Source organism: Phyllobates terribilis, unplaced genomic scaffold, assembly GCF_046119375.1.
Source record: "Phyllobates terribilis strain yellow unplaced genomic scaffold, ASM4611937v1 Scaffold_3__8_contigs__length_932513732, whole genome shotgun sequence".
In the NCBI taxonomy this organism is placed as follows: Eukaryota; Metazoa; Chordata; class Amphibia; order Anura; family Dendrobatidae; genus Phyllobates; species Phyllobates terribilis.
The window spans coordinates 555,021,689-555,093,777 of record NW_027362763.1 but is presented as its reverse complement, the minus strand read 5'-3'; the positions used below and the strand labels follow the sequence as shown (position 1 = coordinate 555,093,777).

Below are 72,089 nucleotides of genomic sequence, written 5' to 3'. Positions count from 1 at the left end.
AGGACATAGCAAGGGATTATTTCACAATGAACCGACCGAACCCTCAGTTTTCCATTATGTACAATCTGAGTAATTTCTTTCTGTGCAAGTGGCGCCGAGTCGATGGCAAAGATGGAAATAGGCTTAGTTAAAGTACAGCAAGCAAGACAATGAGTTTTCACAAACTCAGCATCAATCATGCTGACTCTGGCTCCACTGTCAAACACAAAAATTTTCTCGGTTTTGCTCTTTTGCACATCTCTGCTGTCAGGACAAACCGGGAAGTGCAGGTTGGCGACAAATGCACCCCTTACTTATCCAACTCCAGACCACCAAGAGTTAATCGAGTCTCCTTTTGTTTAGGAATTGAAAGACAGGTCCCAACAAAATGTCCCTTTTTCCCCACAAAAAAAACACATGCCTTTTTTCTTGCGAATCTCCGGGGAAATGTATGAAGTAAAGACACCCCCTAACTGCATAGTTTTCTCCACCTCCCCCAGTACTGGTTCACCGCCAGACAGTTCCCCAGGCAGAGGTACAAAACCCAGACAAGAAGGTCCCAGAGAAGGTGATCTCACCCGTCTATCCCAAAGGCGTCTATCAAGACGTATGGCCAACGACATGGCAGCCTCCAAGGACTCAGGGGTTTCATATACTGCCAAGGCATCTTTCAACCTTTCAGAAAGATCCTCACAAAATTGGCTTCTAAGGGCTGAGCCATTCCATTTAGAATCCATTGCCCATCTACGGAATTCAGAACTGAGAGCTCCAAGCATTCACAAGGAAACGTGAGTATCACCGGCAACTTCCTGCTGCAAAGTGAAACTATTTAAACACCCAGGCCAGGGTGTCAATTAGCAGGAAGGAGGTAGCCGCTGGGTCCTAGAGTGAAACAGCTAAGATGGTGTCTGTAATGACAAACGAAGAGATCTTCTGCAACCAACTGCAGGGCAACTGTCTGTCACATCTGACACACCCGTGACACAGACTGAGCATGTGCACTGCTTCTCAATTCTGTGGGTTCACTCACACTAGCGTATAAATAATTGGTCCCATTCTCATCCAGGAGAGTGGGATAATTTTTTTCCCACTTCTCATATATGTGTTGCAGGGATTTGTACTCACTGAGCTGCGTTGGAGGTAGGCACGGGTGTTCACACAGTGATGTAGTCTACGGGTTCAAACAAACTGGTGGTTTATTTAGTGTCCATACACCAGTGTAGAAACAAAAGTAACAGCCTATTCCTGGCACAAAAAGGAATAACAGAACAAAGCTCAAAATAACAAGTCCATGCAGCATGGCTTCAGCCGTTTAAACAAGGTGCTTTTGGCTATGTGCCCACGATGCAGAAATGAAGCAGAAAATTTCTGCAGCATTTCTGCATCTCCCTGGCAGAAAAAACGCATGCAGATTGTACATGCGTTTTTCCTGCAGAATACATGCGGATCCAAATGCGGATTCACATGCGTTTCCGCATGCAGATTGACAAGCGCTTTCCAGGCGATAGCATCACTTGGAAAGTGCTTGACAACTAGGTCACACTGTATAAATCCATGCAAACAGCATGGATTTATACAGTGTGACCGTAAAAATTAAAACAAATAAAGCTATACTCACCCCCAATGCCCCAGCGTGTGCTGCAGCGCTCGTTCCTGTCTGGTTCCCGGCTGCCGGCATATCGCGAGACAGAGCGGTGAAGGGCCTGCGGTCACATGACTGTGACGTCACCGCAGGTCCTCAAGCGATGCCGGCATTCAGAGAGAAGCCGCCGGACAGGTGAATATAACTTTATTTGTTATTTTATTCTTTTTTTACAGGTACAATGGTACCCAGGTCTGGATGAGAGTCTCCTCTCCTCCAGAACTGGGTACCATCCGCACATAGAGACGCATAGAAGCCGCTTGTACAAATGTACAGTCGCGGTTTCTATGCGTTTCAATGCAAGTCAATGGCGGGAGTTCCGCTGCGCTTCCGCAAAATTAAATGACATGCTGCGGATTTTTGTACGCAGCACAAACGCTGCGGAAAAATCCGCAGCATGTGCATAGAACATGCGGAATCCCCTTGGGGACCATGGGGTGCGGATTACCTAGCGTTTAACAAGCGTTTCCGCTGCGGAAATTCCGCAGCATAAACGCTTGAAAAACGCTACGTGGGCACCCAGCCTTTCTCTGCCTCCTGCAGAGTCTAAGAAGCACATGCAAGGTCTGCTCACCTTGCCCAACACACACAGATAGACTGAGACAGGCGCAGCTGACTTAAATCAGCCTTCCAAGACCTGGACTGGAGGTAAGTGAGCAGCTGTCCCCACCCCCCAGCTCTTTCAGCTGCTCGTAAAACACGGCCCTGTAATCCGGGCCCATTAAATTCCTCTCAGCACTATGTGTGCTGGAGCCTGCTTCTCCGGATCTTACATCACCGAACCTTGGCACTTCGGGGACACATACTTCCCGTCCACAACCTGTCCGGCAGCCACCTTACAGTGTATACAATGCATTTTTTACTCAGCAGCTATTAGTCACTTACAGAACCATTTACAGTTTCCCATCTTACAGAATTGTAATGTATCCGTAAAAATCTGATGCCATACTGATGGTCCGTATGGCATCTGACTTTTTTTTTTCTCACACCCATCAGATTTCAGAGTAAAATCATAGCATTTAGAATCAAAATAGGTTGTCCTTATAGAGCACACTAAGCATAGCTGTGTGTGAATAAAGAAAATCAATAGGTTTGGTTATGAAACTACCACTGTGATTCTGAAGCAAACAATCAAGACAGCTATATATACAGTACAGACCAAAAGTTTGGACACACCTTCTCATTTAAAGATTTTTCTGTATTTTCATGACTATTGCCACACAGGTAGACCGATATCTCCGATACAGTTTTTTTCAGTACTGGAAATATCTGTACGTGTGAAACCGGCCTTAGATTGGAGTTGATTTTTGGAGGACCTCGCTCCAGCAACTCCATTCTAGTCACCTCACTAGTAAGCCGTTTAGAGTGGAGTTGCTAAAATGAGGTCCTCAAAAAATCAACTCGGATCTAGACGGCTCATTACAGATGCGGCTAGAATGAAGTTACTGCAGTGGGGGTTATAACGAGGCCCAGGAATAGATGAGATTACAGATGGTTTGTTTTCATGAATAGTAATTACGTTATTTATATAAATATATACAGTACAGACCAAAAGTTTGGACACACCTTCTCATTTAAAGATTTTTCTGTATTTTCATGACTTTGAAAATTGTACATTCACACTGAAGGCATCAAAACTATGAATTAACACATGTGGAATTATATACTTAACAAAAAAGTGTGAAACAACAGAAAATATGTCTTATATTCTAGTTTCTTCAAAGTAGCCACCTGTTGCTTTGATGACTGCTTTGCACACTCTTGGCATTCTCTTGATGAGCTTCAAGAGGTAGTCACCGGAAATGGTCTTCCAACAATCTTGAAGGAGTTCCCAGAGATGCTTAGCACTTGTTGGCCCTTTTGCCTTCACTCTGCGGTCCAGCTCACCCCAAACCATCTCGATTGGGTTCAGGTCTGGTGACTGTGGAGGCCAGGTCATCTGACGTAGCACCCCATCACTCTCCTTCTTGGTCATATAGCCCTTACACAGCCTGGAGGTGTGTTTGGGGTCATTGTCCTGTTGAAAAATAAATGATGGTCCAACTAAACGCAAACCGGATGGAATAGCATGCCGCTGCAAGATGCTGGGGTAGCCATGCTGGTTCAGTATGCCTTCAATTTTGAATAAATCCCCAACAGTGTCACCAGCAAAGTACCCCCACACCATCACACCTCCTCCTCCAGGCTTCACGGTGGGAACCAGGCATGCAGAGTCCATCCGTTCATCTTTTTTGCGTCGCACAAAGACACGGTGGTTGGAGCCAAAGATTTGAAATTTGGACTCATCAGACCAAAGCACAGACTTCCACTGATCTAATGTATATTCCTTGTGTTCTTTAGCCCAAACAAGTCTCTTCTGCTTGTTGTCTGTCCTTAGCAGTGGTTTCCTAGCAGCTATTTTACCATGACGGTCTGCTGCACAAAGTCTTCTCTTAACAGTTGTTAAAGAGATGTGTCTGCTGCTAGAACTCTGTGTGGCATTGACCTGGTGTCTAATCTGAGCTGCTGTTAACCTGCGATTTCTGAGGCTGGTGACTCGGATAAACTTATCCTCCGAAGCAGAGGTGACTCTTGGTCTTCTTTTCCTGGGGCGGTCCTCATCTGAGCCAGTTTCTTTTTAGCGCTTGATGGTTTTTGCAACTGCACTTGGGGACACTTTCAAAGTTTTCCCAATTTTTCGCACTGACTGACCTTCATTTCTTAAAGTAATGATGGCCACTTGTTTTTCTTTACTTAGCTGCTTTTTTCTTGCCATAATACAAATTCTAAGGCTGTGTGCCCACGATGCGTTTTTTAAGCGTTTCCGCAGCAGCAAAAACGCTGCAGAAACGCTTAAATAACGCATGGTAGAAGGCCTGCCATGTTCCCCAATGATAATCCGCATGTGATGTGCACATGCTGCTGAAATTTCCGCTGCGGATTATCATTGCGGAAAAAAACGTAGCACTACCAATTATTTTGCGGAAGCGCTGCGTTTTCACCGCCGTTGACTTGCATTGGAACGCATGGATCCCGCATCACTGTATATGTAGATGCGCATTCCATGCTTTCCAATGTGCGGATGGTACCCGGGTGTGGAGGAGAGGAGACTCTCCTCCGGACCCGGGTACCATAGAACCTGTGAAAAAAAGAATAAAATAAAAAATAAATGTTATATTTACCTTCTGACTGACCCTGCTGCGCTGGTCCTCCCATGCCGGCAGATCGCGGTGGACTGAAGGACCTGCGCTGACTAGTGTTGAGCGATACCTTCCGATATCGGGAAATATCGGATCGGATTGGATCGGACCGATACCCAAAAAGTATCGAATATCGCCGATTCCGATACCGGAAACCAATGCAAGTCAATGGGACAGAAATATCGGAATGAAAATAAACCCTTTCTTTCCTTGTAGGTTAATTCTACATGAAGGAAAACAACTAAGAATAATGTAGAATGTATTGGGGGAGGTGGGGGAGACAATAAAGGCATAGAGGTTTAGCCCAATCAAATGGAATAGCAGGAATTAATATTTTTTTTAAGACGTTCGGAGTTACGGAAATATTGACTATGTTAAGTATTTTTATATTTTGTCAGATATTTATGTTTCACTACTTCCATGCACTTCACCTTCTTTTTTACTTCTCCCACTCTTTCTCCTTCATCATCCTCAGCATCAGCATCTTTTTCATCAACTTCTTCTTCACCTTCTTCATCTTCTTCTTCTTCACCTTCTTCGTATTATTCTTTTTTTTACATTCTTCATATTCTTCTTATTCAACTATTATTCTTCTTCATATTCTACTTCATCTTCTTCATATTCTTCTTCTTCATCATATTCTTATTTGTGACAGGCATTCCTGTAGTTGTTATCTATAAAAGTTTGAACATTACACCTTTTGTTCTGCCCGTCACAAAAGATTTACAACAGGATTTGTCCGCGTTCAGTTTGGCCTGCAGCAGCAGGTCTTTTCCAGGGGCACCACGAGGAGGAACGGACTCACCCCCATACACTGCTTAGTCATCTTCTGCTTATAATTTAGATATTATCTTTTGCTCTGATTTTTAGTCTTATGCTTAATGTTCTTCCGCTTTTTGTTCTGCAGCTTCTTGTACTTCTGCTTCTTGGTTTTCTGTCTCTTGTTCTTCTGTATCTTGGTGGTTGTCTTCTTCTTCTTTGTCCTCTTGGTCAACTTCTTCAGGGTCATCTTCTTGGTCTTCTTCGGGGTGGTCTTCAGGGTCGTTGTCTTCGGGGTCCTCGTCTTCTTCGGGGTGGTCTTCAGGGTCCTCGTGTTCACGGTCGTCGTCTTCGGGGTCTTCGTCTTCTTCGGGGTTGTCTTCAGGGTCCTCGTCTTCAGGGTCCTCGTCTTTGGGGTCCTCGTCTTCTTCGGGGTGGTCTTCAGGGTCCTCGTCTTCAGGGTCCTCGTCTTCGGGGTCCTCGTCTTCTTCGGGGTGGTCTTCAGGGTCCTCGTCTTCAGGGTCCTCGTCAGGGAGATCCAGAGTGATTACCAAGAACCATTTCAAAAAGCTTGAACTTGGAAATGTAGCAGAAGGTACAAGAAGGCTGAGGAACTGCCGAGAACCAGCTGATGGTACTGGAACCCGGATGGGTAGCAGAAGGTACAAGAGCCAATGGAACTACCGAGGACCAGCTGACGGTACTGGAACTCGGTTACTAAGCAGGAGGTACCTGTGCCAGAAAGCACTACCAAGGACCAGCAGACGTTGGTGGAACTTGGATACCGAGAAGGAGGCACCTAAGCCAAAGGCACTGCCGAGAACCAGCTGACAGTACTGGAACCCGGATGGGTAGTAGAAGGTACAAGAGCAAATGGAACTACCGAGGACCAGCTGACGGTACTGGAACGCGGATGGGTAGCAGAAGGTACAAGAGCCAATGGAACTACCGAAGACCAGCTGACGGTACTGGAACTCGGTTACTAAGCAGGAGGTACCTGTGCCAGAAAGCACTACCAAGGACCAGCAGACGTTGGTGGAACTTGGATACCGAGAAGGAGGCACCTAAGCCAAAGGCACTGCCGAGAACCAGCTGACGGTACTGGAACCCGGATGGGTAGTAGAAGGTACAACAGCAAATGGAACTACCGAGGACCAGCTGACGGTACTGGAACCCGGATGGGTAGCAGAAGGTACAAGAGCCAATGGAACTACCGAAGACCAGCTGACGGTACTGGAACTCGGTTACTAAGCAGGAGGTACCTGTGCCAGAAAGCACTACCAAGGACCAGCAGACGTTGGTGGAACTTGGATACCGAGAAGGAGGCACCTAAGCCAAAGGCACTGCCGAGAACCAGCTGACGGTACTGGAACTCGGATGGGTAGCAGGAGGTACCCATGTAAAAAAAAGTTGCAAGGCCGCGAGCCGGCCGCAGTTACCAAAACCCACAGTCCTACAGGGGGTGCTTGTCCTATTGGCACTATGGAACCAGCCTTCATTGCTAGATCCCGCAGCCCACATAGGAGTCACCTAAACTGCAGGCACCATAGAGTCGGCTAACCCGACCGCAACATGACAGGACAACGCATTGGAGGCAAAGTGACGTTGACACTACCCGGAAACAGCTGGCGTGCTGGAACCAGGCTGGGCAGGAGGGAGTACCCGTGCCAAAGACACTGCTGGGAAACAGCTGGCGGTGCTGGAGCCCAGGGTAAATACTAAAAACAGAGGAGCCAGAGGTGTAATTGGAGCAAGTTTTAAATCAGTAGTACAGTGGATGTGGACGAAGCAGGAGAATTTGCCGGACACACAGCTGGGGATCAGCTGACGTTACTGAACCCCAATAACACTGGAGCAAGCGTTGACTGTGCAGACAGCACTTCTGAGCAGCAACTAGCGGTATTGGAGCCCAGGGTAAATACTAAAAACAGAGGAGCCAGAGGTGTAATTGGAGCAACTTTAAAATCTGTAGTAGTGTGAATGTGGACAGAGCAGGAGAAATTGCCGTCCGCACAGCAGGGGAACAGCTGACGTTACTGAACCCCAATAACACGGCAGCAAGTGTTGACTGTGCAGACAGCACTTCCGAGCGACAACTGGCGGTGTTGGAGCTCAGGGATAATACTAAAAACAGAGGAGCCGCAGGTGTAATTGGAGCAACTTTAGAATCTGTAGTAGTGTGAATGAGGACAGAGCAGGAGAAATTGCCGTCCGCACAGCAGGGGAACAGCTGACGTTACTGAACCCCAATAACACTGGAGCAAGCGTTGACTGTGCAGACGGCACTTCTGAGCAGAAACTAGCGGTATTGGAGCCCAGGGTAAATACAAAAAACAGAGGAGCCAGAGGTGTAATTGGAGCAACTTTAAAATCTGTAGTAGTGTGAATGTGGACAGAGCAGGAGAATTTGCCGGACACACAGCTGGGGATCAGCTGACGTTACTGAACCCCAATAACACGGCAGCAAGTGTTGACTGTGCAGACAGCACTTCCGAGTGCCAACTGGCGGTGTTGGAGCTCAGGGATAATACTAAAAACAGAGGAGCCAGAGGTGTAATTGGAGCAACTTTAAAATCTGTAGTAGTGTGAATGAGGACAGAGCAGGAGAAATTGCCGTCCGCACAACAGGGGAACAGCTGACGTTACTGAACCCCAATAACACGGCAGCAAGTATTGACTGTGCAAACGGCACTTCCGAGCGCCAACTGGCGGTGTTGGAGCTCAGGGATAATACTGAAAACAGAGGAGCCAGAGGTGTAATTGGAGCAACTTTAAAATCTGTAGTAGTGTGAATGTGGACAGAGCAGGAGAATTTGCCGGACACACAGCTGGGGATCAGCTGACGTTACTGAACCCCAATAACACGGCAGCAAGTGTTGACTGTGCAGACAGCACTTCCGAGCGCCAACTGGCGGTGTTGGAGCTCAGGGATAATACTGAAAACAGAGGAGCCAGAGGTGTAATTGGAGCAACTTTAAAATCTGTAGTAGTGTGAATGTGGACAGAGCAAGAGAAATTGCCGTCCGCACAGCAGGGGAACAGCTGACATTACTGAACCCCAATAACACGGCAGCAAGTGTTGACTGTGCAAACGGCACTTCAGAGCGCCAACTGGCGGTGTTGGAGCTCAGGGATAATACTAAAAACAGAGGAGCCAGAGGTGTAATTGGAGCAACTTTAAAATCTGTAGTAGTGAGAATGTGGACAGAGCAGAAGAAATTGCCGTCCGCACAGCAGGGGAACAGCTGAAGTTACTGAACCCCAATAACACGGCAGCAAGTGTTGACTGTGCAGACAGCACTTCCGAGCGCCAACTGGCAGTGTTGGAGCTCAGGGATAATACTGAAAACAGAGGAGCCAGAGGTGTAATTGGAGCAACTTTAAAATCTGTAGTAGTGTGAATGTGGACAGAGCAGGAGAATTTGCCGGACACACAGCTGGGGATCAGCTGACGTTACTGAACCCCAATACACGGAAGCAAGTGTTGACTGTGCAGACAGCACTTCCGAGCGCCAACTGGCGGTGTTGGAGCTCAGGGATAATACTGAAAACAGAGGAGCCAGAGGTGTAATTGGAGCAACTTTAAAATCTGTAGTAGTGTGAATGTGGACAGAGCAAGAGAAATTGCCGTCCGCACAGCAGGGAAACAGCTGACATTACTGAACCCCAATAACACGGCAGCAAGTGTTGACTGTGCAAACGGCACTTCCGAGCACCAACTGGCGGTGTTAGAGCTCAGGGATAATACTAAAAACAGAGGAGCCAGAGGTGTAATTGGAGCAACTTTAAAATCTGTAGTAGTGAGAATGTGGACAGAGCAGGAGAAATTGCCATCCGCACAGCAGGGGAACAGCTGACGTTACTGAACCCCAATAACACGGCAGCAAGTGTTGACTGTGCAAACGGCACTTCCGAGCGCCAACTGGTGGTGTTGGAGCTCAGGGATAATACTGAAAACAGAGAAGCCAGAGGTGTAATTGGAGCAACTTTAAAATCTGTAGTAGTGTGAATGTGGACAGAGCAAGAGAAATTGCCGTCCGCACAGCAGGGGAACAGCTGACGTTACTGAACCCCAATAACACGGCAGCAAGTGTTGACTGTGCAGACAGCACTTCTGAGCGCCAACTGGTGGTGTTGGAGCTCAGGGATTACAGTTCAGGTGGTAGAAACATGAACACAACAGGAGACCTGGATACTGTTGCCAACCAATTATTTATTCTAGAAGAGGACTGGCAAATTCATGAGAGATCCAGGCCTTGTTCATTTTGAGAAAAGTAAGCCGGTCAACGTTATTGGAGGATAGTCGCATGCGACGGTCTGTTAGTACACCACCTGCGGCACTAAAGACGCGTTCCGATAATACACTAGCAGCTGGGCAAGCTAGCACCTCCAATGCATACTGACTAAGCTCTGGCCATGTATCCAGCTTACAGACCCAAAACTTGAAGAGAGAAGAGCCGTCTGGGAGTACACTGAGAGGGCAAGACATGTAGTCTGTCACCATCTGACGGAAACGTTGCCTCCTGCTGACTGGAGCCGTCTGTGATGGTGTAGACATTTGTGGCGGCGGGGACACAAAACTTTGCCACATTTCGGCCATACTGGTCTTGCCTTGTGCTGAGGCGCTGCTTCTGCTCCCTCTTTGTGCAGAGCTTCCTCCACTGCCTCGACGCACTGAGCTGCTTTGTAAAGCACTAGCAGCACTGCTCTCGGTTGGAATGGAGAACTTGATGGAATGCACCAGTGCGTCTTGGTACTCCCGCATTTTACGCTCCCGGTTCAATGGTGTTATGAGGCTTTGTAAGTTGTCCCGGTAGCGAGGATCTAGGAGGGTGGACACCCAATAATCAGCCATGTTGAGAATGTGGGCGATGCGGCGGTCGTTTCTCAGGCACTGCAGCATGATATCAAGCATGTGCTGCAGACTGCCAACTGGCCAAGAAACGCTGTCCCCTGCTTGAGGCGTGATCTCTGCCTGCTCTGCATCACCCCACCCTCGCTCTAGATACTGACTACTAGAGCATTGTGTACCTCCCTCCTCTGGACAGATGTCTTCCTCATCCATTGACTCCTCCTCATCCTCCTCACAAAGTGTCCCCTGCCTAGGCCTTTGTGAGGAACCACGTTGCGCAGACTGTAGAGAGGCAGATGGCATTTGTGACTCCTCATCCTCCACCTCTTCCAAAACCTCGTCCCTTAGTGCTTGCAGTGTTTTTTCAAGCAGGCAGATAAGGGGGATAGTCATGCTGACTAGTGCATCATCTGCACTCGCCATCCGCGTGGAATAATCGAAGGCACGCAAAACGTGGCAAATGTCTTTCATAGAGGCCCACTCAGTGGTGGTGAAGTGTGAACGGCGCGCACTGCGACTTGTTTGCGCCTGCTGCAGCTGGTACTCCATTACTGCTGCCTGCTGCTCACACAACCTCTCCAACATATGTAACGTTGAATTCCACCTGGTGGGTAGGTCACATATGATGCGATGTTCCGGAAGACGTAATCGGCGCTGCAGAGCTGCAATGCGTGATCTTGCATTGCTTTAACGCCGCAAGTGAGCGCACTCTATGCGGACCTTGTGAAGCAGTGCATCAAGATCTGGATAGTCCCTCAGAAAACTCTGCACGACCAAGTTGAGCACATGTGCCAGACATGGGATGTGAGCGAGGTTGCCTAGGCCCAGAGTTGCCACTAGATTTCGGCCATTGTCACACACTACCATGCCTGGCTGGAGATTCGCTGGCACAAACCACACGTCGCTCTGCAGCTTGATGGCATTCCAGAACTCCTGCGCTGTGTGGCTTCGATTCCCCAAAGAAATTAATTTTAATACGGCCTGTTGATGCTTGGCCATGGCTGTGCTCATATCGGTCATCATAACAGAGTTCACGGGTCGATGTGGAGGTAGACCATGACGGCTCCTGCAGCGCTGATTCAGAGGAACTGGAGTATGAGGAGGAGTCAATGTGTACAGACTGGATTCCTGCAATCCTTGGAGTTGGCAGAACACGTACAGCGCCACTCTCAAGATCTGTACCCGGCTCCACAACATTTACCCAATGAGCAGTGAGGGAAAGGTATCGTCCCTGTCCATGCTTACTGGTTCACGCATCGGTGGTCAGGTGGACCTTGCTACTGACGGCGTTTTGTAGCGCATATTTAATTTTTCCCTCCACATGCTGTTGCAGGGCAGGGACGGCTTGCCTGCTGAAATAAAAGTGGCTGGGCACGTTGTATTGTGGGACTGCCAATGCCATAAAGTTACGGAAGGTGTCAGTCTCCACCAGCCTGAATGATAGGATTTCAAGGGCCAGTAGTTTAGCAATGCCAGCATTCAGAGCCTGTGCTCGGGGGTGGTTTGCCGAGTATGGGCGCCTTTTCTCCCATGCTTGTGCTAACGATGGCTGTAGACTGGCCTGGGAGTGTGAGGATGACAGGAAAAGTGGTGCTGTGGGTGGAATTACACTGTGTCTCTGTACAACAGTGACAGAGATTCTTCCATGGCGATCCTGTGAGGAAGCCGAACCAGCTGTGTGTGAGCTGGAGGAAGAGGCTACAACACGAGCTGAAGAGGTGGTAGGTGGCGCTGTAGGTTGGCCTAGGTCTTCAGTGTGTTTTTGTAACTCCACCACCTGCTTGGTCCGCACATGTTTCCACATATTTGTGGTATTGAGGTTGCTGACACTTTTCCCTCTTTTCACCTTCTGATTACACAGCTTGCATTTGACAAAGCAAATGTCATCTGCAACTGTGTCAAAAAAGGACCAGGCACTGCAAGTCTTGGGAGCGCCCGCTTTGGATTTTGTAAGAGCCATGCTCCTAATGGGTGCCGAAGTGGAGGCTACAGGCAACCAAGTCTGCCCCCTCCCTCTCCCTCCTTTTTGGGCCGTTCGGGGAATCTCTTCCTCAGAGCTGCTCCCACCACCTTCCTGTCCCTCACGCCATGATGGGTCAAGGACCTCATCATCTACACCACCCTCTTCAAACAACTGCTTCTCTTGGGTAGTCTCGACAGCACAGTACGCACCAGAAAGTGGCACCTGAGTCTCATCATCAGATGCGTACTGAGGTGTGCTGCTGACCATAGGCACTGCCCCACCCGCCTCTTCAGATTCAGAGAGACAAAACGGTTGCGCATCACTGCATACTACCTCTTCTTCAAATTCTCGAATTCTGCTTGGCTGGCCCCCTCTTTCCAAGCCAAGAGATTCAGAGAACAGAAGTAGAGATGGCTCCTGTCCAGGGCTCTCTGACTGCCTGGGCAATTTGGCAGGTGGTGAAGAGACAGATGGGTGCTCTTCAGTGCTCAGGACCTGAGAGGATCTGGAACTAATTGAAGTCGATGCGTTAGCTGCCATCCATCCGACAACGGCTTCAATTTGGTCCTCCCGCAGCAGTGGGGTACGGCTAGCTCCTACAAAGCTGCACATAAAGGACTGTTCCCTGGTAAAACTGGGGGATGCTGAGTCACTGGTGCCCGCAGCAGGCACAGAATCCCCACGTCCTCTCCCTGCAGGCACAGAATCCTCACGTCCTCTCCCTGCAGAAACTCCACGCCCACGACCACAACCACATGCCTTACTCCCTGCCTTCTTCATCTTGGTAGACTGATAAAGATAGGCAGAAAAGTAAAAAGGGCTTAGTGTGCTTATTCCTGAACAGCTGCTAACAGGTATAAGAAACAGTAATTTTATAAAGTGTGGACTAGACTTTAATATGAGCTAATGTGGCCTACACAACTGTAAAGTGGAGTGTTTGGTGAACTTTATTTAGGTTTTTTTTGTCACAAAAAGACACTGGATGTGCCCAAAGATGTAATACCAATAGTATCACAAACTTTTTGTAGCTATTACAATGTAGGAAGGTAACCTACAATGCAATAGATGAGGCTACAAAAAATAGGATAATACTAATCTGGCTGGGGCTGCAGGGCACAATGCTGCAGAAAGGCTCCTCTAACTACTCCTATATAGTGTGTTTGGAACCAATTTAGCTGAATAGGGATGGAACCACCACACTAATAGGAGAAATCAGGAAAAATTATGAATTGGCAAAAAAGGACAATGTATGAGGCAGTGACACACACTGAGTGCACTACAACCAGACTTGGCTGAAGCACACACTACAGGGTGAGCTGCACTCACACACACAGACCTTGCAGACAGCGGTGAACAGTGCAGATGCAGAGCACTGTGCACTAGCGCTGCAAGACCAAAAAAAATTCTCTATCTACTCCTATATAGTGTGTTTGAAACCAATTTAGCTGAATACGGATGGAACCACCACACTAATAGGAGATATCAGGAAAAATTATGAATTGGCAAAAAAGGACAATGTATGAGGCAGTGACACACACTGAGTGCACTACAACCAGACGTGGCTGAAGCACACACTACAGGGTGAGCTGCACTCACACACACAGACCTTGCAGACAGCGGTGAACAGCACAGAGAACTGTGCACTAGCGCTGCAAGGCACAGCGATTTATAAAGTAGCTTGGGTAAAGCAGAATAGACCAAATAGGTAGCTAAAACTGTCCCTCAGAACAACAGCGTCCTATCCCTAACTGAATTCACAGCAGAGTGAGCTCAAAATGGCGGCGGCGGCTTTTATAGTGCATCATGACATAATTTCAGCAGCCAATCACAGCCATGCCATTAGTTAAGATGCCTACATGCCTAACAGGATGTGCCCACACTTCTTAGGATCCTCATTGGCTGAATAAAATGAAACTGGCTCATTGCATTATGGGAACTTCCGATTCCGGTATACGATATTGCAAAAGTATCGGAATTAAGTATCGGAATTCCGATACCGCGAATATCGGCCGATACCCGATATTTCAATATCGGAATGCTCAACACTAGCGCTGACGTCATAGTCATGTAACGGGTCACGCGATGCTGACGTCGGCTGGTCCTTCAGTGCACCGCGATCTGCCGGCAGCTAGGACGGAGCGAAGCAAGACTGCGGGGGCCATCGGAAGGTAAGTATGATATTTATTTTTTATTTTTTAAAATTCTTTCGGTCACACTATATAAATCCATTCCTTTTGCATGGATTTATATAGTGTGACCAAGTTGACAAACACTTTCCAAGTGATACTAAAAACGCTTGGAAAGCGCTTGTCAACCTGCATGCAGAAATGCATGTGAAGAACGCTTCACATCCGCATGTCCCTGGCAGGAAAAACGCATGTACAATCCGCATGCGTTTTTTATGCCAGGGGAGATGCAGAAACGCTCAGGAAAAATCCGGAGCATTTCTGCATCGTGGGCACATAGCCTAACAGTCTATTCAGTAGGACTATCAGCTGTGTATCCACCAGACTTCTGCACAACACAATTGATGGTCCCAACCCCATTTATAAGGCAAGAAATCCCACTTATTAAACCTGACAGGGCACACCTGTAAAGTGAAAACCATTTCCGGTGACTACCTCTTGAAGCTCATCAAGAGAATGCCAAGAGTGTGCAAAGCAGTCATCAAAGCAAAAGGTGGCTACTTTGAAGAACCTAGAATATAAGACATATTTTCAGTTGTTTCACACTTTTTTGTTAAGTATACAATTCCACATGTGTTAATTCATAGTTTTGATGCCTTCAGTGTGAATGTACAATTTTCATAGTCAATAAAATACAGAAAAATCTTTAAATGAGAAGGTGTGTCCAAACTTTTGGTCTGTACTGTACATGAAATCATTTATTAAGAAAAAACACAAATGACAAAAAAATACTGAGTCACATTCTCTGCCGTCTTACTTTTTTCGATGTCCCTCACATGTTCCCTAGTTCTAATTCTTAACTCCCTGGTTGTGAATCCAATGTAGATTTTATTACACGGACATTCTTCAACATATATCACACCTTTCAAGGAGCATGTGAGATGACATCTTATGAGGTATGACTTGGTGTTATCCGAATTCCTGAAGTCTTTCGCCTTGACCATATTGGAGCAGGCTTTGCAGTGTTCACAGGGAAAGAACCCTGTCGTGCTTAGCCATGAATTAGATTTCTCCGTTTCGACACCATCATAGTGACTATGCACAAGTAGATCCTTTAGATTTTTTGATCGACTTGCTGTAATGAGGGGGAGATGGAGGCAAACATTTTTTTAAGATGGAGTCCATTTTCAGGACACCCCAATGCCTCTTAATATCCGTAAATTTGGTCCATTGGTTGTTATTTGTAGTTATTAGCCGAATTTGATTGCCATTTTCTTTGGTGGCACTCTTGTGACTTTTATATAGGATATCATCCCTAATAGTTCTTTTCGCCCTTATATATCCGCCGTGATTCTGTCTGTGGCTATATCCTCTCTCCCTAAATCTTCTTTGGAGGTCAGTGGATTGTGTTTCGAAGAATTGTTCATTGTTTTTGTTAAAGATGAAATAATTGTGCTTTAGAATAAATTCCAGTAATGTCAATAATAACTCGGCCATGGTTGGTTCAATATTGCTGGATTTTAAAAACAAGGCAGTTGCCCATAGCCCATCTTCCTGCCTAATCGAGATATAAAGTGACTCGATACCTGCCGTTACCATAACCATATCTTCAGTTAAATGCATATGATCTAATCTGTGCAAAGCAGTAGTAGTGTCCCTGATATAGGATGGTAAGGTTGTCATCAATGGCTTCAGAAAACAATCAATAGTAAGGCAGACAAGTTCACACAAACCTCCATTCCCAGCCACTATGGGTCTTCTGGATGGATCTTGAGTATTTTTGTGGATCTTAGATATGGTATAAAATGTTGGTAGACGTGGGTTTAAATTCTTGATGGTAGTGATCATTTGATTCAGGATGATTTTTTGTTCAAAGGCCTTTTCTAAAATGGTAACAAGTTCCATCTGAAAGGAACCAAGAGGGTTGGCAGGTAATTTCCGATAACATTTAGTATCACTTAATAGTTGCTGGCCTGTTTTTCATAAAGGTCTTTAGGCCATAAAGCAACATTGCCGCCTATGCCGCCCGGTTTGAATACCACATCATTCCAGCCCTATTAGAAAATTGCAATGGAAAAACAGATGATATATACTTATATTTCTGTAGGACATTAACCTTGAATATCCACATTATACAGACTATATCACCGTGGACTAAAATATTAGACCATCGGATAAACCTACGAGAGAAACCTATAAGAATTGTCCGACAAACCGGTCATATTAAAAATAAACCTTTATTGAAACACAGTATGTGGTGGCACAAAAGAAAAGAGCATCCACTACACAGCACAGGTAGACCAAAAGAATATATATATGTAAATCTATAAGTAGTCAAAGCAATTTAACACAAGCCAGATCAAGCACTAGCACATCAATGTATATATACATATATGTATAGAGGTGTCAGAAAAAATCAAACTGACACTAGATCAGACTGTCTAAATGATTACATCCATTAAGTCAAATAGTATGCATAAATATATAGAGTAGAACAATATCAATGTGAGGTTGGATGTGTCAAAAGACGGCTAATGAAACAGTATATAGTATGAAGATACAATTACCTCACACAACTATAAAGGCTTGAGTCGCTGGCCCAGCTTGTGCTCCTGCTATGTATGTGGACAGCTCACCCCGACGCGCGTTTCGTTTGCGTCCTTCCTCAGGGGGTGATCTGGCACAAAAGAAAAGAGCATCCACTACACAGCACAGGTAGACCAAAAGAATATATATATGTAAATCTATAAGTAGTCAAAGCAATTTAACACAAGCCAGATCAAGCACTAGCACATCAATGTATATATACATATATGTATAGAGGTGTCAGAAAAAATCAAACTGACACTAGATCAGACTGTCTAAATGATTACATCCATTAAGTCAAATAGTATGCATAAATATATAGAGTAGAACAATATCAATGTGAGGTTGGATGTGTCAAAAGACGGCTAATGAAACAGTATATAGTATGAAGATACAATTACCTCACACAACTATACAACTATAAAGGCTTGAGTCGCTGGCCCAGCTTGTGCTCCTGCTATGTATGTGGACAGCTCACCCCGACGCGCGTTTCGTTTGCGTCCTTCCTCAGGGGGTGAGCTGTCCACATACATAGCAGGAGCACAAGCTGGGCCAGCGACTCAAGCCTTTATAGTTGTGTGAGGTAATTGTATCTTCATACTATATACTGTTTCATTAGCCGTCTTTTGACACATCCAACCTCACATTGATATTGTTCTACTCTATATATTTATGCATACTATTTGACTTAATGGATGTAATCATTTAGACAGTCTGATCTAGTGTCAGTTTGATTTTTTCTGACACCTCTATACATATATGTATATATACATTGATGTGCTAGTGCTTGATCTGGCTTGTGTTAAATTGCTTTGACTACTTATAGATTTACATATATATATTCTTTTGGTCTACCTGTGCTGTGTAGTGGATGCTCTTTTCTTTTGTGCCACCACATACTGTGTTTCAATAAAGGTTTATTTTTAATATGACCGGTTTGTCGGACAATCATTCCAGCCCTGTAGATAAAAACAAGTTCTGTCTATTCATGTGGAAGCATCATTATAAAATACAGTTTTCCCCACACACAGAACGGTCCTCACAGTGCCCCACACATGGTATAATGGTTCTCACAGGCTCCCATACACAGTATGATCTCCCACAGCACCCCAGACAGTATTAAAGTCACCATAGCCCCCCTTATAGTAGGAGCGAAAAAGAAAAATTGGAACCTGCTCAACTACAGCGACATGCAGGTGTGTCGAATCACGGAACTCGTGTGGTCACAAATGCAGTCAATGAAAAAAAGAAAGGGATGTTCCAGATTCTAAAATCCAAAAATTTGAGCATCTTAAAATGATAGATTATATAAAAAGTTCACATGGCAAAGTATGCGGCAACGCGTTTCAAACGTACAAGGCGTCCTTTTTATACAATGATGCAACCAATAGAGAAACCAATCTTAAATCACATGATAAATGTGCAAATTAAAAAACACATGCACATATAAGAAAAAGAAAACCTCTACAGGACTCATCATGTTTAGCTCTCAGAAAGGACGCCTTCTGCATTTGAAATGTGTTGCCTCATACCTTGCCATGTGAGCTTTTTATATCATCTATAATTTTAAGATGCTCAAATAAATTTTTGGATTTTAGAAGCTGGAACATCCCTTTCTTTTTTTCATATAATATGAGCCCCTCACACAGCCCCCCTATATATCAATGAAATCCCACACATTAACACACACACACAACAAAAAAAAATATCTTGCTCCCATTCCCCTGGCACTCTGCTCCTGTCTTACCAATGTGCACTGACGTTCTGCACAGCAGATGCGATGTAGTGGCATTATTGCATCTACTGTCACAGTTGCTTGCGCCGAAGAGTGGGAGGAGCCAGCGGCTCCCTTCTCCTTCGATATATGTATTATATGTACTATTGATTTGAGTTATTGAAAATTATGTCCTCCTTCTTGGCTAAAAACAATCCTCAAAATTGCTAAGAGGAGTACTTTTACCCCTCTGTAAAATATGTAGTGTGACCTCTGCCAGAGTCAATCCTATAGAACAATGGGGGCACCAGCAGTCAGACCCTCAGCAACTGAACTATCTCAGCAACTAAAAATCCATAAAAAAAAATGTTTTGTCCCATATGACTTATACAACAGATTAGGTTGTATGGGTCACAAGTAGTGTTGAGCATTCCGATACTGTAATATCGGGTATCGGCCGATATTCGCGGTATCGGAATTCCGATACTTAATTCCGACACTTTTACAATATCGGATACCGGAATCGGAAGTTCCCATAATGCCTGCGCTCTGCAGTGTCTGTGAAGGATGACAAGTTGGATGGCAGCGCGATCCAACCTGTCATCAGAATGCCATCCCAGCGGGGGAGAATTCTCCTGATTGTTTAAAAGCCGGCGGGCGGTATAAAGCCGCCGGCTTTTAAACAATCACACAGCCCCATACTGCTTCCCCGCAGCCTCCCACCCCGATCCTCCGCTCCCCTCGCCACCTCCCATCCCGATCGTAAGTTAGGACCGGGCGGGGAGCGCAGCTCCAAGGAGCGGGGAGTGAAGGACCCGGGCGGGGAAGCCGGCAGTGAAAAGACTTCACCGCCGGCTTTCCCGTTCTGTGCTGCGCTTTCCCGCCGGTTATTTCAAATGAACAGCTGAGGTATCAGCTGATGCCGATCAGCTGTTCATTTGAATTAGCCGCGGTGCCCTCAGAGGGTTCATGTGAGTTCATGCTTGACTGCATGAACTCACATGAACTTTCCCACGGCCGCACAGGTCAGCCTCACCTCCCAGACGATCAGACCGTCATGATTAGTGTGTGTGCGGGGTGTGTGCGCGATGTTTGTGCGGGTGTGTGCGGTGTCTGTGCGATGTGTGCGGTGTCTGTGCGATGTGTGCGGGTGTGTGCGGTGTGTGTGCGGGTGTGTGCGTGCAGGCAGACATAGGCCGATGTGACACTACTACTCCCATCGGCCTATGTCTGTCCCCCGTCCACTCCTGCCAGCAGGATCAGCTCGATGGGAGCAGTAGTTCCCATCAGACTGATCCTGCTATTTAAATTGCCCTACTGTGTCCCCAATAAATGTTAAATACATGTCATTGGTGGCCAGTGGTTACCTAAAAGAAATTAGTTCATACATTACCTGTCCCTGCCGATCGCCACCTAAAATAAAGTAAAAAATAAAAAACGACACCTATACTCACCTAGACACCTAATTCCCCGAAGCCATCGATCTCCTGTAATAAAATATAAAATAATAAACCACAACCTTATCCTTACCCCTCCGTAGCAGTCCACGAGTGTCCCACGAAGATCTCCAGTTCAGAGCAGCCACATAGAATGTGACCGCTCTGAACCGCTGCCGCCGCTAGAATGACGGGGCCGTAAGGGTTCACCGGAGTTCAGGCAGCGCTGCTCCGGTTAGCTCCTTTACGGCCCTGCTGTATCGTGAGAAATTCCCACGGTACAGCAGTGCCGTAAAGCGGGTCTCCGGAGCTGCGCTGCCTGAATGCACTCCGGTGACCTCAGTCAGTGGCTCCCGCTGCCGGGAGCGGACGTGTTCCCGGCAGCGTGAGCTTACAGCAGCCATGCACAGCTGTCACCATCTCCAGATGTGACAGCTGTGCATGGGAGATCAGCGCAGGAACGTGGACAGGTAACTATTATTTTTAGTAAACTAAGAATTAAATAAAATTGTGTGTTTTATTTCAAATAAATTATTTTTTTCTGGGTGTAGTGTGTTTTTTCTTTTTAACACTTTGTAGGTTAGTAATGGGGGTGTCTTATAGACGCCCATCATTACTAACCTGGGCTTCATGGCAGCTGGCGCTGACATGAACCCCACCACTATTACCCCCTGCCACCGCACCAGGGCAGCGTGGAAGAGCGAGGCTAAGTGCCAGAGTTGGCGCATCCTATGGATGCGCCATTTCTGGGACGGCTGACGACTGGTGTTTCTAGCCTGGGAGGGGGCCAATATTCATGGCACCCTTCCTGGGCTATTAATATCAGCCCCCAGCTGTCTGCCTAGCCTTTGCTAGCTATTAAAATAGGGGGGACCCCACGTCATTTTTTTTGGGGGGGGTCCCCCATTTTAATAGCTAGTAAAGGCTAGGTATTCAGCTGGGGGCTGATATTAGTAGCCTGGGAAGCTCCGTGGGTTTTACCCCCTTCCCAGGCTTCAAACATCTGCCCCAGCCGTCTGCTTAACCTCCGCTAGAGACTAAAATTATGGGGGATCCCACGCCATTTTTTTTTAAAATAAATCCATTATTTTAACACTAAATGACATTTGAGGAGTTAATAAAGATGCAGTCCCTAAATTATTATTTATTTTTTAATTAATTTTTCCCAAAACTTTTGACGTGGGCTTCGCCATATTTTTGTATGCCAGCCAGGTACAGCATCCAGCTTCTATGAACGCGCCATTTTCCGGGGCGGCTGCGGACTGCAATTTTCAGCGGGGGGCAGAAAGCTTGGGCCTCCCTGCGCTGCAGATTCCATCCCCCAGCTGCCTAGTTGTACCTGGCTGGACACAAAAATAGGGAGAAGCTCCACGTTTTTTTTTTTTTAATTATTTCATGAAATTCATGGAATAATTAAGAAAAAAAGGGCTTCCCTATATTGTTGTGTCCAACCAGGTACAAATAGGCAGCTGGTGGTTGGGGGCAGCCCGTTCCTGCCTGCTGTACCTGGCTGGACCCAAATATAGTGCAAAGCCCCACGTCAATTTTTTTTTAATTATTTCAGGAAATTCATGAAATAATTAAAAAAAAATTATGTGGGGCTTCGCCCTATATTTGTGTCCAGTCAGGTACAGCAGGCAGGAACGGGCTGCCCCCAACCACCAGCTGCCTATTTGTACCTAGCCGGACACAACAATATAGGGAAGCCCTTTTTTTCTTAATTATTCCATGAATTTCATGAAATAATTAAAAAAAAAAATACGTGCGGCTTCGCCCTATTTTTGTGTCCAGCCAGGTACAACAAGGCAGCTGGGGGCTGGAATCCGCAGCGCAGGGAGGCCCAAGCTTTCTGGGCCCCACCCGCTGCAAATTGCAGTCCGCAGCCGCCCCGGAAAATGGCGCGTTCATAGAAGCGCCATCTTCTGGCGCTGTACCCAACTCATCCAGGGCCCTGGTGCGGTGGCTCACTGGGTAATAAAGGGGTTAAGGCCAGCTTGGCATTATCAGCTGGCCCTAAGCCCGAAATTCATGGGGTCACGCCAATATTAGACATGACCACCATGAATTTCTAGTAAAGTATTTAAAAAAAACACAAACACCCAGAAAAAAGTCCTTTAATTGAAATAAAGACACAATTCTTTATTGTTCTAAATTAAACCATACTTACAGTCACGCCCATTCCAGCTGAAGCCAACGATCTCCTGCAATAAAAGTAAAATAATAAAGCAACCTCATCCTTACCTTTCCATGGTTCCCAGGACAGCTTCAGCTCTGCTACATCGAGATGACAGGCTGGACCGCAGCAGAACGCTGCCATCCAGCCTGTCATCCCGCAGACACTGAGAAGCGCAGGCATGCTTGCGCTCCTCAGTGTCTTGCTGTGACGGCATCCAGATGAGCCGAGGTCATGTCCAATGAACTCAGCTCACCTCATGCACGTCACTGACAGCGTGGGAAAATTCTCCTGCACTCAGCGCTTCAGCGTGAGAATTTTCCCACGCTGTCAGTGACGTGCATGAGGTGCGCCGAGTTCATTGGACATGACCTCACCTCATGCACGTCACTGACAGCGTGGGAAAATTCTCACGCTGAAGCGCTGAGTGCAGGAGAATTCTCCCACGCTGTCAGTGACGTGCATGAGGTGAGCTGAGTTCATTGGACATGACCTCGGCTCATCTGGATGCCGTCACAGCGAGACACTGAGGAGCGCAAGCATGCCTGCGCTTCTCAGTGTCTGCGGGATGACAGGCTGGATGGCAGCGTTCTGCTGCGGTCCAGCCTGTCATCTCGATGTAGCAGAGCTGAAGCTGTCGTGGGAACCATGGAAAGGTAAGGATGAGGTTGCTTTATTATTTTTCTTTTATTGCAGGAGATCGTTGGCTTCAGCTGGAATGGGCGTGATGGTAAGTATGGTTTAATTTAGAACAATAAAGAATTGTGTCTTTATTTCAATTAAAGGACTTTATTCTGGGTGTTTGTGTTTTCTTTTAACTTTGACTATGGGGTTAGTAATGGGGGTGTCTTATAGACGCCTCTCCATTACTAACCTGGGCTTGATGTCAGCTGGCATTATAAGCTGACATCAACCCCAACCCTATTACCCCCTACCACCGCACCAGGGCAGCGTGGAAGAGCGAGGCTAAGTGCCAGAATTGGCGCATCCTATGGATGCGCCATTTCTGGGGCGGCTGACGGCTGGTGTTTCTAGCCTGGGAGGGGGCCAATATTCATGGCACCCTTCCTGGGCTATTAATATCAGCCCCCAGCTGTCTGCCTAGCCTGTGCTAGCTATTAAATTAGGGGGGACCCCACGTTATTTTTTTTGGGGGGGGTTCCCCCATTTTAATAGCTAGTAAAGGCTAGGTATTCAGCTGGGGGCTGATATTAGTAGCCTGGGAAGCTCCGTGGGTATTACCCCCTTCTCAGGCTTCAAACATTTGCCCCAGCTGTCTGCGTAACCTCCGCTAGAGCCTAAAATTAAGGGGAACCCCACGCCAATTTTTTTTTAAATAAATCCTTTATTTTAACACTAAATGACAAGTACAGTAATCAACACTGTCACTGTACTTCATATATATGTAACTGACATGTTTCTATCTATCTAATCTATGTGTGATTCTCTATTCTTTCTATTCTAAATTGTCGGGTACAGATGCTGAATTGCCGGCCGGCTTTCTTAAAGAGACGGTGCATGAAAACACTATTATTTTTTTAAATAAATCCTTTAAACTAAATGACAAGTACAGTAAGCAACACTGTCACTGTACTTCATATATATGTGACTGACATGTTTCTATCTATCTAATCTATGTGTGATGCTCTATTCTGTCTGTTATAAATTGTCGGGTACCGCTGCTGAATTGCCGGCCGGCTTTTTTAAAGAGACGGTGCACGAAAACACTAATATTTTTTTTAATAAATCCTTTACACTAAATGACAAGTACAGTAAGCAACACTATCACTGTACTTCATATATATGTGACTGACATGTTTCTATCTATCTAATCTATGTGTGAAGCTCTATTCTTTCTATTCTAAATTGTCGGGTACAGATGCTGAATTGCCGGCCGGCTTTCTTAAAGAGACGGTGCATGAAAACACTATTATTTTTTTAAATAAATCCTTTACACTAAATGACAAGTACAGTAAGCAACACTGTCACTGTACTTCTTATATATGTGGCTGACATGTTTCTATCTATCTAATCTATGTGTGAAGCTCTATTCTGTCTGTTATAAATTGTCGGGTACCGCTGCTGAATTGCCGGCCGGCTTTTTTAAAGAGACGGTGCACGAAAACACTAATATTTTTTTTAATAAATCCTTTACACTAAATGACAAGTACAGTAAGCAACACTGTCACTGTACTTCATATATATGTGACTGACATGTTTCTATCTATCTAATCTATGTGTGAAGCTCTATTCTTTCTGTTGTAAATTGTCGGGTACCGGTGTATGCCGCTGATGAATTGCCGGCTTTTCATGTCATTCTACATTATTCTTAGTTGTTTTCCTTCATGTAGAATTAACCTACAAGGAAAGAAAGGGTTTATTTTCATTCCGATATTTGTGTCCCATTGACTTGCATTGGTTTCCGGTATCGGAATCGGCGATATCCGATACTTTTTGGGTATCGGCCCGATCCAATCCGATACGATATTTCCTGATATCGGAAGGTATCGCTCAACACTAGTCACAAGGAATGGTAGGGGGTCACAGAAGGTCAGGATACACTGAGACACTGCTGGGACCTAATAAATTGGTTACATAAGCGATTATTGGGTTTTTATTTACAGAGGTTGTGCCACCATAAAGAATACATTTAAACCAAGCAGAAAAGATGGCAAAATAAATGGTTTTGTAATTTAGAGTTGTAAAAAATTATGCTACATTCAAAAAAATAACAAGCTTTTATCTTCTGAAGTATGCTCCCTGGCGCCCCCAGTGATTCTTCCCCCAAGCGTTCACACAGGTCTGATCTCTGGGTGAGATCAATCTGCTTCACAGACCTGTGAAGCAGAACAATCTCACTCACAGGCCAGGGAGGCTGGGAAGAATCACTGATGCTTCCGTGCTTTCAGGAATCAGCTCCCTGCGCTGTCAAACCTGTGTGAGGTGAGCGCAGCGGGAATATGTTGTGCACAGTGGGGGTGGGGAGTTGGGGGGGGGGAACCTCTTATGAGGACAGAAACTGCGCAAGCTCAGCCAGCTTATCAGCCACTGGGAGGACGGAATGGAATAACGCCAGGAGGCGCCAGGGAGGATTCTTTAGAAGATAAAAACTTGTTATTTTTTGAAGGAGTATAATTTTTAATAACTCTAAAATACAAAACCATTTATTTCCACCTTTTCTACTTAGTTAAATCTATTATTTATGGTGGCACAACACCTTTAAATGTTGCTGAGGACAGGAAAGAAATTATCAACGAGATCTGAACGATTTAGTGCAGGTCTACTGGTGAGAACTTTGCTGCAGATCGTTTCCCCAACAAATTGCAATGTGTGAACATACCCTGAGCTATAGTAATGAAAATTCAACCCATAGGTCTCAAAAAGTTTTATTAAAACATATACACTGCTCAAAAAATAAAGGGAACACTCAAATAACACATCCTAGATCTGATTGAATGAAATATTCTCATTGAATACTTTGTTCTGTACAAAGTTGAATGTGCTGATAACAAAATCACACAAAAATCATCAATGGAAATCAAATTTATTAACCAATGGAGGCCTGGATTTGGAGTCACCCCTAAAATTAAAGTGGAAAAACACACTACAGGCTGATCCATTGATGTAATGTCCTTAAAACAAGTCTAAATGAGGCTCAGTATTGTGTGTGGCCTCCAAGTTCCTGTATGACCTCCCTACAACGGCTGGGCATGGTCCTGATGAGGTTGCGGATGGTCTCCTGTGGGATCTCCTCCCAGAGCTGGACTAAAGCATCCGCAAACTTCTGGACAGTCTGTGGTGCAACGTGACGTTGGTGGACGGAGCGAGACATGATGTCCCAGATGTGCTCAATCGGATTCAGGTCTGGGGAACGGGAGGGTCGGTCCATAGCTTCAATGCCTTCATCTTGCAGGAACTGCTGACACACTCCAGCCACATGAGGTCTGGCATTGCCCTGCATTAGGAGGAACCTAGGGCTAACTGCACCAGCATATGGCCTCACAAGGGGTCTGAGGATCTCATCTCGGTACCTAATGGCAGTCAGGCTACCTCTGGCGAGCACATGGAGGGCTGTGCGGTCCTCCAAAGAAATGCCACCCCACACCATTACTGACCCACTTCCAAACCGGTCATGCTGAAGAATGTTGCAGGCAGATCGCTCTCCACGGCGTCTCCAGACTGTCACATGTGCTCAGTGTGAACCTGCTTTCATCTGTGAAGAGCAAAGGGCACCAGTGGCGACTTTGCCAATCCTGGTGTTCTGTGGATAATGCCAAGCATCCTGCATGGTGTTGGGCTGTGAGCACAACCCCCATCTGTGGACGTCGGGCCCTCATACCACCCTCATGGAGTCAGTTTCTAACTGTTTGTGCAGACACATGCACATTTGGGGCCTGCGGGAGGTCATTTTGCAGGCCTCTGGCAGTGTTCCTCCTGTTCCTCCTTGCACAAAGGTAGAGGTAGCAGTCCTGCTGCTGGGTTGTTGCCCTCCTACAGCCTTCTCCACGTCTCCTGGTGTACTGGCCTGTCTACTGGTAGCGCCTCCAGCCTCTGGACACTACGCTGACAGACACAGCAAACCTTCTTGCCACAGCTCGCACTGATGTGCCATCCTGGATGAGCTGCACTACCTGAGCAACTTCTGTGGGTTGTAGAGTCCGTCTCATGCTACCATGAGTGTGAAAGCACAACCAGCATTCAAAAGTGACCAAAACATCAGCCAGAAAGCATTGGTACTGAGATGTGGTCTGTGGTCCCCACCTGCAGAACCACTCCTTTATTGAGTGTGTCTTGATAATTGCCAATTATTTCCATCTATTGTCTATTCCATTTGCAAAACAGCATGTGAAATTGATTGTCAATCAGTGTTGCTTCCTAAGTGGACAGTTCGATTTCACAGAAGTTTGATTTACATTGAGTTATATTCTGTTGTTTAAGTGTTCCCTTTATTTTTTTGAGCAGCGTACTATAGATTTGAGTTACTAAAAATGAAATGTCCTCTTTCTTGGCTAAAAAAATACTCCTCAAAATTGGTAAGGGGAGGGTTTTTACTCCTCTGTAAAATATGTAGTGTCACCTCTGCCTGAGCCAGTCCTATGGAACAATGGGGTCACCAGCAGTCAGACCTCAGCAACTGATGGCCCTTCAATAAATATCCGTAAAAATAGAATTACTCCTTACCGGTAATTCGGTTTCTAGAAGCCCGTCCACGCCCTATTGGGGGACAGTAACATAGAGAGTTTAAAAGCCCTTCCCCACCGTCAATCCCCAGTGTTTACCAAGATCACCTGGAAAAATGGTTACCTGACAGTTATATGGAATCCATAGGGAGGGAAATTTGTGCTGTCGTGGAAGGCTTCTAGAAACCGAATTACCGGTAAGGACTAATTCTATTTTCTCAATACGCCTTCCACGACAGCATTGGAGGAATACCAACGATATTTTATTAGGGAGGGACAATAGCTTGTAGGACTTTCCTACCAAAGGCTAAATCTCTAGTGGATGATAAGTCTAATCTATAATGTTTAGAAAATGTATGAAGGGAAGACCATGTAGCTGCCCTGCAAATCTGCTCAGTAGAACCGCCCGCTCTTTCGGCCCATGAAGTTGATGTGGATCTGGTAGAATGAGCCTTTAAGGCAATCGGTGGATTCATCTGTTGGTTGTTATAGGCTTCCCCAATTGCCTTTTTGATCCAGTTTGCTATAGTGGATTTAACTGCCTTCCTTCCTCTGTTCTGCCCTGAGTGCTGTATAAATAGGTTCCCATCCAATCTCCAAGACTCAGTTTGTTGAAGATAATAAAGGACAGCTCTGTGGACATCTAGGAGGTGGAACTCTGCTTCCTTTGAATTGGAAGGTTTCTGGCAGAAGGAGGGAAGGATGATTTCCTGGGAACGATGGAAATCCGTAACCACCTTTGGGATAAAGGAAGGGTCCAGGCGAAGCGTAATTCTATCTTCGGTCACATTCATGTAAGGTTCTCTGGTGGAAAGGGCCTGTAGTTCTCCTACTCTCCGTGCTGAAGTGATGGCTACTAAGAAGGCAGTCTTATGAGAGAGAGTCTGTATTGTGCTAGAGGATAGAGGCTCAAAGGGAGAGAGGGTTAAACCCTTAAGTACCACATTTAGATCCCAGGATGGGACCGGAGACTGAATTCTTGGGTGAAGTCTGAGTGCCGAAGTCATGAATCTCTTGATCCATCTGTGAGAGGCCAGATCTTGGTCGAATATAGAACTTAGGGCTGAAATCTGCACCTTAAGAGTGCTGGGTTTGAGACCCAACTCCAATCCACTCTGTAGAAAATCAAGGATCCGAGCAATGTTGGGATGTGAGGAATCAGGAATATCCGGGGCGTACCATGATAGGAATTTTTTCCATATTTTGCCGAATATCGCATTGGTTACTGGCTTCCTACTCTGTTGAAGAGTTTTTATAACTTCTTCCGAGAGACCTTTGGATCTTAGGATCTCGGCTTCAGTAACCAGGCTGCCAGGTTTAGCCACTGAGGATTGGGATGGAACAGGGGACCTTGAGAGAGAAGGTTGTTGACCTGTGGTAGTATCACCGGACCATCTAGGCAAAGTTCTATGATGGCCCCGAATCAAGGCCTTTTGGGCCACAGAGGGGCCACTAGAATTGTTGCCACTCTCTCTAACCTGACTTTCTGGATGGTTCCTGCTATCAGTGGTATTGGAGGAAACGCATAGACCAGCTTGAAAGGCCAGGGATGGGCTAGTGCATCCAAATTCATGGCATTGTCTCGTCTGTCCAATGAAAAGAAGAGGGGAAGTTTTGCGTTTAACCGACCGGCAAAGAGATCTACCTCGGGGAGACCCGATTTTGCTACCAGCAACTGGAATATCTGAGGATTCAGGCTCCATTCTCTTGGCTGGATATCTTTCCTGCTTAGAAAGTCTGCTTGAACGTTGTTTGAGCCTTTCAGGTGGATTGCTGAAAGTGATAGAGATATTGTTCTGCCCAAAAAAATATTCAGCCTGCAATCTGTTTTAGCCTGTGTACCTTTGTACCTCTTTGATGACGAAGGAAGGCAACTGTAGTCACGTTGTCCGAGAGAATCTTGATGTGAGAACCCTGGATTAGGTTGACTGCCGCTCTGAGCGTTTTTTCTACTGCCATTAGATCCCTGAAGTTGGAGGATCTGGCACTGATCTCAGGACTCGATCTGCCTTGAAAGGGAATGTGGGCCACCATAGCTCCCCAGCCTCGTAAACTGGCGCTGGTAGTCACTGTAATTAGAGGGTCCTGGGTCCAAGAAATCCCCCTCTGAAGATTTCGGGAGCTTAGCCACCAAGAAAGAAAAGCTTTTATCCGACTGGGGGTCCTGAACCGTTTGTTTAGTGAGTCCCTTTGTCTGTTCCAGGATCTTTGGATATGATCCTGGAGGGGCCTTGAGTGGGCCTGGGCCCACGACACCGACTGGATACAGGCTGTCATAGACTCCAATACAGACATTATCGCTCTCAACGTTGGATTCTCTTGGTGTCTGAAGTTTGAGATTTTGGATCTGAGAGCTGTCTGATGCTCCAATGGTAGAAAGGACATCTGTTTGTTGGAGTCCAGCAAGACACCAAGGAATTTCCTCCTTGATGAAGGGAGGAGTTCCGACTTTTTTAGGCTTGGAACCCAACCTAATGACCGAAGGGTTTTTAAGGTTATAGAGGACGTGAAGATTGAGAGTCACCACTGAAGGAGCGACAATCAACATGTCGTCCAAGTATGAAATTATGCAGACGCCCTGTTTCTGGATGAGTGCAATGACTTCTGCCATAATCTTCGTAAACACCCGGGGTACTGAAGAGATGCCGAATGGCAGTACATTGTACTGATAGTGAACTGTCATATTGTCCCTGAGGACTGCAAACCGCAGGAACTTCCTGTGGGATGGATGAATTGGCACATGGTAGTACGCATCTTTTAAATCTATGGTCGCCATGACGAAGTCTTTCCCTATTAGGGGAATAGTTGATTTTATAGACTCCATCTTGAATCGTCTGTATTCACCAATCCCAAATTCAGAAGGTTTTTTAGGACGACGAATAGGAGTTCTTGAGCCCCCCGAGAAGGAAAGGGACGTGACCCTCAGGATCTGAGGGGGCGACTCTCGAATTCCAAAAGACCCTCCTCGATGGTATTGAGGATCCATTGGCAGGAAGATATTGCCCGCAACTGGGGAAAGAAACTCGAGAAAGCCCCCCTACACGGACCAAGTCATTGCCTGTCCGGCTGCTGGAGTTGTTGCTGGGGTACAAAGATGTTGCGGCCCTTGCCGCCTTTAGGATAGCTCCAGCGCCCAGATTTTCCCTTTCCTCTATACTGTGAGGGGTGACTTTGGGAAGGCCGAAAGGAACGTTTCTTAGCCTGTTTCTGTTCGGGAAGGGTTTTCTTCCTGTCCGAGGCCTTTTCCAGGATTTCATCCAGGGCTGGGCCAAATACATATTTTCCTTGGAATGAAACACAGCTTAACCTTAGAGGTGACGTCCCCACTCCATGTTTTGAGCTATAGTGCACGGCGAGCAGTATTGGACAGGACAGCTGCTCTGGCCGCGATCCGGACTGACTCAGCCGAGGTGTCCGCTAAGAAACCTGTGGCTTTTTGAAGGAGAGTGATGGAGTCAAGCAGGTCTGCCCTGGACGTGCCCTGAGACAGATGTTCCTCCAGTTGGGTCAGCCATTTGAAGAGGGATCTAGCCACACAAGTCGAGGAAATATTGATTTTGAGAGAGGCAGAGGAGGTTCCCCATGATTTTTTAAGGACGCTTTCCATTTTGCAGTCCAATGGATCCTTTAATTGGGACGAGTCCTCAAAGGGAAGTGAGGTTTTCCTTACTACCCTAGCCACCTGGATGTCCACCTTAGGGACTTTCCACTCAAATCCTTCACCCTCTAGCGGAAATCTATGTTTTAATTCCGAAGGGGTGGTGAGACGATTTTCCGGGGATTCCCATTCCTGTGGGATGAGATCTCTAATTACCTCATGGACTGGAAAACCAGTCTGCTATTTTGATTTAAGGCCCCTAAACATTTCGTCCTGAACAGAACAGGGAACTTCCACTTCCTACAGCCCCATAGTGGCTCTAACTGCATCCAGTAGTTCCTCTAAGTTGTCCGAGGAAAAATAATATCTACCGGTTTCTACTTTTTTGGCAGGCCCTATGGATGCCAATTCCTCAAAATCATCAGAGGCTGAGCTACAAGCGTTCATAGAGACCACATCTGAATCTGTTGAATTTTTCTCTTCTTAGGGGGAGAGGGCCTGGAGGAGGAATAGACAGTCGGGGCAGCAAAGGAAGCTTGGACCTCCTGTCTAACAACCTGGACCTCCTGTTTAATGAGTGATCTGAGCTCCTCGATCAGTGAGGGGTTTTCTTCTCTAATTATTTTATCCGTACAGGGCTGACGCAACTTCTTATAGGATGAGGTCAGTTGTTTTTGTACAGATGCCACATTTACGGGGCTGGTCTTTATCCTTCTTAGAAGCGGGGGCCTTGTCTTCCTAAGAAAGGGGAAGAGAAGGGAACCCATGTGACTAGGAGGAGAGATCTAGTGTCATCTATAAAAGGAGGCTGAGATAACCCCATAGTGACCACCCAGGTACTACTCACTGTAGCCGAGGGCATGCTGGGCTCTGCAGATGCAGGGATACTGGACCTGTCACCTTCCATGGTGGGAATAGCCTTACCTTTTGGTGTCTTCAGGCGGGTTTTAAATAAAAAAAACGTGCCTCCCAGCAAGGGACTTCAGTCCCCTCCCCTTTCCGGTCACTTAAGGGCCAATCCAGGGTTGGTATGCACCTTGAAGGTCCTGGATCAAACATTCAGCGTCCCACGTGGAACGCCCTGACCGGAGCGATGGGACCCGCAGTGAAGTCACCTGGCGAGCACGCCCAAACCGCCTGTTGGCTCCCGAGCGCCCCACCACACATCCCAGCGCGCGCGGGGATGCCCCTGCGTGCGGCGACGTCCGCGCTCCCCAAGCCGTCAGGAAAGAGGAGATGCCGGAGAGCAGGAGCGGCCTCCAGCATGAACGATCCCCCGGCTTGCTTGCTTTACCCTCTGTGGGGCGCAGGAAGCCAGGATTGTCTCAAAAGGGAGCAGCATGGAGGGAGGAGGTAGCACCCCGACCGACCACTGCCCGGCAAATACGGGTAAAAATACAGCGCTGCCCTGCCAGCCTGACAGCACTGCAGGATCTCTCCATGCCCCAAGGGGGACAGGAAAACACTGGGGATTGACGGTGGGGGGGGTTTAAACTCTCAATGTTCCTGTCCCCCAATAGGGCATGGACAACATTCTCCAATGTCGTGGAAGGCATATTGAGAAAAAATGTTTGTACAACAGATCAGCTGTTTGGGGCACAGAGAACGGTAAGTGGCCAAAAAAGGACGGGATACACCAAGACACTGCTGGGACCTAATAAATTGGTTACATAAGCGATTATCATGTTTTTTATTTACTTTTTTTTTTATTTAAATGCTGATGAGGAAAGAAATTGTTAGCGAGATCTGAATGATCTAGTGTGAGTCTACTGTTGAGAACTTGCTGCAGATAGTTTCCCCAACAAATTGCAATGTGTGAACATACTCCGAGTTTTAGAAATATAGAAATGAAAATTCAATCCATAGTTCCCAGTTTTATTAAAACACATATATAAATAAGTTATTAAGTCTTGACATATTTATCTGAAGTGCCATTATCTTATTTGTTTATAACAAAAAACGAGAAAGCCCCCCTCAACATGATCCCCCTTTCCTGTGCAAGCCCCCCTCAACATGATCCCCTTTCCTGTGCAAGCCCCCCTCAACATGACCCCCTCTCCTGTGCAAACCCCCTCAACATGACCATTTCCCTTAGTGATGGTTTGCAAGGTCTGTCCCTGTGCAAGCCCACAACTAGCAGCCCCGTGCATGCAGCTTCAGAACGACATGGAACCCCAAGTAGTCACATGATGCACTTTTATGCTCCCAAAATACAATTACACTTAGTTTTATATGCAAAAAATTAAAAGCCACAATTTCCATCTCCACAGCTCCAGCATGCCGGACCTCAGTCCACGCAGGATCGTGTGTACTGTACACAGCCTCATCACAGCGCTGCGCTGAGCTCTGGTATCAGATCTGACTTGGTCCTGGACTGAGGATGCCCCGCGCCTTCCAGTGACGTCATTCCTAAAAAAAAAAAAAAAAAAACAACTCGAATCTAGACGGTACCCTGAAGGAAGCCCCGCCCCTTCCGGTGACGCAATCGACTGAAAAAATCAACTCCATTCTAGACGCTACCCTTGTTTATCATGGCTGTCCTCCTGGAGACCACCCTGGGGGATATCGTCATAGACCTGTACGCAGAGGAGAGGCCGCGAGGTAGATATGTGGGAGCTGCGCTCACACCCCTGATCCGCCATTACTCCGCAGAAGTAGTAATACTGAGGTGAAGTGGATCATAGACAGCCGGCTGCATTATGAACGGAGTATTTCCAGCTAGTCCTCCCCTGTCATGGACATAGCTCATGGATATGGCCACTAATAAAGAGCCCTGGTGGCCAGCTCTTCCTAGCCTGCCTGCAGGGGGCGCTGGGCTCTGCCACTGACTGCAGCTGTCAGGTGGAGCAGGGAGCTGGTACAAGACATGATAAATGTGCGGCCATCTGCAGGGGCTGTGCAGCTCTGGGGGTCTTATCCAGGCTTAATCCCCTAAGGACCAGGCCGTTTTTCAGTTCTCCTCCCCCTTCTTCCAAGAGCCATAACTTCTTTATTTTTCCATCCACATATCTCTATTACAGCTTGCTTTTGAATGACGCCATGCATTTTATCATGTGATATACTGTAACATGGGAAAATATGCAAGTGGCGAAATAGCAAAAAAGCAAACAAAAAAAACAAACAAAATTCCAGTTATTTTTTACAATGATCATGTTATGGTAAAATTGACAAGGCAGTATAATTCTCCAGGTCAGTATGAGTACACAGATACCAAACATGCAGAGTTCTTGTTTTATTTAAGTGGTGGGAAAAATTAAAAAAAGTGTAAACAACCCCCCCCCCCCCCCAAAAAAAAAAAAAAATCAACTTTTTGCTTGTGACTTCACATCATGGGAGCACCGATGGGTGCATAGAACGGCGCTCTGGAAGTGTCTAAGTGTTCATAGATTGACAGGTTAACAGCAGAGCTCCATCACTAGGCTTTTCGAGACAGGTGATTGCTGATTATCACAACCATCATCTGCCAGCAAAGATGCGGGCTCAGCTTGCGAGCCTCATCAAAATCACTGAGACGGCATATGATGTACCCTGTATGGCACATGTCATTAAGAGGTTAAAATATTTTTTCCAATTGGGGTTCTTTAAGAATTTATCACTGCTTGTTAACGATCCTTTCCAGGGCCGGGAGGATTCCCCACCTCCTGTCTTCAGTATAATAGTACTCGCCTCCCCTGCACGTCACTGTATCCTGTGCAGTTGCGGCACTGTAATCCTGCGCCTTGAACTCCCTTCACGATCCTCCCTTCTATGGGAGAAAGTCTCCATGACTCACCGGTGCCTGCGCAGAATATCACAGAATACACTAGTCTGTGGGGTTATAGGGTTGGGTTTCATGTCAGCCTTGTATTGGCGGCTGACGTGAAGCCCAGGTTAGTAATGGAGGCCGTCTATAAGATGCCCCCTTTACTAACCGCGTGGTAAAGTTTTTGAAATAAAAACACGGCCAGAATAAAATCTTTTATTTTAAATAAAATTGCACACAGTTTTAATCTTTTGTTTAGTAGTAAAACACACCGTATACGCGCCTAACTCCTAATCCGCTGAAGCCATTGTCACCTGTAAGAAACAAAAAATAAAAAAGCACAACCATAATCCTCACCTGTCCGCCATGATGACATAATCCTGAGTGTCCCACAAAGATCTAGGTCACTTCTACAGCAGTCATACCAGCAATCACTGGAGTGACTGTTGTAGAGAACAGCACTGTATACACTGACAGGAGTGCATCCACTCCTGTTCAGGACAGAAGAGATAAAGTTTTCCAACCCTACCATCATTATCAGCTCACTGATGTATTAAAGGGTTATCACAAGCTCGGCACTGCTTTGTTGTTTCCATAACTCCAATTTACTCCTATGGAAGTTACCTAAAAACAACCCACTTGACTGTTCCCACAGTTTCCACCACTTGTGGCCTGCACATAGACAGGTATTCCTGCCTTGGCCATGAATGCAGACATTCTGCAGTTTATGTACTGTAATACATAGAGGATGTAGAAACCAAGCAGGCCTTCATTTTTAATGAAGCTCTATTACAAAAAATACTATAAGCCAAAATATACATGCATTTGAATAAAAAAAAAAAATGCTTTATACTAGTTTCTCAAGTGAATGGACCTGTATTTATTGGATTTGTGATGTCTTTTCATTTTCTTTTGTAGCTTGCTTGAATTTCCTGAAGCTCTGCAAGATAAAATACTACAACTACTGTCTCATCCACAATGTGCAAGTCAGTATTTGTACGAGTGATTTTGTGTATTTTGAGAACATTTACTGAGGTACATTTAATAGCACTGACAAATGTAAGATCTAGCCCCCCCATATGTAACTTGAGTAGTGTGTGCCACGTTGCCCGAGATGGCTACTGAACTACAGCATATTGTAGCCACTCTAGGCAACCACAACATTCTTAAAATATGACTGATCATTTATTTACATCAGGGGTGGGGAACTGTTTTTCTGATGAGGGCCATTTAGATATTTATACCATTCTTCGGGGGCCGTACAAATCACGTGCTAACTCCACAAAGTACATCCTGACGATGGCACTGATGTCAGGACGTAATCTGTCATTGCACGCCCCTCAGCATTCAGTAGTGAACATTGCGTGCGCGTGCTCAGAGCAAGAAGAAATTAAAGGGCTGGCGGCTGGCAAAATACAGCTTCTGGCCCAAGGACTATGAGCCCGGGGGCCGGATAAAAGGACATTGAAGGCCGTAAACAGCCCGGGGGCCTGAGATTCCCCATCTCTGATTTACATACTGGATGACAAACTGGTGACTAATTCTTTATATAAGGATCGATTTAAATGTTTTGTTAACGGAGTGATGCAGGTCTAAAAATGCTGAATCATTGGAATTTGACCATGTAAGGTTAGGAGTGCTTTTTAGAGGGTTGTCTGCTACTAGATTATGACGAGCTATTCTTAGTAATCAGTGTCAGATTTATGGGGGTCCAACATTCAGAACCCCCAACCCATCATAGTATAGCTTCTTAGATTGTATAGTAGATAATGCAGCTTAGCTCCTATTCTCTTCACTTCGGAACTTGGCCTGTTTTTGCTTATGACTACTAATGCAAAATACTGATCAGATCTGCATTTTATATCTAGGAAAACAGCTTCCATTTCCTGGCATTGTCGACCAGTCAGACATTTAGGACTTTGTAAATCCCAAGTACATGCTATGAAACAGAAGCTGCTTTTCTAGATACAATTTGTTGATTTGATCAGTATTTTGCATTAGTATTCATAAGCAAAAACAAGGAAAAGATCCTAAACAGAAGGGAAATAAAACTAAATAATTTATATTTCTATCATCCACTCCTGATCTTGGCTTTAAAGTATTCATACATACTGGCCCATCTGCAGTGTGTGCATGAGGCTTTCACTTCTATGATTGAGCATTTGTAACACATGGTCATAGTTGAGAGAGTGCTGGTAATGCAGTGATATTCAGCTACAAACACAAAAGAGCGCTCCACATAACATGTTGCATCTGGGATAGAATTGCCCAGTGCCATTGGGGCTTTGACATACTACTGTATGATATTCAATCTGATGTCTTTTCCTCCTTAGAGAGATTTTATCATACAAACTGGTGACCCTTTGGGGACTGGCAGAGGAGGCGAGTCCATCTTTAGGTATGCACTTAATTTTTATTGATAAACTTGTATATGCTTTATACTACTAAAATATAGAATCGCATTATAAACCTGTAGATTTAAAAAAAAAAAAATCTCCTTTTCAATCTTTCTTTGTATGTGTATAGTCTACCTAGCTTTCCTCTTAGGCCACGGCCCACTATCGGTATTCAGTTAGTATTTTTTCTCAGGAGTGGGAGCCAAAACCAGGTGAGAAACAAAGGTATTATAGAAACAAGTCACCAATTCTGCATTTATCACCCACTCCTGGTTTTTGCTCCCACTCCTGAGAAAAAATACTGACCGAATACTGATAGTGGGGCTGTGGCCTTAGGTTGTATACTATGGGCCCAATCTATCATTTGCTTTTTGTTTGTTTTTTTTTTGTTCCTTTTTAAAGCAAAAATTTGCATGTTTTTCTCAAAAAAAATCTATTTTTTTTTTTTTTTTTTTAAATTTGTGTGCAATTTTAATTCTAAACAATCCCCCCCCTCCATGAACTGGTAGGTTGTGAGTGGTTGTCTCATCAGTATTTTGCACCTGTGTTGCCGCCATCTTTATTATATGGGTTTGCTACATCCTAATTGTGCATTACTTATGAAACCTGGGCAGGTAAACACTGCTGCTTTTTCTTGTTGTTAATACTTGAATTTTTTGGGGAATTCTTATTCCTCAGCTTTGCTTTTAATTTTTGCTAAAATGTCCAGAAAATGAACAAAAAATATAGACGTACATAAAAGGGATTGGATTATATATATTTCTATATTATATATAGAAATTTAAGACTAAAGTTACAGTAGCACGTCCGACAGGAAACATTTTGGCAGTAGTGTTGTGCTTCTGATTAAGCATTTGTGTAAAGATGTTGTGACTATTTTAAGTTGCAATTGATGAATCGGTTGACAGCATCTAGAAATCCCAAACCCTGTCCACAATGGCAAATATGAAATTAAAAAAAAACAATTCGAACACATAAAATAGACTTAAGAAAGGAGCAAGTAAAAGCAGAATAAGATGTAAATGCAAAACTAGACAAAAAAGGCACAATAATGAATCGGTCTCCTAGAGTATTTGCTTTTTGTCTAGGATTGTTGTGGTGTCCTACATTAGTGTGGGGAGTTATTTTTCTTACTATCTGACTGCTTGCTTATTATTTCAGTAAGTTGTATGGAGACCAGGCGTGTTATTTTGAACCTGAAAAAGTGCCAAGAATAAAACACAAGAAGCTGGGAACATTGTCAATGGTGAACAATGGCAATGATCAGCATGGATCACAGGTAAGAAGGGAGATCCATTGTAACTGAGCTTCATTAAACCAACTGTCTGAAAATGCAGAAGATATAGAATTTAGTATAACTCGAACACTCTGGAACATTTCTGCGAGAAACAACCTGGCTGCAATCGTGCAACCAGGCTCTGATTTATGCTGCCTGTGGTTTGGGCAGCTTGAATCGACTGACATGTCCCCTTTAATGTAATTGACCATAAGGATGGATTTGATTGAAGTAGACGTACTCGTGTCCAAGTCTGACGTTCTGAGAATACTGGTACATTTCAATTTTTTATAACAATAAAGACAAGAGAAAAAGAGAATTTTCACTTACCTGCACTTGTGGTTTATGTAAGACCCAAAGCAGATTCTCCCCCTTTGTAATGGTATTTGCTCTTGTTTTAGCATTTTAGCATAGCTGCAAAATAGGTCAGTGTGAACATTGCCTTAAGCCTTGTTCCCACACACATTATGGAGCCATATACTTTCTATTTAGAATAGGTCTCAAAAATGCAGGAAATGTTTTTTTCTCTAGAGTAGGGCTGCTCAACCTTTTTTTGGATTAAGGCTATGTGCCCACGATGCAGAAATGCTCTGGATTTTTTCCTGAGCGTTTCTGCATCTCCCTGGCAGAAAAAACACATGTGGATTGTACATGCGGATTGTACATGCTTTTTTCCTGCCAGGGACATGCGGATGTGAAGCGTTCTTCACATGCATTTCCGCATGCGGGTGTCAAGCGATTTTAGCATCACTTGGAAAGTGCTTGACAATTAGGTCACACTATATAAATCCATGCAAACGGGATGGATTTATATAGTGTGTCCCAAGAGAATGGTTAAAAATAAAAAAATAAACCTATACTTACCTTCCGATGACCTGCGCTGTCTTGCTGTGCTGTCTTGCTGCGCTCCTGTGCTGGCTGCCGGCAGATCGCGGTACGCTGTACTGAAAGACCTGCCGTCACATGACTGCGACGTCAGCGCAGGTCCTTCAGTCCTGCGCGATCTGTCGGCAAGCGAAGACAAGGAGACCGGGGGCCGTCGGAAGGTGAATATAATCTTTTTATTTTTTATTCTTTTTTTTACAGCTTTTAATGGTACCTGGGTGTGGAGGAGAGTCTCCTGTCCTCCACGCCCGGGTACCATCCGCACATTAGAACGCACCAATTATGTAAGTACAGATGCAGTCTTGCGGAATTGGCGCATTTTAATGCAAGTCAATGGCGGCGAAAACGCAGCGCTTCCGCAAAATTAATGGGCATGCTGCGGAAAAATCCGCAGCATGGGCATTGAAAGTGCGAAATTGCATTGGAAACCATGGGGCACAGATTACCAAGCGTTTCCCAGGCGTTTACGCTGCGGAAATTCCGCAGCGTAAACGCTTGAAAAACGCATCGTGGGCACACAGCCTAAGGGCCACATTGTCATGTTGAATGACTTCCATGGACCACAGTAAAACTTAAAGGGAATATGTCAGTAGCTCCAACCTTCCTAAGCCGTCTACATGGGCATGTTGATTATCATAAGAAATTTTCGGCACACTACAAGCAGTAATGCTTCAAAAAGGTAATTTTATTTCTCAAACCAGATGAGTACGACGTTTCGGCCTTGTATGGCCTTTGCAAGTGTTATCTGCATAATGTTGATGCAAAACAGTCAAATATAATATATATGCGCGTGCACAAAAAATGACAGAAATGAACAGAACAAAAGTATATACAATTAGCAATAGGAGCAAGAAGGTAATTCCAGAAAGCTTGAATTGATGCCATGGATAATATATATGGAGGTATCACAAATGAGTAGGCAAGGTAGATCAAAATATACTGCAATGTCAGATACATCATATACAATGTTGTACCTATGCTATAAATGGTTTAGTTGTTTTAAAGTTGAAATAAGTCACATGTCTATTGTGTTCAACCTATAACCTAACACGTTGATTCAGAGGAAGGCTAAAAACCTCATGAGGCAGATGTTAATTATCCCTTTTTAGGGGAAAAATTCCTTACCGACTCCACATACGGCAATCAGATTAGTTGCCTGCATCAACAGCCCATCACAGAATCTAGTGCCCATAACCTGCAATATTATATTTCTCAAGAAAGTCATCCAGGCCTCCTTGCACTTTTGTAGTGAATCAATCATTATTATATCGTAGCAGAGAGTCCATAATCTCACTGCAATTGTTCAGGAGATGTAGATTCACTTCCAGGACTCCTACATGCCTGGAGAATGAGGTGCTCTTCTTCACCAATCAATACTCTATAGAGGAGGAGAACCTGCACACATAGCACTCTCTCCAATGAAGACTATGGGCCTGATTAGTTAAGACTGTCATTGTGTATGCCATTCTTAATGATACACATGCAGGAGTAAGATGTGATTAATTCATTAAGAGGCGCACACCACTTAATGATTTAGACCAGTGATGAGCGAGCATGCTCGTTACTTGAGATTTACGAGCATGCTCTGGTGTTTTCTGAGTATCTTCAGCGTGCTTGGGTGTTATGTGTGAGTCACTCCGTGTGCATGATTTGCGACTGACCGCTTTAATACTCGTGAGGAATGCCTTTTTGTTAGGCATTCCTTATGTATTAAAACTGTCAAATAGTCGCAAATCTTGCACACGGAGTGACTCAAACATAACATTCGAACACGCCGCAAATACTCGGTGAGCTCGCTGAAAGGGTTGACAGAACACGCTCGCTCATCACTAATTTAGACGCATCTTATCACTCTTGTGCGCCTCGCCAGAAATGTTAATTCCAGTTAGAGACTAGAGTACATTTCTGGTGTAAGTTAACCCCACTAAAATGGGGAAGGCTTTGACATGACCCGTGCTGCGCTAATTTTTTTTGCACATCTGTCCAGGTCTGGTTGTGAAAACACCAAAGGTCATGACATTTTTGTTCAACTAATAGTTGCGCAAAAGTTTTGGGACTTTTCAAAGTATTTTACGCTAGAAATCTGGCAAAAACTCTTTGAGGAATTGGGGCCTGGGTGTTGTAGTAGGTTGCTACATTTCACAATTCTTTTAAAATAGAATAGTGAGAGCAGTACATATGGGCAGCCACCTCTCTCTAGCTCTGATATGCCTTTTGGGAGTGGTAAACAGGGGTCTGAGGACTCTAGCTTCTTTATGTATGGGGGACCCCAGCATGGGTACACAGTGCTTTATCTGCCATGCCCATCCCTGCTCCTGAGAAATGTGCTACTCTTCTTCCCTCTGACATTGAAACTACTGTATACAGAACATTGGGGGGGTGGGACACAAAATAGCACGGCGAGCCGAATGTTGTCCCCAGGTTGTACAGCTACGCGCACACATCTATGGCTCTGTACTGCCATACAGATGTACAGGCTTCATAGTTAAAGGTTTTCTATGAAATTGGCCTTAGAGGCGTGTACATGCGCACCCCTGATACAGGGAGTTGATCTTCTACATTCCATTGGGATCATTGATTAGTGTGAAAAAATAACTAATGAACAACAAACCAGCTATATATTTTTCTTTACAGTTCCTTATTACTACCGGAGAAAATTTGGACTATCTTGATGGGGTACATACAGTGTTTGGGGAAGTAACAGAAGGAATGGATGTGCTAAAGAAGATCAATGAGACATTTGTGGATAAAGACTTTGTTCCTTTCCAAGACATCCGGTATATTGAACAAATACAGTTTTTCCAAATAAATAAAATGTGAAAGTAAGATATTGTATTACTTTGAATTTGAACTTCTCATCGACATATGATGTACAGTTGTGTCGTATATTGGCTCCCTGAACTCCCTCAGTTCCTGAGTCTGCATTTTTCCCAGCAGATGATGACTGTGATATTCAGCCATTATCTGCCGCGCATAGTCCTTCTGGCTGATGTTCGGAGGAGACGGTAATATGTGCTATCTACAGCAGAATTATAATATTGCTGTATATAATACAAGCGATTGGATGATCGCAGGTTCAAGTTCCCTAAGGGGACTAATAAAGGGAAAAAAATGTTTTTAAATAGATTTAAAAAAAAAACTGAAAAAAATGTTCAGATCACCCCGCTCTTCCCCCCCCCCACCATAAAAAATACACATGTGGAATCACTATGTTTGTAAAAGTCCGATCTACAGTTATATGAAAAAGTTTGGGCACCCCTATTAATCTTAAGCTTAATGTTTTATAAAAATTGGTGTTTTTGCAACAGCTATTTCAGTTTGATATATGTAATAACTGTTGGACACAGTAATGTTTCTGCCTTGAAATGAGGTTTATTGTACAAACAGAAAATGTGCAATCTGCATTCAAACTAAATTTGACAGGTGCATAAGTATGGGCACCTCACCAGAAAAGTGACATTAATATTTAGTAGATCCTCCTTTTGCAAAAATAACAGCCTCTAGTCGCTTCCTGTAGCTTTTAATGATTTCCTGGATCCTGGATGAAGGTATTTTTGACCATTCCTCTTTACAAAACAATTCCAGTTCAGTTAAGTTTGATGGTCGCCGAGCATGGACAGCCCTCTTCAAATGATCCCACAGATGTTCAATGATATTCAGGTCTTGGGACTGGGATGGCCATTCCAGAACATTGTAATTGTTCCTCTGCATGAATGCCTGAGTAGATTTGGTGCGGTGTTTTGGATCATTGTCTTGCTGAAAGATCCATCCCCTGCGTAACTTCAACTTTGTCACTGATTCTTGAACATTATTGTCAAGATTCTGCTGATACTGAGTGGAATCCATGCGTCCCTCAACTTTAACAAGATTCCCGGTGCCGGCATTGGCCACACAGCCCCAAAGCATGATGGAACCGCCACCAAATTTTACTGTGGGTAGCAAGTGTTTTTCTTGGAATGCTGTGTTTTTTTACCGCCATGCATAACGCCTTTTTGTATGACCAAACAACTCAATCTTGGTTTCATCAGTCCACAGGACCTTCTTCCAAAAAGAAATTGGCTTCTCCAAATGTGCTTTTGCATACCTCAGCCGACTCTGTTTGTGGCGTGCTTGCAGAAACGGCTTCTTTCGCATCACTCTCCCATACAGCTTCTCCTTGTGCAAAGTGTGTTGTATAGTTGACCGATGCACAGTGACACCATCTGCAACAAGTTGATGCTGCAGCTCTCTGGAGGTGGTCTGAGGATTGTCCTTGACTGATCTCACCATTCTTCTTCTCTGCCTTTCTGATGTTTTTCTTGGCCTGCCACTTCTGGCCTTAACAAGAACTGTCCCTGTGTTCTTCCATTTCCTTACTATGTTCCTCACAGTGGATACTGACAGGTTAAATCGCTGAGAAAGCTTTTTGTATCCTTCCCCTGAACAACTATGTTGAATAATCTTTGTTTTCAGATCATTTGACAATTGTTTTGAGGAGCCCATGATGCCTCTCTTCAGAGGAAATTCAAACAAGAGAACAACTTGCAAGTGGCCACTTTAAGTAGCTTTTCTCATGATTGCATACACCTGGCTATGAAGTTCAAAGCTCAATGAGGTCACAAAGCCAGAAAAAGTGCTTTAGTAAGTCAGTAAAAAGTAGGTAGGAGTATTTAAAACAAGAAAATGATAAGGGTGCCCATACTTATGCACCTGTCAAATTTTATTTGAATGCAGATTGCACATTTTCTGTTAGTACAATAAACCTCATTTCAAGGCAGAAACATTACTGTGTCCAACAGTTATTACATATATCAAACTGAAATAGCTGTTTCAAAAACACGAATTTTTATAAAACATTAAGCTTAAGATTAATAGGGGTGCCCAAACTTTTTCATATAACTGTATCAAGTTACAAAATTAATGAACCTGATTGGTAAACGGCGTAATGAGAAAAAATTCAGAATTACTGTATTTTTCGTACTATAGGATGCACTTTTCTCCTCCAAAATTTTGGAGGAAAGTAGGGGGTGTCTCTTATAGTTTGGATATATCTTATGGCTGTGGCTGGGGGGGATGGCAGCGGAGGAGCATGTCACAGAGGCCATAGCCAAATGCTGCGGCTAACACTGTGCTTGCTGTTAAAGAAAATTAATATTCACTGCTCTCCACTCCCATAGTCTCGGCGTGGAGAGCAGTGAATATACCGGCAGCTGACCTCAGCGTGTGAGGGCGCGTGGCAGTGATGTCATGCGCTGGTAGCAGAACAGGACACAGGGAAGGAAGATGAGTAGAATAGTTTATTTTATTTTTTTGTGTGTGCAGCGTGTTGGGGGCCATGCATATGGGGATGGGTGTGAGGGGGGGCCTTGCATATATTGGGATGGAGGTGAGGGGACATATATGGAGGATATTAGTATATAATTTGGGGACATTACACCTATAACAGTGTCAGCAACAGTGTCATCCATGTGTCATCAGTGTGGGACATTTTGCTTCCCGTGCAGCGCGGAAAAAAAAATGGACATGTCAGCGTGTTTTGCCCACGGACACACGATCCGTGGAAACACATTGACTGGGTCTGTTTTCATCTCATTTGAATGGGTCTGGTGTGGAAACTGTCACCACACGTACCGGACACACTGACATGTGAAAGAGGCCTAACTCTGCTGCCTCCTTATAGTGAATGAATTACGTAGGAGCTGTGTATATGGCGTCTGCATACTGTTCTAGGAAAATCTGCTCTCCAGGAGGCAGATAGAGCTCCGTCCCTCCCGAGTCTCACCGTGTGGCTAAGCAATACTGTACAGCCACATATGGGGTATTTCTACATTCATTCAAAAATTGTGTGACATATTTTGGTGCCATTTTTTACTCCTTTTCCAGTGTGAAAATGTACAATCCGGAGCTAAAACAAAACTTTGGTGGTAAGATTGTAATTATTCTTTCTTCACCGCTCAATGGGGTAAAATTCTGTGAGGCACATGTGGTGTCAACATGCTCACTGCACCCCTAAATAAATTCATTGAGAGGTATAGTAAGTAAAACGCGGTCTCTTACGGTGGGGTTCTGCTTTTAAGGCACCTTAGGGGCTCTGCTAATGTGACATGGCACCGTCAAACCCGCCCAGCAAAATATGAACTCCAATATGGCGTTTCTTCCTTTCTGAGCCTTGCACTGTGCCTCAAAAGTAGTTTTCCACTACTTATGTGGTATCTGCGTGCTTAGTAGAAATTGCACAGCAACTTTTGTGGTCCAATTTCTCATCTTATCCTTGTGAAAATAAAATAAATTGGGGCTATACGTTCATTTTTGTAGGGGGGGGGGGGGAGTGTTTTTTTATTTTTTTATTTTCATGGCTCTACGTTATAAACTTTTGTGAAACACTTGAGGCTTCAAAGTGCTCACCAGATATCTAGATAAGTTCCTTAAGGGGTCTAGTTTTCATGGTGTCATCTGTGGGGGCGAGGGGGAGTTTCGACTGTTTAGGCACATCAGGAGCTCCCCAAATGTGACATGGCGTCTGCTAATTATTCAAGCAAATTTTACATTCAAAAAGTCAAATGGCGCTCCTTCCCTTCCGAGCCCTCCCGTGCTCCCAAATAGTGGTTTTCCCTCACATATGGGGTATCGGCGTGCTGAGGAGAAATTGGACAACAAAGTTTGGGGTCTATTTTTTCCTGTTACCCTTGCGGGAAAAAAAAAATTAAGTCTAAAGTAACGTTTTTGTGAAAAAAATAGTTAAATGTTCATTTGTTTTCTTCCACGTTCAAAAAAATTAATGTGAAGCACCTGAAGGCTTAATATATTTCTTGAATGTGGTTTTGAGCACCTTGATGGGTGCAGTTTTTAGAATGGTGTCACTTTTGGGTATTTTCTGTCATAAAGGTCCCTCAAAGTCACTTCAAATTGTTTGAAAATTTTGTTGGAAAAATGAGAAATCACTGGTCAACTTTTAACCCTTTATAACTTCCTAACAAAAAATAATGTGGTTCCAAAATTGTGCTGATGTAAACTAGACATTTGGGAAATGTTATTTATTAACTATTTTGTGTGACATATCTCTCTGAATTAAGGGCATGAAAATTCAAAGTTTGAAAATTGCAAAATTTTCGCCAAATTTCCGACTTTTCTTTTTTTTTTTTCCACAAATAAGCCCCAGTCATATCAAATCAATTTTACCACTATAATGATGTATAATATGTCCCGAAAAAACAGTCTCCGAATCAGTAGGATCCGTTGAAGCATTCCAGAGTTCTCATAACGTGACATTGGTCAGAGTTGTATGGCTATGTGCGCACGTTCAGGATTTGAAAAAGAAACGCTTTATCCCTTGGATTACCGTCAGACCTGGGGTGAGTATATTGGTTAATTTAAATGATTAAAGAATGTGTCTGTTGTATTTCAAATAAAGTGTTTTGCTCTCAATGTGTGTTTGGCTCTTTACTTAGGTTTAGTAATAAGAGGGTCTGACACCATTTCATCATTAAACAAAAGGGCTAGGTGTCAACTAGTCCCATAAACCTTAATCCCATTCATGGCATTTCTGGGGCAGCAGAGAGCTGCTATTTTTAGCCTAGGAAGGTGCAGTTAGGCAAACATGTTACCTGACTATTAGTGATAAGCAAGTATGTTTTGTTAACCCTTTCGCCGAGTATACTCGGGCGAGCACCGAGTATTTACAGCGTGCTCGGTGATATGTTTGAATCACTCCCATGTGCATGATTTGCGACGGTTTGACAGCTTTAATATATATGAGGAATGTCTGCCTCTTACACAAAGCTGTCAAACCGTCGCAAATCATGCACACGGGAGTGATTCAAACATAACACTGAGCAGCTGTAAATACTCTGCGAAATGGTTAGCAGCACATACTCGCTCATCACTACTGGCTATTAATAACAGCTCACAGCTGTTTAGCAGCTATGTCCTCACAATCAACAAACAGCAGCGCTTTGGACGTAGCATGTTTTAGCTGGGTGCAAAACACTGTGTTATAATGCCACACTTTTGTTGTCAATACATGCAGATCCATCGCATGTAATGACATTTCAATCAGTCAAAATCTGCAGCGGAGAGTAGCTACAGAAATTGACATGCTGTGGGTGAGTTTGGGTACGTGTGCACGATCAGGAGCCGCTGCAGGTTTGAAGCTGCGTGTTTATGCAGAGTCAAACCCTCTGCGTCCAGATGTTACAGCATAGTGGATGGTATTTCTAGAAATCCAATATCCATTATACGTACATCTGAGGCTGCGGATCACCAACGAATACTGACATGTGGCGAGTCTTTCAGGACTGCAGCATGTCAAATTCTCTTGCGGAGTCACTAGAAATGTTACCACTAGAATGTATTGAATGCGGTAAATCCGCATGGTTCAGTTAACGCATGGATTTACCTGCGTTCAATAGAATGCAGAAAAAATAGTCTGTGTCCAAAGCGCTGCTTCTTCCGGATCATGGGCACATAGCCCAAAAGTAAAAAAAAAAAAAAAATGGCGTGGGCTCCCACGTCATTTTCATAACCAGCAGAGGGAAAACCGACCACTGCCAGCTGATATTAGTTGCCGGGGAAGGGGCCTTAGCCATAAAATGTATCCTGGCTATTAATAACAGCCCACAGCTGTTTGCTTAGCCTTTATTCGGTAGATTACAGGGGGGACCCCAGAAAAAAAATTGACGTAGGGTCCCCCTATAAAATCTAACCAGAAAAAGCTAAGCTGACAGCTGCGGGCTGATATTAATAGCCAGGCTAGGGGCCATGGATACTAGCAACCTCTGAGGCTAATATTAGCTCTCAGCAGACCCAGAAATGATGTATCCATAAGATGCAACAAAACTGGCGCTTAGCCTCCGCTCTTCCCACTGCCGTGTGGCAAGTGGAGCAGTGAGGTTGGGGTTAATGTCAGCCTTGTATTGGTGGCTGACATGAAGCCCAGGTTAGTAATGGAGGGCGTCTATAAGACACCCCCATTACTAACCCCGCAGTAAGATTTTTGACATTTTTCAAAAAGAGACGGCCAGAATAAAGTATTTTATTTAAATAAAATTCCACACGGTTTTAATCTTTTATTTAAAAATAAAAATACACTGTATACTCCCCTAACAACCTATACCCGAAGCCATCGTCTCCTGTAAGAAACCAAAAATAAAAACAACCATATCCCTCACCTGTCCGCTGTCATGACGTAATCCCAATGTCTCACGACGATCTGGGTCACTAGTACAACAGCCACACCAGCAATCACTGATGTGACTAATGTAGAAGACGGCACTATATACACTGACAGGAGTATAATCACTCCTGTCAGTGTACATCGCTGTGCTGCTGGGATTGATTTCACCGGAGTTTATCAGCTGAAGATCAGCTGATAAGCTCCGATGCCCTCATTTATGCCATCAGCGCCGATGCTGTAAGTGAGCTCTCCGCTGATCTTCAGCTGATGAACTCAGGTGAACTCCGTTCCAGCAGTTCAGCGATGTACACTACCGGGAGCGACCACGCTCCCGTCAGTGTATTGCCGTGGGACATCGGGAGGACGTTGGACAGGTGAGAGTAAGGTGTTTTTATTTTAATATTTATTTTTTTGACACAGGGCACAGACACCGGCTGAGGAGACTACTTCTCCCTTCAGCCGCACCTGCAGAAACGCACAAAGAATTGATATTCTGCAGATTTAAACGCAATGACAATCCTGACAGGAAAATTCCTGATCATGTGCACAGCATTTCAGGATTGTCATTGCATTAGCTGGCACTCGGATTACCTAGCGTTTTTGATGCATCTCCGCTTGGAAAAAACGCTGCGAAAACGCATAAAAATCTCAGTGTGCACATAGCCTAAAAATTGGCCTTTTCATTAATGTGCAAACAGCCTTCGTGGGTAAAAGGGCTAAGGATAATATAAAGCATGTATAAAAAACAGAACAAAAACAAAACCTACTCACCTTACTGATCTTTGCTGCTGCCCAAGTCTGGTCTGTGTGGTTCTATTTCTGTCTGGGTAGGACATATTTCCCATGGACTAATCCCCGACCACAACAGTGACAATAGGATCTTGGCCACCAATAGGAGAAAAAAGGCAGGAATCAATAAGGTGAGTACGCAAATTAAATCAGGATTGTAAAATCATGTTGAAGGGGAGCATTATATTTTCATGAAATAACACAGATTGAATAATAAAAAATTCAGACATCTGGAGAACCTTCATTCTCTCACTGCGAGAGGGTATAAATCTATCTTGGCCACTTATTAGATACACAATCATACAAGGTGAAGATTATTTCAGCCTGACAATTAGGCAATGTTTATGTTTTTGATGTTGGGAGCCATTCAGTTGTGTTTTTATATGTATTGATAGGATAAACCATACTGTGATTCTGGATGACCCATTTGATGACCCGCCAGACCTCCCCATTCCTGATCGTTCCCCAGAACCTACTAAAGAGCAGTTAGATGTGAGTATTGCAGTGGGGAACTTCATCCTTTTATATCTTTTTGTCTCCTTTATGATAATGTAATAATCATCACTTTATTATAATCCCAGAGTGGCCGTATAGGTGCTGATGAAGAAATTGACGACAATAAAGGAAAGTCAAATGAGGAGGTTGAAGAACAACTGGCTGATAAAGAAGCTAAGACAAGAGCTGTGCTTTTAGAAATGGTATGAAAATATATTTTTGGAAAATGTACCATTCAGTTTATTTTGATAGTCACTATGATCACACTGAGGCATATTTATCAATAATGTCTGATTTTTAGACCGTGACAATTTAGACTAGGCAGTCTTATAGCATACCTTTCATTTTCCGGTAACTTTTCAAAATAAGCTGTCATATCTGTGTACATGAGGAATAATACATTTTCTTGCAATTATGAGTTATTACTAACTTTTTCAACATTTTTTTTCCCCTCAGTATATTCTCTCTAATTGTCAGTTCTCTCTGCATTAATGAGTAGAGACTAACTTCTATGATTCATCCAGTACACAGAAGCAGTGCGATGCCTCCTCTTTTTATGTGTAGCACAATTTTTTTAGAAGCCATAACAGCATGGAGGACATTATACTGCAGTACTGAGCTGTGTGGCTGTGAATCCAGCACAGTATTGATATAGAAGAGTTGCTTGAAGCTCCAGCACAAGTCTGTGTATGTCACTTTGCTGAGTGCTTCTTACTCCTCTTCCCTTCTCTGTAGAGTATAACAGGAGGTGTAACCTATTACCTCACTGCTTTTCGTCCCTCTTGCTTTGAGCAAGGCAGATTTGAGCGGTTTTTCAGACTGGATAGTGAGTTCAGAGAAGAGGGGAACAAGTGATTTAGAAGTGGAGAAAGAGGCATAATCTCTCTGATAAAAGAGGGGACTGGAGTCAGAATTTTGGTCTCTACATTATGCTGTTCTCAGATTAGGTGACAGATTCCCTTTAAATTTAGCTAAATTTATCCTTGGGGTTGATGCTGTTCATAAATATGGAGCATGTTAGACCTTTTTGCGACGTCACACCACTTTCAGCAAAGACAAGGGGCATAAAGTGTCTAAAATGCGTAATATGGTGCAAATTGTTTTTGTGTCGCCATATTCTGACAGCCATATGTTTTACATATTTCTGTCATTGGAGCTATGTAAACAGTTACTTTTAGCACAACTTTTTGCTATGCTTTTTTGAGAGATTTATATATTGCTTTGTTCAGTATACATGTGTGTTTGTGTGTGTGTGTGTGTGTGTGTATATGTATAATATATATATATAATTTTATAAATTATGATCACTGTACACCTTTCAGTATAATTAAAATGTCAACTTAATTCTCTGCATCTATACTATGATAAAACATATTTTTTTCATGTCTTACTACTTGGCCTTAAAAAAAAAAAAAAAAAAAATCAACTTTACCATTTTTTTGACACACAACTGTTGTTTTTCAGCATACAAAGCTTTGTGACTGGTAGTTTTTTCCTGTACAATACCACTTTATGATTAATTATTAAATTTACATTTTTAGTAGGGAGGATGAACAAATAGCAATTCTGGTAGGTTTTTCAAAATATATTTTTTAAGGCATTCATCATATAGGATAAATGGTGCTATCATTTTATATTGTGGGTATTAATAATCTACATTTTATAGGAGTAAAATGCTTGAACATGCACATGATGCAATTGAAGCATTTATTTTTATAGTCATACTTGCCCCTTTCACCCCGAAGCCTGTTTTCACCTTCCTGACCAGGCCAAATTTTTAATTCTGACCACTGTCACTTTGAGGTAATAACTCTGGAACGCTTCAACGGATCCCCCTGATTCTGAGATTGTTTTTTCGTGACATATTGTACGTCATGAAAGTGGTAAAATTTGTTTGATATGACTTGCGTTTATTTGTGAAAAAATCAAAAATGTGGTAAATTGTGAAAATTTTGCAACTTTTACCTTTTATGCCCTTAAATCAGAGATAGGTCACACAAAATTAGTTAATAAATAACATTTCCCACATGTCTACTTTACATCAGCACAATTTTGTTAGGAAGTTATAAGGGTTAAATTTGACCAGTGATTTTCTAATTTTTACAACAAAATTTGCAAAAACATTTTTTTTTTTCTTAAGTTCCACATCACATTTGAAGTGACATTGAGGGGTCTATATGACAGAAAATACCCCAAAGTGACACTCTTCTAAAAACTGCTCTCCTCAAGGTGCTCAAAATCACATTCAAGAAATTTATTAACCCTTCAGGTGCTTCACAGTAATTAATGGAATGTGGAAGGAAAAAATAAACTTTTTTTTTTTTCACAATTTTTGTTTTCTTTAGACCCAATTTTTTTACTTTCACTAACAGGAGAAAATAGACCCCAAAACTTGTTGAGCAATTTCCCCTAAGCACACTGATAACCAATACGTGGGGGAAAACCACTGTTTGGGCGCATGGCAGGGCTCGTAAGGGAACGAACGCCATTTGACTTTTTTGAATGTAAAATTTGCTGACATAATTAGCGGACGCCGTGTCACGTTTGTAGAGCCCCTGATGTGCCTAAACAGTGGTGACACCATTCTGTAAACTGGACCCTTCAGGGTACTTGCATAGATGTGTAGTGAGCACCTTGAACCCCCTGGTGCTTCACAGAAGTTTATAATGTTGAGCCATGAAAATAAAAAAAATCAACTCTTTCCCATAATGTTTTTTTAGCCCCAAATTTAGCTTTTTCACAAGGGTAACAAAAGAAATTGCACAACAAATTTTGGGGTCCATTTTCTCCTGAGTACGCAGATAACCCATATGTGGTCGAAAACTACTTTTCAGGCATAGCATAAAGCTCAGAAGGGAAGAAGCACCGTATTGGAGTTCAGATATTGCTGGAGTGGTGTGAGGGTGCCATGTCACATTGGTAAAGCCCCTAAGGTGCCAGATCAGCCAAATAACCCCATTTTACAAACTACACCTCTCAATGAACTCATCTAGGGGTGCAGTGATCATATTGACATCACAGGTGTGTCACAGCATTTTATACCGTTGTGCAGTGAAGAAAACAGAATTACATTTTTATCATGAAAATTTTGTTTTAGCCCCAGATTTTACATTTTCACACTGGGAAATGGGTAAAAATGGCACCAAAAATTTGCCTCACAATTGCGCTGAATGTAGAAATACCTCATATGTGGCTGTACTGTACTGCTTAGCTATATGGTGAGACTCGGGAGGGACGGAGCGCTTTTGGCCTCCTGGAGCACAGATTTTCCAAGACTAGTTTGGAGACTCCATATACATAGCCCCTAAGTGTTAGAAGAGCACAATCCCCCTCTAGTGACTCCCATTTTGGAAATTTGTGAATTTATCTACTAGTGTAGTGACTATTGGGTGTTTTCTAGAAACAAGCCGCAGTGGCTGTTGCTGAGTGAAAATTGCAAATTGCGTTGTAGTGACTAGTACGTTGTGCCCAGTTCGTGCTTCTGGAGACATGAACCCGTAAATTAGGTGGGTTGTCATCGGTACAGAAATTTAAAAACATGTGGACGCTAAATCTGGTTTAGGCACACTGTGGGGCTCAGAAGGGAGGGGTGCATTTGGATTTTGGAGCACAGAATTTGCTGGATTTCTTTTGGAGGGCGAGAAGCCATATCGCTTTTCCAGAGCCTTTCTGCTACTAGTAACGTGGAAGCCTCTATATTTCCGTTAACAGTTGACGGACCTGAGTGTGGACTTGCTTTTTTGTGAATGGCATTGAAACTTTTATTGGGAACATTTTACATAATCTTTGGGATCTCGTTTATCCTGTGCTCTTTGCTGAGCACTTATATCGGATTTCCATCTAAATCTCCGAGTGACGTGATTCTGATGAAACCCCCGAGGGATCCATGCAGTATAAGGCAGCAGCGTTACTCTGGACTCAGTCTAGCCTCTGTTCAGTGGTGTCCTTTTCAGAAGTGCTCAAAACTGGCCGACAGCACTTTTATGCACGTCTAAAAAGACGGGCATATTTTTATTTAACTTTTTTCTTTTGACTTTTTTACGTTGTCCCACTTTGTGACATCAACTTTCCCTGCCCTGATCGCTGATCTAATACCCTGCAATGCTTCTGTACTGCAGAGGATCAGATCAATGTCTGACAGGCAGGTGCTGACAGGCCACCTTCCTGAAATGACCCCGTGTCCATCTTGGGACCGGGGGTCACCATAGAGACCATCAGCACATCACGATCACATCGCGTTGTGCTGATGGGAGCACAGAGGGAGCTCACTCCCTCTGCGATGCCCCGCGGTGTTGCTGTTCCAATTGACAGCGGCATCACAGGGGCACCAATCGTGGGCGTTGCTGCAGGGTGTCAGCTCTCACATAGAGTTGACACCCACATTCACTCGCTTCGGCGCTCAGCGTGAGCCCGCGTGATCACAGTGCTGTAAATATACTGCTCTTTGCGGGAATGCAGCTCCCACAGAGCAGTATACATATGGCGCATGTCGGGATGGTGTTATATGAGAGCAGACAAAAAATGCAATAAATCACTGAGAAGAATAGCGAGTCCCAGTATAATAGGATAATCACCACAACTGTGATAACAGTTCTATAGTATGTGTAGATTTATAGTGTGAGGCATTAGAGATATAGCAATGAAAAATGTTTTTCTATTAGGGTTTTTTTTTTTTTTTTTGTTTCTGTTTTTTAAACCATTTATTGGAAAAACCGGAATCTAGGTTTTTGGGATTTTTTTTTTTTTTTTTTTTTTTTACACTTTGTGTAAATGTAAAAACATTCTCTTTTTAACAATTAGCCTGCTCACCGTCAGATTTTACATTTCTTTTGGCAGTGTTGGCCTGCTTTATTCTGTCACTTAAAGGACATTCATGCAGAATTTTTTTTTTTTGTACTATTGAAATAAGTGGTGCTGTGTTATAGAGCCGGCATCTCTCAGTAACACTTATCGTAGTTAGCAGAGTTTTTGGCCACATAAAAAAGACAGAGTCCCTATACCTCCTTAACTTTTTTATTTTAGTTTTTTTTTTATCTCCCCTTTAAGCCCCCTGCAGCCATTCTTGTTGTTTATTTTTTACATCCTGAACCTTTATACCAGCTCTGTCTCTTTTCCTCTAGACTACATTTCCCATGAGACAGTGCTGTATGTCCCACAGCTAACACACTCCCAACATGAGTGCCTACCCACTCCAAATACAAACCACCACCCTGAGACTCTTCTGAAAATGGATAAATTGCTGCACATTTTTTTTTCTCATTTTTAACATTCCTTCCCCTTCACCTTGTAGTCACTGTCCTGGGACTCTCACAGGCAATAATAACTACGACCAGCTCTACCCCCACCTACTGTATCCTCACCCATCCCTTGTAGATTGTGAGCCCTCGTGGGCCGGGTCCTCTCTCCTCCTGTACTAGTCGCTGACTCGTTTTGTTCAAGATTATTGTGAATGCATTTGCTATGTATACCCTTTATCACATGTAAAGCGCAATGGAATAAATGGCGCTATAATAATAATAATTAATAATGTTACAGCCACGGTCACTTGCAACACGCAGGCTCAGTATGCTGTGGGGGAGCAATGAGCTATATAATGTAGTTATTGTAATGTAATCTCCATCCTCTCTAGATAAGGCCACAAGCTGATAAGATTACTTGTTCTGTGTGGAGCTTGCAGTGTGTATACTGTCCCTGCTCTCCCTCCCTGTGCATATCTCCAGTCACTCTAAACTTGCTGAGGGATACAGGTCTCGCCACTCATGACATCACTGTTCAGAGCACAGACAGGAAATCTCTGCCCTATGTGCTTTGAATGGGCTATAGCAGGAAAAGAGCTCAAAAGAGTAGTTTTTAACAGCAAGTAAATTTATAAAGTTTCTTCATTTCTGATAAATTATATTAAAGCATTTTATAACCAGTGTCCGTGGCATTTCAGCTAGCTCTGATTGCATCTGTTACTCTTGGGTGTCAGCTCTGTAACACAACTGCCATCTGCTCTAGATGGAGCAAGTTGAGCTGCTGAGCCTGCTCCATGTAGTGATATAACATGGCTGTCGTTAAGGGGTGAAAACATGATGCTAGTGTGAAGATGGCCTTACCTCCTTGTCCAACAACTGGATGTGACTTTGTATGGAGCCAGCCAGGTTGAACATGCCAGATAGTATAAAAGTGTAAATATTCTATCAAGATATAACTATAAACCTTTCATTAGTTAGACAATACCATTTTTTTTTCCTTTTAAGGTCGGTGACATACCAGATGCAGATATAAAACCTCCTGAAAATGTTCTGTTTGTATGTAAATTGAACCCTGTTACAACTGATGAAGATTTGGAGATCATCTTTTCAAGATTTGGTACTATTAAGAGGTATACTTCAAAATTTAACATCCTAAAGAAATGGGTTAACTTCATAGGCGCAAAGAAAATGTATCTGATATTAATAATGAAAGTATACTCTTATGATAGGGAAATACATTTATAATTGTGATTGATTCTCATAGGTACTGTAGGCAGAATAGTTTTAAAGGAAGGGGGGAGAATAACCTAAAGTGGTAATTGTGGTTACTGTAACTGCTATAGTAGTATATTAGAGAATTGTTGTAAATGCATATTTAATTGTATAGTGGTTTATACATTTCCAGCCACAATGCCTATATTAGATATACTGTATTTTTCTGACTATAAGATGCACCTAGGTTTTAGAGGAGGAAAATAGAAAAAAAAATTGAACCAAAAAAATGTGGTCCTGATGCACCGTTATGGGGGGGGGGGGGGTCTGTGCTGACACTGTTATAGGGTAATGTACCCCAATTCTGTACTAATATCCCCCACCCTGGTATACAGGGCCCCCATCTTCACCCTGGTATATATGGCCCCCTCATGCCGCACACATAAAAAATAAAGGATTCTACTCACCTCTGCTCCAGCTGTGTTCTGTTCTGATGCCATCAGCTGACATCACGGTGTTAGCAGCGCATGACGTCACTGACATGCGCCCTCATACAGTGAGATCAGCTGCCGGAATATTCATTGCTCTCTACCCTGGGACTATGGGCGTAAAGAGCAGTGAGTATTAATTTTCCTTAATAGTGGGCACACGTGATCCCCGAACAGCTGCAGGAGGTGTCCACTATTAAGGAAAATGAATAGTCACTGCTCTCCACTCCCATGGGTGTGGGGAGCAGTGAATATTCATTTTCTTTCACAGCAGGCACAGTGTTAGCTGCAGCAGGTGGCTCCTGCCTCCTGTGACCTGCTCCCCCACCCCACACCATCCACAGTCGGACTAAGTCCGGATGTACGGTACAATCAGATGCATCCCCTACTTTTCTCCAAAATTTTGGAGGAAAAAAAGTGCATTACAGTCCATCATTACTTTTAAAGGGAATTTGTTGTGAAAAAAAAAAGTTCTCAACAATTAAAAAAACAAAAAAAAAAACAGTAAAGTATTTAATACTTGAATTTTTAAAAATTTTTGTAATGGTATAAAATATGAAAAGTATTTAAAGTCTTGATATTTTCACCTATTAAACACTAGGGGTAGCAACTGTTACTTGTCATTAAAACCCAATTATAATGCTAGCCCACAGTTATGACTGCGGTAAATGTGCTCATGTGTCTGTCACTACTCTTCTTCCCTTCTGGGTGTTAGCAAAGGGATAGTGGAGGCTGAAGTTTAGGATCATGGTACAGAGCCATTTTGTTGGTGACTGCAGTGTCCTACTGAGATGTGGAGAGTATCCCAAAAGACTGCTGGCAGGGACAGTTCTGAATTTCCTGCTAACTGAAGTCCCAATTGAAATGGCGCCCTTTCCCTACAGTGTAGTATAAACATGCAATGACTAAATGCATTGGAAAGATTTTAACTGCATTCATAATATGATTAAAATGACTTATAATTTTCCAGGTCCTTATGATTATGATGATACCAAACTTACTGTGTTTTTTTATTTTTTATTATTATTATTTTATTTATTTTTTTAAATCTTAAGTTAAAAAAAAATTGATTTGTGTTACCATTTTCTGAGATCCACTATGGTTTTTTTTTTCCTCGGTGGATATGTTGGTTGTGAAAGCGATCAATTGCTATGATGGAACAGGCTCTCATGAGGACCATGCTAGGAAAGGAAGACCAAGAATTAACACTGCTGCAGACACTAAGTTCATCAAATTTACAAGCCTGAGAAACAAATTGCAAGTACCTCAGATATTAACCCTCATAAATGATTCACTAACATTAAGTAACCGACACGGCTCAACATCAGCTGGCGTTTATGGTCGAATTGCTGCAAAGAAGCCACAACTGAGGAACTGACAAACAAGCCTGATGAGTGAAAATTTGACATTTTTGGTACCATCTTAAATTTTTAGTGAGACACAGAAAAGTTGGTTTCTTCATGTGTAGTGACCACCATGAGGGAGGTGTGATGGTGCTTTGCTTGTAACACTGTGGATAGTTAATTCTAAATTCAGGGCACATTAACCGAGCATTGCTAACACCGAAATCTGCACAAGCAAACCAAAGGGGATGGCATGTACTTAGTGAGACCATCATTTGTGTTGCAATAGAACAATGACCCAAAACACATTTCTAGGATATGTAAGAAATGGATCGTGCGTCAGATGACTAGGCCTTCACAATCAACTAACTACAATCCAATTGAGAGAGTTTGTGATTAGTTGGACCGCAGAGTGAAGTCAAAGCAGCCAACAAGTGCTCATCACCTCCTGATTCTCCTTCAAGACCCTTGGAAAGCCAATCCAGGGGTCTACCTGTTGAAGCAGCTTAGAAAATGCTGAGGGGGTGTAAAGCAGTCATCAGAGTAAAAGGGGATTTGGTGGGGTGGCATTTGCAGAATTTAAGGTTTAACAAATTCTGGTTTGTTTCATACTCCTTCAAAGAAATAAAAAAAAAAGGACCTGGAAAGATACAAAGCGCAAAATAGGGTCTTATCTGGATAACCATATTAAAAGAATTGCATAATAGTGCACACAACCACGGATAATTCTTAAGGCTGCTGCAGACCCACGAGAGGATGAAAGTGCAGGTAATGGAGAAACAAATGGGTTAATTCTGCTCTGTTGTGTGGGAAGGATGCCAATTCGAGTACAAGTGGTTTATTTGTCAATGTGTTTTGAAGTATATAAACTTCTTCTTCAGGACAGCCATCTCCATTACCTGCACTTTCTTTACTCCTTGTTTCAATGTGTCCCTTTGTGGTTTTACGATTTTCAGTCTGAATCTACAATGTGCACATTCCAGTAGGAACAAGGAAAACGATTGCATGGGTGTATCTAACCTTCTGACCAGTACTGTACATCTAGAAAAAAAGAGAAATTAGCAATATGGATATATAACTAGCTGATATGTGGCTTTTGTTTCCTACATTAGCTGTGAAATAATACGGGACTGGAAGACTGGGGAATCACTATGTTACGCGTTTATTGAGTTTGAAAAGGTATACTTTTTATATTGCACGTTATGTAGAGTCTGTTTTATATTGTGGATACATGAAGACAATATCTTATTAATTCTCAGGAAGAAGACTGTGAGAAAGCCTATTTCAAGATGGATAATGTACTAATTGATGACAGGCGCATTCATGTAGATTTCAGTCAGTCTGTTGCTAAAGTAAAATGGAAAGGAAAAGGTACTGTGCTAAGATTTACAATGGGGATTTTTTTTACATTTATTAGACTGTACTAATCCTAACTGCCATAACGGGTGGCCAAGACAAGATGGTAAATTTGGGAAAAATCACAAATCAATGGGTTTCACGTACTACTGTACTTGCTTTTTCACTAAAAAACGCAGCAAAACTTGATACCTGCGTTTTTTGTACCACCCATTGCTTTCCATGGGTGCAAATTGCTGAAAGAAGTGACATGCTCTATTGTGCAAAAAAAAAACAACCATGCAAAGCACAAAATGAGGACAAAAAGCCAAGCTTTCTGAAATGTCAGACTTTGCTGGTACTGTAAAACACAGCTGAAAATTTGCATAAAAAAAGCATCAAAAACACCTAGCGTGAACATAGCCTATATCTTTTTTGTGGGTCTAACTTTAGGATATTATGGTTCACATGGTAGATGTATTTTTGCCTCTGAAAGGAGTTTTCCAGCTTCAAAGACTCGTTTTTATATACCTCAATAGGGAATTTTGTATTATCTTGTTAAGCCTCCATGATATAACTATACGTCTTGAATGGACTTGCATTAAAAATGAATGTGCTATTAGAAAGTTGCCTTTTTAAATTCGGTTTTTATGTTAGAGAGTGTCCATTTTCAGTAAAGTGGTGACAAAATGAGTAGAGTATGTAAAATAACAAACTTGTTATATACTTTCTGGGTCCAGCGTTGGCTTGCTGTCACTGCTATGGTCCAGTGATGTGACTAAAGCAGTGACGACACCTTAACACTCATCACCGCTCTAGCCACTCACTGAGGACCTGTCACTTGCTATAAATATGTAGTTTTACATAGGTTAAATGCCATTGTTCTGAGTAGCATAGTTTTCCTTCAGTTTCTGTGCCTTTCCATTCCTGATATATGACCTCTTATTCCCTATATATAATTCTAGTCTTATTTTAGCCATATGTGCCACAAAAAGACTGCCATAAAGAGTTGAGGATCATGCTGTATACAGGGAAGAGAAGACCATATCTCAGGAGTAGGAACTGGGGCTTCATAAAGTTTTCAGAGCAAAAGTTATCTTTCTGCTACAGAAGAAAAATCTGCTTTTCTAGCACGCTTTGAGTTTATTGTGAGAAAAGTGCAATACAAATGTTTATTGTTAAGAGTAGTGGGAAGTTAATAAAATATCCTACCTTTTAACAGGCCTTACAACATGATTAATGATATTAACCAATCAGAAACTGAAGGTGCCTGACCCCCAAGGAGCTGAACGTAATTCAGATTTTATTTTCAGGTGGAAAATATACCAAAGATGATTTCAAAGAATATGAGAAGGATGCAGGGAAATCTTCCAAGCTTGCATTGAAAGACCAAGCTAAACCCAAACAAGAGTATCCTTAACCAGTCCAAGTGTTTCAGACCATTTTAAATTATTTGAAAAATCTTTTTGACTTAGTTTCAACAAATTTTGCAGAAATCAATAGAACAGGCAAATATAAGGAACTTTGTAATGTATCTGTTTTGAGAAATCTAGTTTCTCCACTTATGAGACATTTCTTCCCCCTTTGCGCTACCTCATGAATTCGTGATCCACTTGTCTTGTTTTAACCAAAAACATGTTAGGTTGTACTGGAAGTCCAACTTATTATACTCTATGGCTAGGGGCAAGGAGTAGAGTGAGAATGCAAGGAAAAGGAGACACATAAAGATCGTCCTGAGCTTTCTACAAGTGTTTTATCTCACCCCAGAGTTGGGTTCACATCTACACTGCTCTGTACTTTTGTATACTGTCCTCTATGCTTCTGACTGTGTGCCTACAGAGGAATGAAAAAGAAGTAATCTATCTGTGTGTCGAGCTGTGTATGGTAGGGATCATAGCAGCTGGACTCCTTCCACCAGCTAAGAGTCAATTGCAAGTTATGTGCAAAAGCGAACAGATTGTCATAGCCATAAAAGTTTAAATTTCCACATACAGATGATAAATGACGAACTGTGACTTGTTTCTGGCATTAATAGCACCCTTAGTCATAGACTATAGCAAAGTATCATGAGAAGACATTTAAGAGAAAAATGCACTAACCATATGGCACAAGCAAAAAGACATACAATTATAGAGAAGTTACAAAATACATGAAACATGAATGCCTGGCTTATCACGAATATAAAATATGTATATAAACATGGTATCATTCCTATAATTCATACCTTTTAGGCTGTTTTGTGGCCAAGGTATCCGTTTTCTAACCGCTTGTCATCCATTTTTGTCTTATGAGAAAAAACTTATGGAGGTTTCTCGAACTTCTACTAGTATTAGTTAGTGAGAAACATACAGCAAATGGAAGCAAAACGGATAGCATCCTTTTAGACTCCATTTTTTTTTTTTTTTTTTGTCCACGAACCCACTTAAAACTTGTATGTGTAAATGGGTCTACACCTGCCCATCAACAAAATGCTAGAATAGCAAATGTTCAGCTTTGCTCAGCTCTTAGTTATGTAATTGATCAAATAAGCAAATAGTTTCCCGGTCAATACAATTCTTAACTATCTTAGCAGCAAATATGAGCTGGTATTGGATGACAAGGTAGAAGACACCAGCAGTGATCAGCGACATCCTTCTAAGCACAAAAAAGATAAGAAGCGCTACTACTCTGATGATGAAGATGACCGAAGGATGAAAAAGTCAAAGGTATTATTACATTTATTCTGATTGTGCACTGTAACGCCATCACTGATTTCCCTGCACAGCAATGCTCTCATTCATCCAATGTGCAGAACACTACAACAAATCCACATTCAAATTAATAAAGCAGTTTTGGGCTACCAGCTCAGCAGGTGGGCAGGAATGCCACTGGGTAGGAGAATTGCAGGACATACATTTCCATATCCACTGATCAGAATGTAATGTCATATTGTAATGATATGCAATGCCATTATAAAATTAAAAGACCCTTTAAAATGTTTTTTAACTAATATGTAGGTATAACAAAATTAGAAGGGAACTAATTATTTTAAACTATTAGAATTTCTATTTAAAATATCTTTCTGAAAATGATTTAATGCAGGATTTTTACATTACAATTTTATTTTTACTTGAGTTAGAAAAATAAACCTTTAACAAAAAGTTATCCTGTAACAGGATGTCACATTTATAAGCTGTGCCAGTTTATTGAATAAAAATCTTAATAACCAGAAATAAAGAATGTTTGAGTAAATTGTTCCAATTATTAGAAATAGGTCACTACTCTTGCTTGTCCACCACTCCATTCAGAGATGGGTTCGAAGAAACCCTGTTCTTGGGATCGGTAGGAGTTAGCCCCCAACCTTCAATAGGTTGTCCGCTATTCTATCAATAAAGGATAACCTATACTTAGTACAACCCCTTTAATTCAAGCTATAAATGGATGGTGTTGGAATTTTTTTTTTTTTTTTACCTAAGATAGCTTTCTAAACTTTGTTCTGGTGATTTTGACAAGGAGAGCCATCACAGGAGACACGAAGACGACTACTGTAGAGAGAAGAGGAAGGGTGAAAAGAAGGATCACAGAAGAAGCCGCAGTCGGTCGCGGGAGCGTAGCAGCTACCAGAGCTCCAAAGAGAAGTCAAGAGAAGAAGCAACAGAAAGAGACAGGGAGAGGAGAAGAGATAGAAGTCCAAAGCACTATAAAGAAAGATCTAAATATCGAGAAAGAGACTAAAAACAAGGAAGATATATTATCCTGTGTGTCAAATGATACATTTTTAACAATAAATATCTTAATTTTTTTTCTTAGTGCTGCCTTTTACAATGTTGGCCTTTTCCACGTTAGTACTACATACATTATCCATGATATGCAAACAAATAGATTATTATTTCTCTGACTAATTTCAAGCCTACTTTGGGAGATGTGAGTTTTTTTTCAGCCTCGAAACAAAACAAAAAAACCTGTTCCAAAATCAAAAGTTAAAGGGGTGGTCCGAAACGAACATTTATTTTAATACTAAATATTTGTCTATTTAATGTCCTCTAATCTCTTCTAATATGCTTTAATTAAAAAGTCCACATTGTTACCTCACTACAGTAATTAACTGATTTAAGTGGTGAAAAAAAAATCCGAAATTTGTATGAATAAAAGTTTTTGAGCTTGTCGCCATCTTCCGAGACCTGTAGCATTTCCAATTTTTGGTATCTGGTGCTGGGTGATGGATTATTTTTTTTGCTCCCTGAGCAGACCATTTTATTGATACCATTTTGGGGTAGATATGATGTTTTGATCGCCTTTTATGCCAATGTTGCAGCGGCCAAAAAAATTTAATTGTGGCGTTTCGATTCTTTTTTTTTTTTTTCTCTTTATTCTGTTTACTGATCAGATTAAGTTATTTTATATTTTGATCTGACATTTTTGAGTGCAGCGATACCAAATGTGTGGGTTCTTTTTACGTTTTTATTTTCAATGGGGCAAAAGGAGGTGATTTGAGCTTTGTGTTTGTTTTTTTTCTCCATATTTTTAACAACTTTTTTGTTCAGTTTATTAGTCCCCTTAGGAGACATGAAGCTGTGATCATCTGATAGCAGCGCTGAAACTATGTATAGCACAGGCTATGTATAGCAGAAATCACAAATGCCACGGGCCGGCATTCACATGAGCATGGAAATGACAGGCACGGATTGACAGCAGGATGTAACTGGTTAACAGCCGTGGGATGCACATTTGGACAGTCAGCCGTTAGATATGCTACAGGTACATCTCACTAAATTAGAATATCATCAAAAAATTAATTTTTCAGTTCTTCAATACAAAAAGTATAACTCATATATTATATAGAGTCATTACAGAGTGATCTATTTCAAGTGTTTATTTCTGTTAATGTTGATGATTATGGTTTACAGCCAGTGAAAACACAATTATTTTTGCCTTAACTTTCGCTGCAGTGCCAAATATCTGCACATGTAGCACAGGTCTATCATACAAGCTTTGGAACAACTAGAAAAATATAGAAAGGCAATTTTGCCCTCTGCTTTGTCAGAACTGTTGTGGAGACTTGCGGGTGCAGATTTTGTAATAAAGGGTAAAGGAAAAGCTAGTGTTTACTTTGTTTTACGTTTTTTTTTAAAAGTCTAATAACGAAGTATGTCAGGACAATTACTTTATTCTCCACTTTTTTTGTTTTTTACGGATTTTAGCATTGTTGGACAACCATTTGATTTGTTGGTGTCACCCAACTATCTCCAGACAGGTGACACGGAGAGAGAGAATAAGGATCAGGCAGTTTGAATTTAACCCCCAACATTCCCAACCAGAGCCTTTTCTCTCAGGGAGATGGCACATTTAGGCCTCATTGAGACATCAGTGATTTCTCTTACATGTAAAAACATGGATTCATCAGTGCTTTAGATCACAGTTTCATCAGCTTTTGGTCAGTGTGACAGTTTTTAGTATCAGTGATTTTTTTACTGATTGTAATAAATAGAAGCTTTGCAATTTTTTTTTCAATGTTAATTACAGACATCACATGGACTGTAAATTGTCATCTGTATGATGTCTGTAATTGTCATGGACCCATAGAGGTGTATGGATAATATTGATCCATGACTTCAATCCATGACTTGAATCAACACACTGTCCACAAAAAAGCTGGATATGTGAACAGCCGCTTTGTCTCTAGTGAGTATGAGTTCTATCAGTGAAAAACATGATTCGAACACCTTTTTGTCTGAATGAGGCTTTTGACTTTCAGTTTAAAAATGCCACTTAAACCTGTCTGCAAACACACATGTTCACATCATTATCAGAACTGAAAAGACCAAAAGGTCCAGCTGCTATTGTATAATTTTGTACGTTTGTACTTTTTTTTTTTTTTTGCTTCAAGCAAAGATAGATTTTAAACATCATATATACCACATATTTACAATTGTTTGTGCTCACAAACTGAATGCAATATTGGTATTTAGATAAAAAAAAATACGCTCCAAAGTAATCTGCAGAACTAGATCAAATAGACACATGTGCAACATTTATCTTGAGTAAAATAAAACCTATAAAATTGTTCTGTGTGCTTGGATACCAGAATTAGCTAGCCCTGGATATTTATCCATAGGTGGACTTAGGCTGAGTTCACCCGATGCGTATTTAATGCGTTTCCGCGGCGTTTTTGCAGTTGCGTAAACGCTGCGGAAACGCATTAAAAACGCATGGTAGAAGGGCAGCAATGTTCCCCAATTGAAATGCGCATGTGCTGTGCCCATGATGCGGATTTTTCCGCAGCGTAAACGCTGCGCTCAAAAATCCGCAGCATGTCAATTAATTTTGCGTAAACGCGACGTTTTCGCCGCCATTGACTTGCATTAGAACGCGCCAATTCCGCAAGACTGCATTTGTACTTGCGCTGTTGGCGCGTTCTAATGTGCGGATGGTACCTGAGTGTGGAGGAGAGGAGAGTCTCCTCCACACCCAGGTACCATTAAAAAAGCTGTAAAACAAGAATAAAATAAAAAATAAATGTATACTTACCATCTGTCGGCCCGCGCACCGCTCCTGCTTGGTTCCCGGCACTCGCAGTGAGTTGTAGGACCTGCGCTGACGTCAGAGTCATGTGACGGGTCATGTGACGCTGACGTCGGCAGGTCTTTCAATTCAAAGTTGCCGGCGAATGAGAACGGATTGAGCAGGACAGCGCGGGCCATCGGAGGTAAGTATATACACTCTCTTGGGTCACACTATATAAATCCTTGCTGTTTGCATGGATTTATATAGTGTGACCTAGTTGTCAAGCACTTTCCAGGTGATGCTAAAATCGCCTGGAAAGCGCTTGTCAATCCACATGCGGAAACGCATGTGGAAACGCATGTGAATCCGCATGTATTCCGCAGGAAAAACGCATGCACAATCTGCATGTACAATCTGCATGCGTTTTTTCTGCCAGGGAGATGCAGAAATGATACAGAAATTTTCTGCTTCATTTCTGCATCGTGTGCACATACCCTAAGGGTATTTATTTACTCATTTACATATAGCGGCATTAATTCCACAGAGCTTCTACAGACATAATCACCGCTGTCCCTTTGGAGCTCAGAATATACACACGTGGTCAAAATTGTTGGTACCCCTCGTTTAACGAAAGAAAAACCCACAATGGTCACAGAAATAACTTGAATCTGACAAAAGTAATAATAATCTAAAAATCTATGAAAATGAACAAATAAAAGTCAGACATTGCTTTTCACCCTGCTTCCACAGAATGTTAAAAAAAATTCAACTCATGAAATAGGCCTGGACTGAAATGATGGTACTCTTAACTTAATATTTTGTTGAACAACCTTTTGAGGCAATCACTGCAATCAAACAATTCCTGTAACTGCCAATGAGACTTCTGCAGCTCTTGACGGGTATTTTGGCCGACTCCTCATGAGCAAACTGCTCCAGTTGTCTCTGTTTCAAGGTTACCTTTCCAGATGGCATGTTTCAGCTCTTTCCAAAGATGCTCAATAGGATTTAGGTCAGGGCTCATAGAAGGCCACTTCAGAATACTCCAATGTTTTCCTCTTAGCCATTCTTGGGTGTTTTTAGCTGTGTGTTTTGGGTCATTATGATATGACTTGCGACTGAGACCAAGCTTTCTGACACTGGGCAGCACATTTCTCTCTAGAATCCCTTGATAGTCTTGAGATTTCATTGTACCCTGCACACATTCAAGACACCCTGTGCCAGATGCGGCAAAGCAGCCCCAGAACATAACAGAACCTCCTCCATGCTTCACAATAGGAACAGCGTTCTTTTCTTGATATGCTTCATTTTTCCGTCTGTGAACATAGAGCAGATGTGCCTTGCCAAAAACTTCCATTTTTGTCTCATCTGTCCATAGGATATTCTCCCAGAAGCTTTGTGGCTTGTCAGCAAGTAGTTTGGCAAATTCCAGTCTGGCTTTTTTATGATTTTTTTTTTCAACAATGGTGTTCTCCTTGGTCATCTCCCATGAAGTCCACTTTGGATCAAACAACAACGGATGGTGCGATCTGACACTGATGTTCCTTGAGCTTGAAGTTCACCTTTAATCTCTTTAGACGTTATCCTGGGCTCTTTTGTTACCATTCGTATTATTCATCCTTTTGATTTGTCATCAGTTTTCCTCCTGCGGCCACGTCCAGGGAGGTTGGCTACAGTCCCATGGATCTTAAATTTCTGAATAATATGTGCAACTGTAGCCACAAGAACATCAAGCTGCTTGGAGATGGTCTTTATAACCTTTACCTTTAACTTGCTTGTCTATAATTTTCTTTCTAATCTCCTGAGACAACTCTTTCCTTTGCTTCCTCTTGTGCATGTTGAGTGTGGTACACACCATGTCACCAAACAGCACAGTGAGTATCTGTAGCCCTATATACAGGCCCACTGACTGATTACAAGATTGTAGACACCTGTGATGCTAATTAGTGGACACAACTTGATTTAACATGTCCCTTTTGTCACATTATTTTCAGGGGTACCATCATTTCTGTCCAGGCCTATTTCAGGAGTTTAATTTTTTTTAAATTCTGTGGAAGCAGGGTTGAAAAGCAATGTCTGACTTTCATTTTTTCATTTTCATAGATTTTTAATTTATTACTTTTGTCAGATTCAAGTTATTTCTGTGACCATTGTCGGTTTTTCTATCGTTAAACAAGGGGTACCAACAATTTTGATCACGTGTGTAAATTTGCTATCAGTATGTCTTTGTAGTGTGGGAGGAAACAGGAGTAACCAGAGGAAACCCACGCAAACACGGGGAGAACATACAAACTCCTTGCAGATGTTGTCCTTGGTGCTAACCACTGAGCCACCATGCTGCTCTCAAAGGTTAGTGACTGGACATCGATTTGTGAAAAATACAACTTGCCAAACGAGTCGTCCTAGTTAATACAAAGCATCCTCTCCAGGGGTTATTAGATGACTTGAAAGTCCTGTAAACAATGAATACCCTCTATACTGACTCCACCAAAGTCAAGTGAAAGTGTCCTGTGCTTGTGGCCTATTTTGGAAGCCATTGTAAGTCTACTGACATAGACCTCATGGGGGCATCACAACCATGGACCAGATCTCGACAATAAAACTTTCACACTCCTTATCTATAAACTGTGCCAGTATTTACTGCCGCAACTGTTTCTCCGCATCCCATATTGATCTGCTTCACATCTCATTACTGCATCATTCTATGTCCTGCTGTGTATAAATATGTGACTCTTCAGATATTGTGTAATACTATGACTGATGTAGAGACTTTAGTCTGGAAAGCTTGCCATTTGTCATCACTGAGGACACCTAATATATTTTTTTCTTTTCTATCTACTGACAATCACAGTAGAAACTTTGCAATTGTTTTTCCCAAAAAATGTATGGAATTTATACATCCCACACATTCCGAAGTCTAAAAAAATCTGATTTCTGTATCTTGAAAATATGAATTTTTTTTTAACCTAAAGTTATTATAACACTAAAACTACTATTGTTAGGAAACAAACTACCCTATGAACATCACAATTAGAAAAATTGGTATACTTTTGCTGCCCTTTTGTAACTCGCCTTGCTTAGTTCCATCAGAACTTTTGTCTTTAAGTCAAAACTTTTACTGCCAGTTGATGGTGGTCGTACAGTACTGTTCATTTCTGCATCAGAAAGGAAGCAAATGTCGATGACATGGCATCCTCCACATGTGTCCTATTTAACATTAGGGTAAGAGGCCTACCATATAGTCAAATTTTTAATTGACCTTTTCAATTTATTATTTACTGTGGCTCAATATCCCTTGCGCCAAGCACTGTGACTAAACAATCTCTAAGATACAGCACAACCAAACCACCAGTTTAGATGGCTCTATGAGACCGTCACGGGCAAAGCTAATAACTATCAACATGGGTACATTTACATGTGACACTGACACTTCATCAAAAAAAAAAAAAACACTGATCTATACTGTGATAATGTAGAGTGTTTTTGTTTTTTTTAAATTAAAATAGATTAAAATTGAGCTATATCATAGAATGGTAGAGTTGGAAGGGACCTCCTGGATCATCTGGTCCAACCCCCTGCTCAGAGCAGGATTCACTAAATCATCTCAGACACATATCTGTCCAGCCTGTGTTTGAAGACGTCCATTGAAAGAGAACTCGCCACCTCTCGTGGCAGCCTTTTCCACTCATTGATCACCCTAACTGTCAAAAAGTTTTTTCTAATATCTAATCTGTGTCTCCTCCCATTCAGTTTCATCCCATTGCTTCTAGTCTTTCCTTGTGCAAATGAGAATAAAGATGATCCTTCTACAATGTGACAGCCCTTGAGATATTTGTAGACAGCTATTAAGTCTCCTCTCAGTCTTCTTTTTTGCAAGCTAAACATTCCCAAATCCTGGAACCGTTCCTCATAGGACATGGTTTGCAGACCTGTCACCATTCTGGTCGTTCTTCTCTGAACTTGCTCCAGTTTGTCAATGTCTTTTTTAAAATGTGGTGCCCAAAACTGGACACAGTATACCAGATGAGGTCTGACCAAAGAGGAGTAAAGTGCGATAATGACTTCACGTGATCTAGACTGTATGCTTCTGTTAATACATCCCAGAATTGTATTTGCCTTTTCTGCTGCTGCATCACACTGTTGACTCATGTTCATTCTATGATCTATTAGTATACCTAAGTCTTTTTCACATGTACTGTTGCTTAGCTCTATTCCTCCCATTCTGTATATGCTTTTTTCATTTTTATAGCCCAGATGTAGTACTTTGCATTTTTCCCTGTTAAAAACCATTCTGTTAGTTGCTGCCCACTGCTCCCTTTTATTTAGGTCTTTTTGAATCCTCTCTCTCTCTCTTCTCCAGTGTTAGCTATCCCTCCTAGATTTGTGTCATCAGCAAATTTAATCAGTTTACCCTCAATTCCTTCATCTAAATCATTGATTAAAGATGTTGAACAATACAGGTCCCAGGACAGAGCCCTGTGGTACCCCACTTGAGACATTCATCCAACTGGATGTGAAGCCATTTACGACCACTCTGAGTCCAATCACTAAGCCAGTTATAAATCCACCTAACAGTTGCCTTGTCCATTCCATACTTGGTCATTTTTTCAATAAGGATGGTGTGAGATACTTTGTCAAATGCTTTGCTGAAGTCAAGATATACTAGATCTACAGCATTTCCCTGATCCACCCAGTCAGTGATTCTGTCATAGAAGGAAATTAAGTTAGTCTGACATGACTTGTTAGTTACAAACCCATGCTGACTCTGGTTAATCACTTCATTCTAATCCAGGTACTTACATATATGTTGTTTAATAATTTGTTCAAAGATCTTTCCTGGTATAGAAGTCAGACTCACCGGCCTATAGTTCCCTGGGTCCACCTTCTTCCCCTTTTTGAAGATAGGAACAACATTTGCTCTTCTCCAGTCTTCTGGGACTTCTCCTGTTTTCCAAGAATTTTCAAAGATTATGGAGAGTGGTTCTAAAATTTCTTCTACGATCTCCTTCAGTACTCTGGGGTGTAATTCATCTGGACCTGGAGACTTGAACTCATTTATGTTAGCTAAATATTCCCTCACAATCTTTCTGTTTACAGATAACTTGGATTCTTCTATTCCTTTAATAGGACAGTGAAGATCAGTTGATGTTACATTTTCTTTCTGAGAGAAAACTGATGCAAAATAGGAATTAAAAAGTTCAGCCTTCTCAACATCCTTTCTTACCATTTCACCATTTTCATCCTGTAAAAATCCTATAGCATCTTTGACTTTTCTTTTACTTTTGACATACCCCCAAAATCCTTTTTTATTGCTTTTGACATCTCTTGCAAGTCTTAATTCATTGTCCGCTTTAGCTAACCTGATACGTGCTCTGCAGGTTCTGCAGACTGCATTATAATCTTCTTTAGATATGCCTCCCTCTTTCCATTTGCTAAACATTTCTTTCTTTTTAGCATGTGTTTAAGTTCTGTGTTCATCCATCCTGGTTTCCTTAAATGCTTCCCATTCTTCCTACTTTTCGGGATTATTAACGATTGTGCTTTGAGAATCTAATTTTTAATATTTCCCATCCTTCCTGGATATTTTTGTCCTTAAGGACATCCAGCCATTGGATCCCTCCTATTCTCTTTCTGAGTTGCTTAAAATCTGCCTTTCTGAAATCTAACCTTGAAGTCTGAGTCTTCACATGTCTTCCTCCTCTAGTTATCCAAAATTCTATAATGGCATGATCGCTGCCTCCTAGGGTCCCAGCCACTTTTACATCCTCAACCATTTCCTCCTTGTTTATAAGGATTAGATCCAAAGTAGAAGATCCCCTTGTTTTCTCCCCTACCTTTTGGAAGATAAAGTTGTCAGCAAGAGAGGATAAGAATTAGCTTGACCTGTTAATTTTACTTGAGAGAGATTCCCAACAAATGTCTGGATAGTTGAAATCTCTCATGACCACTACGTCTTATTTTTTGGAGAACTTGGTCATTTGATACATAGAGTTCATCCATATCTTCAGTTTGCCCAGGTGGCCTGTAGTAAATGCCTACAATGGTGTCCTTTCCGTTGTTCTCTCCTTGTATT

General features: G+C 42.8%; 1 protein-coding gene across 1 annotated transcript; it reads left to right on the top strand.

The window, feature by feature from the left end:
* The first annotated feature begins 33,633 nt into the window (after window positions 1-33,633).
* On the top strand, window positions 33,634-63,514 carry PPIL4 (peptidylprolyl isomerase like 4). The gene is made up of 13 exons (XM_073671398.1): window positions 33,634-33,788; window positions 35,848-35,915; window positions 37,263-37,327; window positions 38,487-38,604; window positions 42,121-42,263; window positions 49,822-49,918; window positions 50,008-50,124; window positions 56,164-56,288; window positions 59,314-59,380; window positions 59,461-59,572; window positions 60,850-60,946; window positions 62,106-62,241; window positions 63,029-63,514. The coding sequence occupies exons 1-13, from the start codon at window positions 33,719-33,721 to the stop codon at window positions 63,248-63,250; spliced, it is 1,437 nt and encodes a 478-aa protein (XP_073527499.1). The 5' UTR covers window positions 33,634-33,718; the 3' UTR covers window positions 63,251-63,514.
* Window positions 63,515-72,089: the final 8,575 nt, after the last annotated feature.

Coding starts and splice junctions, on each gene's coding strand:
- PPIL4 (XM_073671398.1), top strand. CDS start 33,719: ATGGCTGTCCTCCTGGAGACCACCCTGGGGGATATCGTCATAGACCTG. Junction 42,264..49,821: donor GTTCCTTTCCAAGACATCCG/GTATATTGAACA, acceptor ATGTATTGATAG/GATAAACCATACTGTGATTC. Junction 59,573..60,849: donor AGTAAAATGGAAAGGAAAAG/GTACTGTGCTAA, acceptor TTTTATTTTCAG/GTGGAAAATATACCAAAGAT.